General features: G+C 43.1%; 1 protein-coding gene and 3 pseudogenes across 1 annotated transcript; all 4 read left to right on the top strand.

The window, feature by feature from the left end:
• The first annotated feature begins 30263 nt into the window (after positions 1–30263).
• Positions 30264–32630, top strand: LOC136522419 (L-type lectin-domain containing receptor kinase SIT1-like; annotated as a pseudogene).
• Positions 32631–32883: 253 nt separating this feature from the next.
• LOC136523941 (L-type lectin-domain containing receptor kinase SIT2-like) lies at positions 32884–34173 on the top strand. Its single transcript, XM_066517452.1, has one exon. It carries the CDS (start codon positions 32884–32886, stop codon positions 34171–34173), a length of 1290 nt encoding a protein of 429 aa, XP_066373549.1.
• A 14522-nt stretch (positions 34174–48695) lies between these two features.
• LOC136523938 (aspartyl protease family protein At5g10770-like) lies at positions 48696–50876 on the top strand (annotated as a pseudogene).
• Positions 50877–56663: 5787 nt separating this feature from the next.
• On the top strand, positions 56664–57934 carry LOC136522964 (aspartyl protease family protein At5g10770-like; annotated as a pseudogene).
• The last annotated feature ends 14155 nt before the right edge of the window (positions 57935–72089 follow it).

Raw genomic sequence — 72089 nt, 5'->3', positions numbered from 1 at the left:
TAAGGAACGTGACCTAGTGAGCATAGGGTAGCTGCCTATGACCTCTGAAGCCCTCAGCTATAGTGTCATCCATCTCTGACAGAAGAAGATCCCAGATGTCAAAGACTGTCTGCTACATGAGTTTAGAAGCCATAGCTGAATCCGAGTCAATCCCTCTCTGTATCCCATCCTCAGGAGTAAAGTCCTCCTCATAATAGCCTCAAGCACACGAGCAGTGGGCGTGAGATCACTGGGGTTCCTCCTCGACCCCTCGCCAAAGGGCTCTATAAAGCAGTGACGTACCAAGTCTGTAGGGGGTACCATGCCACCATGAGGGTGTCTAGGGGTGCAGTCTGTCCATAGCACACCTCATGGAGCCTGACTGGCTGCTCCTAAAGCCTGAGAATCTCCCGGGCCCTGGTGCTCGTCAACCGATAGTCTCTGCCACCGAATGCAAAGTGAATAAAGTTATGGTGCGGGTCAATAAAGAGAGAAGCATAGAACTGTTGAACCCAAGATGGAACATATAATCTAGTCCGTCCAATCAGGCTGTCAGCCTGGTAGATATGCAAGGTAGGGGCAAATGTGCTCTCCAGCTGCTGCAACAATAGACTCTATGTTGCACACTCTCTGTGGTCTGAAGACTGCTCCACTATTCAGATAAGCATTATAGAAGTCCTCCTATAGGGGTGTATAGAATCCCTCTAATGCTCTCTCATCCCTCCTGGGTGGAAACCACACCTTAAAGTCAACAAACCTCAACTGCTGCACCTGCTTGGCCGTGGCGGCCCTCAGGTCAAGATGGGTCACTAGAGGTAGACCCTATGGTCGAGGTGGTGGATGAGAACCCCTCCTCTGAGTGAAACTGGGACATGAGTATGACCAGAGCGGCGTAACTGTGGCTGTGGTGCTGGCTTTGTCTCCTCGGCCTACTAGACCTACTCACCCTCCTGAGACTGTTATGTCGGCTATGCCTCCTGTGTTTGCTGAGCTAGCGGAGGCTCCTGAGTCTGCTGTGATGGCTGAGGCTGCTGCTGTGGCTCCCCCTGAGGCTAAACCTCATCAATGGCAACACGCCGTCCACCAATCATTAGGGTCCTAGCTGGACCACCATGAAGATGCTCAACATGCTGAATTATAGCCATCGCCTCTGGTGAAAGTGGATCAGCAATCTAGACTCCACTATGAGCGCCTCCTCTCTTAGCACGCTCTGCGTCCTCTGCAACTGCGGCGGCTCTCGCTGTATCTACATCTGGATACTTGCGCTTCTTGACTGCCAGCTTCTTGGTTGCCTTGCCTTTAGGTTCTATAGGCTGGCGAGGCGGGGGCCTCGGATCCTCATCACCGGGACCACCACCGACATTCTTCATGCAAGCCATCTGATAATCTAAAGAAAAACTGCCGCTGACAAAGATCAACTGTCAATCTGTCACTTCCGAGGCTTGGCCTCGATCCTTACTCGCGAGCTTGGCTCCGAGTTGACTGTCAACTGCAACTGACACCTCAACGGCACTAACTTGCTGCACGATGGGATAGAAGGATATACAAATAAATACGATATATCTAATAGATGTGAAACCCTAGGAAGCAAGCAATTAGGTACGAAATTGAAACGATGGGCTTGCTACCTGATGAACTGGTGACCTAAGGAGAAAAGAGACGATGTGTGGGGAACCACTGAACCGCGAGGCTAGGGTTTGCAATGGTGGATCGGCGGCACTGGATTGCGATTGAAATCACCGGCAAGGATGGCACTGCGGGCTTGCTTGGTGGTGGAGCTAGGGCACGGCAGCACTGACGCTCGGGCTGGGGAGCTAAGGCATGAGCTGCTGGCCTAGGGCATGGCAGCGCTGTCGATGGTGGCGTGAACCTGGGTAGCATGGCGGCGGCTCAGGTGGCTCTGGCGCAGGATGGCGGCGTGGGCAGAGGCGAGCGTGGGCAAGGAGGCACGGTGGCGCGGCAAAGCTGTTGCTAGAGCAGAAGTGCGACGTGGAGCAGGGCACGATGGCTATGGTGGTGCGTGGTCACTGGCACGAAGGACGGCTAGGGCTTGCGGTGATGTTGGCGCAGCTATGGAGGCAGTATGGGGTAGGTCAATGTCGCGCTGAGACTAAATAAGGTGGCCCGCCCGAGTCAAAGAAGGAAACAGGAAAAGAGATCTGATGCCGCACGTTTTCTACTAACCAGACGCTCTGGTGGTAGCGACCGGACGCTACCACCCAGCATCCAGTCGATTCCAGAGAGGTCCAAATCCTATGGAATCACGACCGGACGCATCCGGTGGACACCGACCGGACACAGCCAGAGTCCGGTCACCTAGCCTTGACGTCTTCATCATCGACCGGACGCTGAAGCTCCTCCTAACCGGACACTAGGAAAATACTGTTTTGGCATTCGGTCACTCCTTCGGCAGCAGGTTCACCTCCTATGAACTGACCGGATGCTGGACAACAGAGTACGGTGCAGCGTCCGGTCACTCCTTCAGCAAATCTTCAAAGACCTTCGCGCTGTCTGTTCCCAATCAAGTCCCAACTCCAATAAGATCCAAATAAACACCAATTGGGACTGATGTGAGTGACCTCTCTCAAAGCCTCAAGTTTTTCAAAATATTTTGCCTTAGGCTATAATTCTTTTTAAGAAATTAGGCAATAAGAGGGCAATTTAAGATAAACGACAAAACAACATTCATGCATATGCAATACTTGAAAGTAAATCTAGTTGCTTGTCAAGTTTGATCCAAGGTTAAGCTTCTTCATATGCTTTTCGGCGGTTATCTTAACCATGTTAGACAAGCCCTATATGCATTATAAAGCATTAAACATGTTGTATATTACAATGCAATGCAAGGGACAACACAAGCTCAATTTTTAGTAAAGTTGCTAAAATCAAGCACATTTAGTTTATTCCGCAGTCTACAAAATGTTGCCTCATCTAGCGGTTTAGTAAAGATATCCGCCAATTGATCCTCGGTCCTTACACCTTCTAGTGATATATCATTTTTAGCAACATGATCTCTAAGAAAGTGATGGTGGATATCTATGTGCTCGGTGTGAGAGTGTTGAACCGGATTATTTGCAAGTTTTACTGCACTTTCATTGTCGCACAAAAGAGGTACTTTATCTAGAACTACACCATAGTCTAGCAAAGTTTGTTTCATGTAAAGTATTTGTGCACAACAAGCACCCGTGGCAATGTATTCCACTTCGGCGGTGGACAAAGCCACACTATTTTGCTTTTTGGAGGACCAAGACACAAGTGATCTACCAAGCAAATGGCACCCTCCGGATGTGCTCTTTCTATCAACTTTGCAACCGGCATAATCCGAATCGGAATAGCCAACTAACTCAAATATAGCTCCTTTGGGATACCAAAGGCCAATGCTTGGTGTGTGCTTAAGATACCTAAGAATTCTTTTTACAGCAATTAAATGAGTTTCCTTAGGATTAGCTTGAAACCTAGCACATCATACACACACTAAACATGATGTCGGGCCTAGATGCGGTCAAATATAACAAGCTACCAATCATAGAGCGGTAGAGAGTTTGATCAACCAGGTTACCTCCCTCATCTAGGTCAAGATGCCCATTTGTTGGCATTGGAGTCTTGATTGGCTTACATTCATCCATCTTGAATCTCTTGAGAAGATCATTAGTATATTTCTCTTGAGAGATAAAAATCCCTTCTCTCATTTGCTTGACTTGAAAACCAAGAAAGAATGTAAGCTCTCCAATCATTGACATCTCGAACTCCTTTGATATCAATTCACCAAATTCTTTGTATGAATCTTCATTTGATGATCCAAAGATGATATCATCAACATACACTTGACAAATGAAGATATGCCCATCAAGCTTCTTGGTGAATAGTGTGGTGTCAACCTTCCCAATGGTGAAGCCCTTCTCAATAAGGAAATCCCGAAGGCGCTCATACCAAGCTCTTGGGCCTTGCTTAAGCCCATATAATACCTTGGACAACCTATAAACATGATTAGGATATCTAGGGTCTTCAAACCTAGGAGGTTGATCAACATAGACTAGTTCATTAATAAAGCCATTTAAAATGCACTTTTCACATCTATTTGATAAAGTTTTATTTCATGATGTGATGCATATGCAAGGAGGATACGGATGGCTTCTAATCTCGCAACCAGAGCAAAGGTCTCTCCAAAATCCAAACCTTCAACTTGAGAGAACCCCTTTGTAACTAGTCTTGCCTTATTCCTCACAACAACACCTTGATCATCTTGCTTGTTTCAGAACACCCACTTTGTCCCAATGACTCTTGCACCTTTTGGCCGCTCTTCAAGAGTCCAAACTTCATTGCGGGTGAAGTTGTTCAACTCTTCATGTATGGTATTTATCCAATCCGGATATTGAAGAGCTTCTTCTACCTTAGTAGGCTCAAAGCAAGAGACAAAAGAGTGATGACCAATAAATGAAGCAAGTTTTTAAGATCGAGTCATTACACCCTTTGATGGACTCTCTATGATGAGATCTTGTGGATGATCCTAAAGTAGGGGTGTATTTCTTCTATTGATCACTTGAGGGGGAGGTTGTGGAGCATCAACATCTTGTGCTTGTACCACCATTTGTTCATGGGAGACATGAGTATCTTCATTTTCTACTCTCCCATCTTTTTCATCATCTTGTGGCACACTTGATGAAGAAGGTGGATCAATCACTTGTACATCATCTTTAGGCTTGATGTCTCCAACCGGAATGTTCTTCATAGCCTCCCTCAATGGTTCATCACCTACATCATCAAGATTCTCATGTGCTCCTTGGGAGCCGTTAGATTCATCAAATTCCACATCATATGTTTCTTCAACCAAGCCAGTGGTATGATTAAATACTCTATATGCTTTGGACTTTGATGAGTAGCCAACAAGAAAACCAATATCACAATGTCTTTGAAACTTCCCTAGGTGTTGCCGCTTCTTGTAGATGTAGCATTTGTAACCAAACACCCTAAAGAAGGAGACGTCCGGCTTCTTTCCATTGAGCAACTCATAAGGTGTCTTGCCAAGAAACTTTTGAAGGAATAGGCGGTTGGATGCATAGCATGCGGTGTTGATTGCTTCTGCCCATAGAGCTTCGGGGGTGTTGTACTCATCAAGCATTGTTCTTTCAAGAGTGATCAATGTCTGGTTCTTTCTCTCAACTACACCATTTTGTTGAGGAGTATATGTTGCGGAGACTTCATGTTTGATTCCAACTTCATCACAATAAGCTTCTATGTTTGTGTTGTCAAATTCTTTCCCATTGTCACTTCTTATCTTCTTGAGCTTCACTTCAAATTCATTTTGTGCTCTCTTGGCAAACTTCTTGAAGCAAGATGCAACTTTAGATTTGTCATGAAGGAAGAATACCCATGTATACCTTGAATAATCATCAACAATCACAAGACAATAAAGATTTCCTCCCAAGCTCTTGTATGTTGTTGGTCCAAATAAATCCATGTGAAAGAGTTCTAGCACTCTTGCGGTTGACATAAAAGCTTTTGTTGGATGGGTATTTGCAACTTGCTTGCCGGCTTGACATGCACTACAAAGCTTGTCCTTCTCAAACTTCACATCCTTCAACCCTCGCACCAAATCATTCTTCATAAGCTTCTTGAGTGAGCTCATCCCAATATGAGAAAGTCTTCTATGCCATAGCCACCCAAGTGTTGTTTTAGTGAATAGGCATGTCTTCAAGTTTGCATCTTCGGAGGTGAAGTCCACTAGATATAGGTTGTTGTATCTAAACCCTTTGAATATCACATGATCATCATCCTTCTTGGACACAACAACCTCCTTATCGGTAAACAAGCATTAAAAGCCAAGATCACACAATTGTCCAACGGATAGCAAGTTGAAACTCAATGAAGCAACATATAGCACATTGGGGATGGAATGATCATTTGATATTGCCACTTTGCCCAATCCTTTGACCTTGCCCTTTGAGTTATCTCCAAATGTGATTCTTTCTTGCCCATCTACTTCTTCATCTAGTGAGGTGAACATACGAGGATCACCGGTCATATGTTGTGTGCAACCACTATCAATAACCCAATGACTTCCCCCGGTCTTGTAGTTCACCTACACACAAGAGATCAAGCTTTAGGAACCCAAACTTGTTGAGGGCCCTTCACCTTCTCAACAAGTGACTTTGCAACCCAAATTTTCTTAGGCCTATTCTTATTTGGAGGTCCTAAGAACATCACTTTCATCTTTCCACTAGAATCCTTTCTAAGCATGTAGTGAGCATTGAAGGCAAAGGGTCTAGCATGCTTGGGCAAGGGTTGTGGTGGTGGAGTTTGGCACTCATGAGCAAAGTGGCCTTCTTATCCACACTCAAAGCATCTCTTTGGCTTTGGCTTTGGCTTTGATTGTTGTTGTTGAGCTTGAGTCTTCTTCTCTTTGTTTGCCATGTACCCAATACCACTTCTATCCATCTTCATGACGGTGTTCATTAGAAGCTCACTTTAAAGATACTTGCCTCTAGTGAACTTGCTCAATCCAATCTTGAGATGCTCCTTTTCTAATTTGAGCTTCTTGTTCTCTTCCTTGAGTGCATCACTACTTTTATCTTCCTTGAGTGCAACATTGTTTCTCTCTTCCTTGAGTTTCTTGTTTTCTTCTTTTAGCTTCTCATTCTCAAGAATCAAGTCACCATCATGATCAAGAGTTTCTAGCACAATGGTGTTGTTGATTTTGAACTCTTCAAACTCTTTCTTTAGCTTTTCATTGTCATGCTTGAGCTTGACATACTCATCATAGTCATTGCACTCAACCACTTGCTTGCCTTTGCCACTAGATCCTTGCTCAATGCTCTCATCAATTAAGTCATCACATGATGTAGCTATATCAATCTTAACAACATCGTTAGTAGCATCATGTGGCTCATTGGGTAAAAATTCTTGAGCAATAATAAGATTGTCATGATTAATCTTGAGAGTAGTATATTCATCTTTTAGCTTGTTATGGCTAGTGATGAGCTCTTTGTGCACCCACTTAAGTTTATCATGTTTATCTTTAAGCTCTTTCTTAGAGGATTTGAGCTCCTTGAGTTTGGATGACATAACATCATTTGCTTCTCTAAGCTCAACACTAGCCTTTTCGGCTATCTCACATTTAGCTAAAAGAGAATCATTCTTAATCTCAAGCTTTTCATTTTTAGCTCTAGTCTTTATAATGATCTTAGTGTATTTCTTTAGCAATTTAGCAAGATCATCATAAGTAGGTGACTCATATTCATCATCATCGCTATCACTATCACTATCATCATTATGAGCATGATCATCACCACTACTATCATCATCATGTGATACCTTTCGTTCACCTTTGGCCATAAGGCATAGGCGTGTAGAGGATGATGGCAATGGTGGCGGTGAAGATGATGAGTCAATAGCAATGGCGGCCACCTTCTCGTTGTCACTATCATCATCGGATGATCCACTAGATGAATCAATGTTCATGAGCCAATCACCGACGATGTAAGCCTTTCCACTCTTCTTCTTCTTGTGGAAATCATTCTTCTTGCCATCTCTCTTCTTGTATGGCTTGTTCTTTTTCTTCTCATCTTCATCTTCATTGCTTGAGTCATCTTTCTTGCCCTTGTTCTTGTTCTTGAACTTGTCTTTCTTGGGCTTTGTGCATTGGTGAGTGAGATGACCAAGTTCTCCATAATTGTAGCAATCCATCTCGGAGATTGGCTTCCTTCTAGAGCTTGTGAAGAACTTCTTCTTCTTGCCATCAAACTTGATGCCACTCTTGTTGAGCTTCTTTAGCATCTTGGCGGTCTTCTTCACAATAAGAGCAAGACTTTCATCATCAACTTCATCTTCACTTGAGCTCTCATACTCAAGTCTTGCTTTGCCCTTCTCTTGGCTAGCTTTGAATGCTAAGTCCTTATCTTTCTTCTTGGTAGAGGATGAGCCATCTTGTGGTGTGATGTGCATGTACATCTCATGCGCATTGATCTTTCCCAAGATTTGTGTTGGTGTAGCGGTGGAAATATCACCTTGATGTAGCATGGTCACAATATGCCCATATTTGTCAATGGGAAGGACACTCAAGATCTTTCTTACAACATCGGATGGTTGCATTTGAGTGAGTCCAAGCCCATTGACTTTCTCTATAGGAACATTCAAACGTGAATACATTTCATTAGCACATTCCTTAGGAAACATTTCAAAGGAGTTGAGCTTTTTCATGATAAGATGATAGCATTCCTCACGCTCACTCTTAGTTCCCTCATGGAGCGCACAAACGTCTGACCATAGTGCATGGGTGTCTTTGTGGTTCCTCACCCGATTGAACACATCTTTACAAAGGCCTCTAAAGAAGGTGTTTCGAGCCTTTGCATTCCACTTCTCGTAATTCACCTCATTGCCTTGTAGGTTAGTAGCATCCTGAGGTTTTGGGAAGCCTTATGAGGCGGCTCTAAGTATACCAACATCTAGAGCCTCTAGATACGCGTCCATGTGAATTTTCCAATAAGGAAAGTCATCTCCCTCAAAGATAGGAGGAGGTCCATCCCCGTGAGACATCTTGCACTAGCCGGTTAAGCCTAAATACATGAGCACGAGGCTCCGATACCAATTGAAAGGATCAAGATGCCCAAGAGAGGGGGTGAATTGGGCTAATTCTAAATTTCTTTCAATAATTAAATCCTATGGTTAGCCCAATTAACCCCTTGTGCCTAAATAGTGTTTCTAATTATTCTACCGCACAAAAGACTTACAACCTAAGTTCCAATCCTCCTCTAGCATGGTAATTCTAAGAATGTAAAGATATGAACTGAATTGCTCAAAGTAAATGCTCAAAGTAAATAAAGAGGAAAGAACGCGGCAATGTTTTGCCGAGGTATCGGAGAGTCGCCACTCCCCACTAGTCCTCGTTGGAGCACCCGCGCAAGGGTGTAGCTCTCCCTTGATCCGCGCAAGGATCAAGTGCTCTCTATGGGTTGATTCTTCGACACTCCGTCGCGGTGAATCACCCACAACCGCTCACAACGTGGCTTGGGTCATTCACAAGCTCTCCGGATGATCACCAAGCTCCCAATCACCACCAAGTCGTCTAGGTGATGGCGATCACCAAGAGTAACAAGCACGAACTCTCACTTGACCACGACAAGCCTAATGAGAAGGTAGATGCACACTTTGCTACTCTTGATCTTCACTAATGAGGGCTCTCTTTGGGATTCTCAAATCTCAATCACCTCACTAGGACCTTGCTCTTCTTGGCACTCTCTAAGGTGTTTCTCAACTGTTTGAATGAGCAAAAGTACCCCCACACACGAGCGGAGGTTGTATTTATAACACCGGCTGAAAACGAACCGTTATATGCCTCTATGGGGTGACCGGACGCACCGGTCAGTATACCCCGAGCTCCAGTGGTTATGAGTTGACCGGACGCTGGCAGCGTCCGATCAACACTGACCAGACACGTCCGGTCACGTTTTTCCCTCACTGGAACCTTACTGATGTCGACCGAACGCTGGACCTCTAGAGTCCGGTCACTTGCTGAGCAGCGTCCGGTCAGTAACCAGAACCTGATCAGCGTCCGGTCAGCATTGATCGGACGCGTCCGATCAGGATTCTCCCTCTTTGGGACCTTACTGGAGTCGACCGGACGCTGGCCCTCAGCGTCCGGTACCATGACCTCGCAGCGTCCGGTCATTTCCAGACGATTTCACCTTGGTCAAATGAACTGACCGGACTCAGAGCCAGCGTCCGGTCACACCAGAGCCAGCGTCCGGTCAGTATTTGACCCTCCATTCACTTCCAACTCTCGAACATATGTGAATGAAGTTTGCTCCATTGGATCAAAGGGCTGTTGTGGAGCTGCCTAGTGCTAGTTTTAACAAGTGTGCACCACACCTAACTCACTAGACTCACCTAGGTCAAGCTACCCGTTCATACCCCCCTTAATAGTACGGCCAAAAGAAAAAATAAAGTCCTAAACTACTCTAAGTGTCTCTCCAACTCCAATCGACACTTAGAACTAGTCCATCCTTAACCTTGTCGTCCATCCTTTGAAAACCGAAACGATTTCCGTCGTAGGGGCATGACAACCATGATTGTCCAATCGATCTCCATTATCGTGACCTAACTCAATTGTTTCTGCAAAACACACGTTAGTCACAGTAATCACGTATTATCATTAATCACAGAAACCCAACTAGAAGTCTAGATGCTTTCACTAGGGTGAGGTACATGTGCTCAAGGATTTTATGTTGGACCCACATGTTGTTATTTTATTTTATATCAGAACATATTCGATATTGATCTTGATTTGTAGATTTAGTTGTAAGGAACAAAAAGGTTCAATCGGATTACAAATTACATGTATGGTCTAATAAATATGGTGATTTGAATATTTGTTATGATAAAAGAAATGCACATTATCACACACGGCATCCCCTGGCCACCTGCAATGCTAGTGGCGCAAGCTCCAACAGTGCGTACTCGAGTGTGATACAGTCTGCTCCCGAGCCATTCCTGTTTGGCCCCGTTCGCTGGTGTGAATCTTTGATTGAAACTGGCTGAAAAATATTGTTCTGACTGATTTGTTGTGAGAAAAAAACATTGTTTTTGTTGAAAAAAACAAGCCGAACAAGCTGAATATAGGGTAAGCCGAACGAAGCCATAGATGCTCTTTGGGTCATTACAATCGTTGTTTAAAAACTTATAGCCCAATTTAACGTATCCGGCGGTCACCTTATTTTTTTAAGGTACAGAATGTAGTAATAATAAAACAAATTACAGAAGTCCTCAGTAATCCGCGAGACGAATTTATTAAGCCCAATTAATCCTTCATTAGCACATGTTCATTGTAGCACGTATTGTCAAATCATGGACTAATTAAGCTTAAAAAATTCGTCTCATAAATTAGTCACAATCTGTGTAATTAATTATTTTTTAGTCTATATTTAATAATCCATGCATGTGTTAAACATCTTATGTGAAGGAAATAAACAAGGCCTCGTTCTGCCGGCTATGCTCTTGAGGCTATAGTTTTCAATCACAGCTGCCAGCTTGACGTCAATCCCAAAGCATTTCCTTTGTCCGAGGCCTGATGTCTCCAAGCACAAAGTAGAAAACCACATGTCACGGCCGGTTCGGTTGATTCGCTTTAAGCTGATTTTGGATGATTTAATAGTGTTATGTGAGAGAGAATAAGCTGAAACAAGCTGAAATGACTAAAAGTCAGGTTGAAACTTTCAAACGTTCATCACTTCATCGTTGGACGCAAGGATGATACAGGAGAATACAGTTAGCTTAGTAGTACTAGTTGCAATACTTGCATAGTAATCCCACATCTATATAACAGTGATGAGATTATGATTTACTATCACCAGCTAGAGCAGCAGCACATCGTCACTCCGTATCAAACAATAGCAACGATCGATGGCCTCACACATTTCTTCTATACTCATATGCTTCCTTCTTCCTTATTTTGGTTTCTCGGAACACACTCCTGGGAGAAGCAGAAGCCATGTCCTCCTCCACCCATCTTCTGTTGAACCTCAGCCTCAGAAGACTCAGCCAGCAACGTCGGCGGCGCCAGACTGCTCAGTCCTCCTTTCCGGTGCAGTAAACATGACCACGCTATTACATTATTTTTATTCTTATTAGGTTTTTCTAAATTCTTCCCAAAACTGTAATTGCATAATAAGGGAAATTTATCGGTGTTGAAATGGTAGCCGGACGGTTTTTTCAATAGGCCTACGAAATTTGTATAGGGGAAATGGGTCAAATTTTGTTTGAATGAACTTGACCATGATTTTACGAGGCTTCAGTCACTTAATGATTTAAAAAAATCAGTCTGTTACTAGTAAACTTGTATTCTTGTACTAGCTCCATCTCATAAAGAATACAATTCTAGATTTTAGGCCTTGTTTGGTTCCTTATGACTAGGGACTAGAGACTAGATTGTAGCCTCTTTTAGTCCCTAAATTGCCAAACAAGAGGACTAAAAGAGGAACTAGTAGTCCCTAGTCCACTAGTCTCTTGAGAGGTGCTAATTGGGACTACTGGCCCAAATTTCCAGCCCATGCCCCTCAAACTCATTCGAACTCTCCCCGAACCGAACCCTATCATCTCGCTCACACTCCTCCCCGCCGCCGCCTCGCTCGCCCGCACGACACCGCCTCCGTTCCTCCCCACGCCGGCGCAGCCCCTCCCACTCCTCCACACGGCGCATCCGCCATGGACGGCCAATACAACTACTACCGGGATTTCTTCACTCAGGCATCGTTTTCTTCCTACGCCGCATCCGGCTCCTCTGCTTATCCTGCCTTCCCCGCCGTCGACGAGTTTGGCCTCTATTCCCAGCCCCCGCCTTCTCCCTTCGCCGGCAGCAGCCAGTCTGCTCCCCACATGCGCAGGGAGAGCCTGGATTTGAATTCCCAGGCCGACGCCTTCCCCCACCTCGACATCTTCCCCAACCAGGAGCAGCTGCAAGCGGATGGAGGTCGTGGCGGCCATGGCCTTCCTCCGCTTCGCCCTGGCGGCAAAGGCAGTCTCAGCCACTTTCACCCTCCACGCCCGAGCTCTCATAGCCGATCTGGAGCTAGATCCGGTGGGCGGCCATCACAATCCGGTCCGTAGGGGCTTCCCTTTGCCGGAATCACATTCCAATGGCCGAAGCATCGTGTTCTTCTCAAGGATAGACGACATATACGTCAAGGGGACGAAGATCAAAATATGAATCAGTTTCGGGATTAGATAGCTGATGGTTTATTTAGGAGATTGTAGGTCTGATGATTTGTAATATTGAATATTTATGAACTGCATGAACACTATTTTGAATTTTTCCATGATTTGGGGAGAGAAAAGCCTGCCGGCAACGCGGCAAGGCAAAGCAAGCAGCGCGGCCAGAAAAAGCAGCGGGAACAGGGGTACAGCCCCTAGCTGATTTGTGTATTGAATAGGGGTATCATGGTCTTTGTGCAGTAGATTAGTCCCTTGAACCAAACAGCATGAGGGACTATAGTTTAGTCCCTGCGTAGTCTCTAGTCTCTAGTCCCAAGAAACCAAACAGGCCCTTAGTCTAAGTCAAACTTATCTTCTGTTTGACTAAGTTTATAACAAAATATTATCAAATTTATGACTACAAAAAGGTATGCTATAAAAGCATACTCCACAGATATGTAATGACACTTATTTGGTATGCTAAATATAAAAAAAAATTGTATAAAATTGTTCTGATTCAAGATGATTTAACTTAGGATGAAATTAAAATTTTCTTTTTTTATGAGACAGAGTATTGTCCATTATTTTTTCACATCAATATTTGATTTTACATTTTGGCCTTTTTTCCTTGTATAAGACTGAGAAGCAGGCCGGGTCCCAAGCTAAATGAAATCCCTGCTATCTGTCCACACCATGCACAGAAAAACTCAGTTACATACTCTGTGATCGATATTTTTCAGGACCTATCAATGACAAGATGTTGCCACTGGTGCACCCTCTGAGCCCCTGCTCGCATCCCAGTGGCGCACGGAAAGACATGCCCTCGGTGAACGACATACTGCACGCCGACGGGCTCCGCCTCCAGTCCCTCTACGAGACGGGCGCCCGCCCCAGTGCGGCTGCGGCGTCGACTTCAGACTCGATTCCCATTGCTGGCAATGACTCCGACGAGTTTCCCGGGACGTTGTTCTACACCGTCGTCGTCGGCTATGGCTCGCCGATGCAGCAGTTCGCAGTGGCCTTCGATACCGCCGCTGGCTTCTCGTTCCTCCGGTGCAAACCGTGCAAGGCAGGAGATAGCCCATGCAGCCAGGCGTTTGATCCGTCCCTCTCGTCGTCCTTCGCGCCCATACCCTGCGGCTCACCGGAGTGTCCGGCGGGGTCTTGCTCTACACAGACGTGCCCATTCAGGTTCGGTACCGAAATCACGGAGGCTAACGGCACCTTCGTTAAGGACACGCTCACGCTCTCGCCGTCGGCCACGGTGGATGGCTTCACGTTCGCGTGCACGGAGTTCGTCGACCCTGGCCTGTTCTTCGGCGCGGCTGGGATGATCGACCTCAGCAGGAACAACCGCTCGCTGGCGTCTCGAGTTGTGTCGTCGTCTTCTCCACCCAGCAACGGCGGCGACGCCACAATCGCCTTCTCCTACTGCTTTCCGTCGAACCTGAGCTCTCACGGCTTCCTCTCCGTCGGCCGCTCCCGTTCCATGTACTCCGGCCGGCAGGACGTGCAGTACGCGCCACTGGTGGACAACACGGCCATGCCGGCTTTCTACTTCGTCGAGCTCGTCGGGATAAAGGTCGGCGGTGTAGACCTCCAGATCCCTCCGGCCGCGCCGATCAACAACTTCACCTTGGTGGACACGGCGACAACGTTCACCTACTTCGTCCAGTCCGTGTACGCCGTGCTCCGCGATGAGTTCCGGCGGCAGATGGCCAAGTACCCCACGGCGCCGCCGTTCAACGGCCTCGACACGTGCTACAACTTCACGGGGCTGGACCAGCTGAACGTGACCATCTTCTTGCCGATCATCAGGCTCGAGTTTGCCGGCGGGTCGAGCCTGGAGCTCGTGCTTGACCAGATGATGTACTTCACCAACCCGGCAAACCGCTTCTCCGTCGCGTGCCTCGCGTTCGGGGAGACAAATCCAGAGAACACGTTCCCTGTCTCTATCATCGGCAACCTTGCGCAGCAGTCGGCAGAGATGATCTATGATTTGCAGGGAGGAAAGCTTGGGTTCGCCCAAGGAGTCTGCTAGGTATTGGCTGCTGACGGTGAACGGCTCATGCTTCTGAGGCCTGAGCTTCTCTACCGCTCTCAACGAGAATGCTTTGAAGTTTTCTTATCCTTGTGTACACTTCTCGATGCTGAAAAGTGAGCTTAACCATAGTAGGACTTCAGGTTTGGCTGAGCCTGTTTCCAACTTTTCGCCCTCCGTCCTGTAATACTATGTTAGAATAAATTAAGAGAGAATGCAGCGTCTATATATTTTATTTCCTAACCAAACGTTGTCATCTTCGTGATTAATAGATTTGATTACTTCCGCCCTGTTTGTTTCTGTGTTTTTTTTAGTGTCGCTTATAAGTTGAGCAGAATTATATGATAAGTCACGATCCGCAGAATCTACTGTCTGAATAAATTAGGCATTTGACTGTCCTGATTATTTCTGGCAGATTATTTGTCCTAGATTTAAAATAACCTATATACCCCTCACTGGCCTCATGTTCCTTGTCCAGAGCCTTGCTGGCGGCCGGCAGCATCCTAGAGCCTTGCTGGCGGCCGGCGACTGGCGGGAGGCTCAGGAGAACCGACGTCCTGGAGCTTGGAGCCTTGCTAGCGGCCGGTGAGTGGCGGGAGGCTCGGGAGATCCAACGTCCTGGAGCTCGGAGATCCAGCAGGACGTGGAGATCCAATGGGAGCCTCTGCAGAACCAGCGGCCGGCGGGAGGCTCTGGAGATCTAGCGTTCTAGGCCTCTGTAGCCTTACCGTGGGGAAGGAAGCCGGCAGCGGGGAGGGGTGCGGTCGTGGAGGATGCTGGCTAGAGGTCAGATCCGACAAGGACCTGCCCATTGCCAACAGATCTAGTCCAAGGGAGGCGGGGGCCGGGCTAGAGGAAGGCACTGAGGGTTGAGGGAGGCGGCAGGGATGGAGCGATGGAGGGTAGGGCGGTGCCTACACGGGAGGAGGGGGTGAGCGCACCTACGCATGGGAGGGGGGAGGGACCGAATTTTTTATATTTTGGCCCTTTTTTTTAAAGTTTCTCATAAATAGACCCCTGGCGGAATGAATTCAGAAAATGGACCCTTAGCTCGGCGCCATTGGTGCTGGCGCCGAGCTAACACGTCTCGGCGTCAGCGTCTCTGGCGTCGAGCTCCTGGGCACGGTAGATGACATGGCAGTGAGCTCGGCGCCAGTCACTCTGGCGCTGAGCTCGGCGCCGTAGATCTTGGCGCTGAGCTCGGCGCCATAGTGACTGGCGCCGAGCCTTTAATACCTATGGCCCGCGCCTCTCTTCCTCTCCCTCTCTCGCCCTAGCATAGCCAAGCTCCAGGACTGTCAGAAGATGCTAGGCCTAAGGATTCACGGCAACCCAGTCACCGGGCAGTGCAGGTCAGAGGACTGGAGAGCACGAGTGGAGGCCTTCCTTGGGCGTGAGCTTGGCGAGCAAGGGGCTCGCACTTCTAGAGTTCCCATCTCCTGGCTACGAGAAGAGTTCGCATAGTGCCCCGAGGAGGCAGATGAGGAGACAGTTGGGTACTACTGCAGGGCGTGGATCCTACACTTGTTTGTTGTTTGCCTATGTTCTCTTCCCCGATGCCATAGGTGACAGTGCGTCCTGGATGTGGATCCACTGCCTCATTGACTGGGACCAGGCGGGTCACTACAGCTGGGGCTTTGCAGTCTTGTGTTTTCTATATCGGCAGCTGTGCGAGGGGTGTTGTCGGTCTTCGTCCAACCCGTCACTTGGTGGATGTGTGTACCTGTTACAGCTGTGGATGTGGGCTCGTCTTCCAGTTGGCCGTCCAGAGGTTCTGCCTCGTCGTGAGTGGTTCCAAGGTCAGCCTCCAAGTCGGCAGCCGACGTGGGCGTACCTTTGGGACCAGGTCAGGGTTCCGTACGCGAGGTTAGACCAGGCGTACATTGAGTTCACAAACGAGCTAGACACACTGACGGCGTCTAGTGTAAGTAAATTTTATTTTCCATGCTGCTTTGAAAAGGATTAGTATACCATCTAACATCTTGTTTGGACATGTTGCAGGTGGAGTGGGAGCCGTACGGTATAGAGGGCGCACTTCCTTTTCAGTTGAGCAACGTTTGTGGGTTCGACAATGACTTCTACAGGATGAGGTGCCCTCTAATCTGCTTCTATGCTATCGAGTTTCACCTACCAGATAGGGTTACATGCCAATTTAGAGTGAGACAGCTTTGGCCTACGGCTCTGTTCTCGACTGGCGTTGACTTACACAGGTGTTTTGATATTTCAAATGTCTCATGATGGTCTATTTCTATTAATATGGTGACATGTACATGAATTCAAGTAATGATGACATACGTGCATGTTGGATCGTTAGAAGAACAAGAAGATTTTTGACTGGGAGAGGCACCACCAGTCCTTCATTGAGCAATGGGAGGAGATGCACGACAATGTGGACAGCAACAACGAGCCACACATGAACCATGAGTTCAAGCGGTACCAAGCTTGGTACCAGCGTGCGACACGTTGCAGACTAAGGGTACAGTGGACAGAAGATGACTACGCTGACATTGAGTCCTCCGACGATGAAGAAACGACGTACGACCAATCGACTCATGCAGGAGGCAGGTGGAGGTAGGACTGATCTTGGATAGAGTGGTAAGCCAATTGCCTTATTTTTTTATGTTAAGTTGCACAACAGTACATTAGGCATTCTTGGACCGACATCAGGAGTTATCTATTTTAGTTAGTGCCACCTTCGAGCCGTATCATCCTTATAATACGTTAGATTATTGTACAAAAGAAAACAAAACCTATTGCTATCTATTTAGAAGTATTATTACTGAGAACTTTGTTGCAGGGCAATACACTCAAATGCTTAGTTGAAGAGATTGAGCGCATTCGGCCGAGAGTCAGTAATGACTACATACTTGGCTTCCTGGACGTAAGATTAAAAATATTCTTTTAAACATATCATTAATACGTTAGATTCTTTTAGTTAACATAGTTTTGTACAATAGAGGCTGTCATGTCATCTACGCCGTGTGGCTGGTCATTGTGGTTGTGGGACAGACACGACGCAAGACGTGTACGTTCCTTCCGCAGGTAGAGGAGGCTTGGGTTCCTCTAGCCAAGCAGCTACAGGGGACGGGGACGAGGTCGAGGAAGACGACGACGGCGACGACGTAGACAAGAGGCATGAGGAGCTTGGCCCCTCTCAGCTCCATGACGCTCCCTCGACTCATCCTACACCGCCTCTAGGCACTAGGCGATGTCGTCTGCGTGACCCTTACACTCTAGGTACGAGCGCTCTCGGTCACAAGGGTAAGGACAAGAGTAGGAGGCAGTGAGGGATGTGATAGTTGTTAGTATGCACTATTATGGATTTTGTATTTACTTTTCTATAACTATTTGGGACTGTATGGACATTGTGGACTATTTGGACTGTGCAAGACATATTATGTTGGTTGTGATGTTTGTTGTGGTTGCATTTTGCTTCTTGGATGATTAAATGTTTGGAATATATAATGATGTCTCTGTTTGTAACTGTGGATGCTCCTAAAACAAGGGAAACTCTTGCGAATTATTTTCGTGAAATATTAATCATACTACACTACTAAAAAGGCATAAATATAGTACACATATTAACTATAGATTTATTAGAACGTGTATAATCTAAACGTATCATACATACGCTTTGTAGATGAATCTAGGGTTACCAAGCAACAGTGAACGAATCTATGCTTTTCAGACAATAAAAATAGACTTTTTAGATACAAGGACAGCAGTGATTTATCACATCACTGACATAGTACTGGCATGCAAGGAAGCACAACTCCACTCTATCTCCACCATCCATCTTATGAATGTTTGATCCAAGGGCTGAGGTGAAGAGGCACACGGATTGCTGACATGGCACATTGAGAGGCCTCCATTCCTCCTCTCAACCTATAAATAACCACTCACTCCCTCTCATTCACACACACAACAAGGAAGAAGAACACTCCTCAGCATTTTCTTTCGTTGCAGTACCAATGTCTGGAGGGTTGTCTAGAGGGAGAGAAAAGGGGAAGGGAACTACCATTAGGTGGGAGGGTCCTCTTGGTCCTGATTTCTTTGAGGAAGCTCTTTATAAGAGGTTCCCAGTTGAGAGCAAAAGTGATTTCACCAAAGAGGCACCACTGAGACGATACGATGAATGAAAAGAAGAGTGGCCAAAATGCATGCATGTTGAGGACTACCTAGTGCAGATGTTCACCGAGGGAATAGATGGAGGTCGTCGTTTCTTCAAATGCCCACGAGCATGGGTAATTGCTATTACTATTTGTTTCTTCAATATGTTTATCTTGTATACAACTTACACGACATACTTATTGTAGTCTTCCTTGGCCGAAGAAAACTATGGGTTCAGTAGGTGGGTCAATCCTCGACCTATTTATCCGTATGAGGAGTACATCTACTACCTACAGGACCATATCTTCGATCTAGAAAGGGAAGTTAGCAGCGGTTACAAGGACGACGGATAGGACGACAACAACAATGGTGCCGATTCACAGGAGGCACTCTGCAATGATCCATATTGCACCTGCCCTAACCATAAGAACAAGGGACCTCCCCCATCTCCCCCATCACCCCCGCCACCACCACCACCAACAACGGGAGGCTACTATGGAGAAGGTGCAACACAATTTACTATGTGGTCACACTACTAGGATGACTTATCTTTTTCACATGTCACATCTATGTGTTTATTGTTTGGTTTAATTACCAAAGGCATGTTAGGTTTAGTCGAAGGAAACTCTGTACCTAGGTTCGGTACATGTTCTCACATGCCATTTCATGTGTTTCGTGTGTTGAATTATATGATGTCGTACGTCGTTAGGTTTTATTTGCAGCACGTGTTCACATTTCAATATGTCTGTAACATAAAGCGGAATATTGAGACCATAAATAATAAAAACAACCACATAATAAAAAGTTCAGTACTATGACACATTAAACAACATAATAATACTAGAAGTACGTGCTGACAGTACACATAGGGGCAAATGCACTTCTAAATCCTCAGTCTGAAACATACTGAGTAAGCAACTCATCATCCGAGTACCAGTTCTCTACTATAACCCTGTTGCTGTAACTAGGCCCACCTACGTTGCTTTGACCTACCTGTCGCCTGTAGTAAGCGGCCTCCGCTTCATCTACGGCCGCTGCGGCCTGAGTGAAGAACGTGTCGTCATCCTCCTCCGCCTGCAAGCCCGCCGCTGCTAGAGCGATGAGCTCGCTCAATCTGTCAGTATCGTCATTAGCCTCCTGTGCCTGTAAGCCCACCTCTACTAGAGCAATGAGCTCACTCAGTCTGCCAGTGTCGTCCTCATCCTCGTCCCCCTCATCAGACAACACAATCGGTGATTGAACGGTGCGACCAACTCGTGATCTATGCTCATCTAACTTTTTCTCCTCATACCTTGCACGAGCCAGCTCTGCGGCATGTTCTTCGCTGCAATCAATCCCTTCATGTATGAAATGCAATCAGTTAGCAACGTGATTATATTACATTTAAAATCAGGCAACAAAAAAAATAATTTCAAGCACTCACTGGCACATAATGCAACAATATGCTGGTTCAAGACCTGCATCTGTACTCTTGTCTCCTCCCTTGCCTCATTCCTTGCCCTCTCCTCCTCTAACGTCATCCGTCTCTCCAATCCCCATTTGTTAAGCCCAACATCGATCGGGTTACAAATACCGCGTTATCTAGCAAACTCACGCATCTTTTCTTTGTGATGTTTAACGAATAGGTTGACGTAGTCAGGTCCATATCCCCTCTTCCGTGCAATTACTTGCCTCTTCATCAGTTCATCCAAGAACTTAGCTTGACCATCATAACATTCCCACTTACATTTCCTAGTGCTTTGTTCAAACGGAAAATTCTATCATATATGTCTTAGCAAAAGAAACAAAATACGATTTCATGTTTACCACAAAAATAACCAACCTCATCATACTCAACCATATGGCCGCAATAATGGCCTATTCCAAGCTCCGAAGGGACTAGGCCATAGTTAGATTTAACATCACATTCGCACATGACAGGAGGTGCTTTGTAAATTACCCTTTCTTTCTTCTTTTCCTTAACCTTTCGTGGTTCTTCCGGCCATTGGTTCTTAGGACCATACAACCACTCCTTGAAACGACACTTCGCCATTGAAAACACCTAAATAAGTAGACATTAGTACATGAACACATATAGCTCAACATTTCAACACATACACTTTGCACTTACTTCATGCTTATTTGGACACACAAACTCCAACGTATTCTTAGGGTTTATCACAGCTCGATCTCCACAATCGCACAGAGGAGGTTCCTCGAGTTGTCTAACTATGGCTAGGTGCTTCTCCTTAGCCATCATTGGCGGAGGGTTAGGGGGGTGGAACCCACCGCTTGAAGTGCTCACGTGGATGTCTCCCTCTAAACCAATCGTCGAAAAGGAGGTACCTAGGATCAAACTTGTCTGCACCGTCGATCCACTGAAAGAAAAAGCACCTCTCATGGTCCTACACAACGAGATTCCAACATAATATTAGTAGCATACTTACACAAATAAAAGAAAAAGGATAGTGGAAACAATTTCTTACATTAAAACGATTGCATGTGTAGAAGCAACGCGCCGCAGTGTCCGGGAGTTTCGATTGAAAAACATGGGCCGGGAAACCACAGTCACAGTTAGAGACAGGGAGGTCGGGAGGGACGGGGGCATCTTTGCTAGACGCGTCGGGGTATAATTCTCGAGGACGACCCTGTTTTCGCCAAAACTCCTCCCGAAACATTTCTTGCATCTAACAAAACAGATGTAATTTAACAAACATAAATCAAAACATCACAAATAAATATCAATGAGAACCATAACTACAATACAACCAATTTCGTTCTAAGAACCCAAAGCAGTTAACATTAAACCATAAACCTAGGGTTTTCCATTTGATGCACAACAATGAACCCATAACATAACTACATGCGCCTAGGTTTGCTAGCTTTTCCACGCCTTGGCATCATCCTACGGTGGTATAATACATATATTGATGGATACAATGAAACCCTAAGTGATGACGATTATTACGTTTAAAAATCCGACTAATACATACCGAATCGATGCGAAAAAAAACTAGGAAGGGAGCAAGGATACCTTGCTCTTGAAGATCTACGGATCAAATCAAAGTTTCCAAGGTCCAATATGCCGATTCGTGAGGTAGGGTGAAGTGGGGAGAGAAAAAAACCCGAGAGGGCGGAAAAAGAAGAGGAAGAATGCTCGGACAGGAAGGTTGACCAGGGTTAAATGGCAGGGAGCTCGGCGCCAAGATCTACGGCGCCGAACTCGGCGCCAGAGTGACGGGCGCCGAGCTCACTGCCATGTCATCTACCAGCTCGGCACCAAGATCTACGGCGCCGAACTCGGCGCCAGAGTGACTGGCGCCGAGCTCACTGCCATGTTATCTACCGTGCCCAGGAGCTCGGCGCCAGAGACGCTGGTGCCGAGACGTGTTAGCTCAGCGCCAGCACCAATGACGTCGAGCTAAGAGTCCATTTTCTGAATTCTTTCCGTCAGAAGTCTATTTATGAGAAACTTTAAAAAAAAGGCCAAAATGTAAAAAATCCGAGGGGAGGGACAGGCAAGGAACGCGAACTGGCGATTTCCATATAGGCCTAAGCTCGCGTTCAGCCGCCGTTGCGGGCGATCACGTTAGGGAGTCCGTCTCGGTGGGATTATCAGCTGCCGGTCGCAGACGCGCTAAAACATGGAAACAAACATGGCCTTCATTTCCTCAACTGCGTGATTAATGAGGATTAATTGATGCATGTAACAGTATAATACCAAATAAATTTGTGTGACTATTACTACTACACAAACCTTATCACCTTATCACCGTTTCATTGTAGCATTGATCAGGAGGAACTGGTCTGGTGACCCATCTTGTTATTTTTGTGGCTTGGATGAAACAATCCCACATTTACTGTTTCATTGTAGCATTGCTAAAGCTGTCTGGGCAATTGTGGCCCATTCTATTGTTGCTACTGATATTCCAAACTCTCTTGATCAATGCTGGGATTGGTGCAACAAATGGTTGCCTCATGGTAAAAAATTTCATGCTATAGGGATTGCTGCAGTGTGCTAGGCAATATGGAAAACTAGAAACAGGGTGTGTTTTGAAGGCCATGTTGTAACTAATCCCATTACGATTATATGTTATGCATGTTCGCTCATGAGTTACTGGGCAGGATTATTTCTGGAAGATGACAAGGAGGCCCTGATCGCTGGAGTTAACACTATGTAGGAAATCGCTGTGAAGCTGCTGGACAAGATGAAGTCCAAGAAGCGGCCACGCCTGATGATTGAAGAGGAGAAGGATACCAAGGAGGACTGAGAAGGGACGGTGGTGGACTCTGCTTTCTGATGCCCTTGAAGACCCGATGTGCTGGGAGCTTGCCTGGCATCTTACAACTCTTTCCTTTTGCTATTTGGCTGGCAGCCTGCTTTTGTCGTGTTTTGTCATTCTATACTGTCCTTCTTAAACTCGATCTAGTTCGCATAGGTGGTTGCGATGGTAAAAGGTAGTCTTGAAGGTAGTGCTTTGTAAGGTCCCTTAAATTCTCTAGCTCCTCTCACTCCCTGATACAATCTTGAACTCTGTATTTCCGTTGAGTTTCAATGGGAATGGGGAAAGTTCCTCGCGTTGAAAAAAAAACTATATTAAATAATATTTCAAAATTAATTTCCAAAAATGGTTCCTAAGCATAATTTTTTTTTTATCTTAAGGTTCCTTAGTCTTATAGCAAGTACTCCATCTGTCTACAAAAGAATGCAAATTCCCATATTTAGAGGAGTCAAAGAGTTTGAAGTTTGACTAAAATTATATGAAAAAGTAATAATATTCATGAGGGACAAAATAAATACTATTAGATTAGTTATAGAATATATTTTCATAATAATTTTATTTGGAGACATAAATGTTAATACTATTTACTATAAATTGCAATCTTTTCTGGACGGAGGGAGTATGGTTTAGTAGGTCAGACAGAGCATTAGATTTTTGGTAGAATGCTCTAGTGTGTCCTCCCTAGCTACTAGTGCTCACTATGCAAGAATTGCTAATAAATCCCGGGTCAAAATCCAGTATAACCATCAGATTTGGCTCGGTAGTGATGGTTGCCGGGATCTAGACCACGGATTTAGGATTCAAACTCGAGACCTCAACGTTCATGTTCCTCAAGCGCCCATTCCAGCTGAGCTACGCGACACATGTGACTATATAGCTGATGTTATTCTTTTAACTATATAATTTCGAATCTTATATTGTATACTTGACACTCCAAAGGATCGCAAATGAAAAAGTAGTTAACTGCAAAGTTATAGATCTCATCGAATACTACAACTTTGATGTTGAATGTCTTCATTCGACATTGTTAATAATCTTAAATCTGAATTAAGAGCTTATACTGAATATTTGGACTTGTAAACCATCTTAAATTAAAAACTTGTCAACTACTCCCTCCGTTCAAAATTATAAGTCGCTTTGACTTTTTTTTTGTTCATTCATTTTTCTATATATCTAGACATATTATTATATCTCGAGGCATAGTAAAATTGATGTACCAAAAAGTCAAAGCGACTTATAATTTGAAACGTAGGAGTACAAAGTTGTAGGTCTCTTTAAACTCTATAATTTTGATATAAAGTTTATCTTCGTCCGATCTAATATGAAAAAGTTGTGAATTTTTTTTTGCAAAACAGGCTATGACTGAAGGTCCAAAACTGACAACCTATCATTGCCGATTGTCCTATCACTGCTGGTTGAGACTGTGAACCGACAGTATCAGCCCGGCCGAGATTATAAGTTCTGGCATAGTGGCTTAAAGCGGCCACCAAGACTTATATTAAAACTTTGAGGACTAAATAGCTCTGGAGAAGTTCTGTGGGTACTAGGTGATGCTCCTCTAGTTAAAGTCTCCATGCAATATATCCCAAAAAAAGATTCCCCCTCCAGACGTCTCTATGGCACTACTTCCCAAAAAAGTTTAATAAGCGTTTCTGATGTGTAGTGTTTAAATTTTAGTCTTAATGTTATGATGTTTAACGCTATGTCATACTCCCTCTGTCCCAATATAGATGTCGCTATGGGGTGTGTGCAGGTTAAACTTTTTCAACTTTGACTAGGTTTGTAGAAAATACATGCAACATTTATATCTCCAAATGAGTTTATTATGAAAGAATATTCAATGATCAACCTAATAATACTAATTATGTATTATAAATATTAATATTTTATATATATTTGATCAAAATTAAAAGAGTCTAACTTCTCAAAAAGTGAGAATGACATCTATTTTGGGACGGAGGGAGCATGTTTTTTTATATATATTTTAGTATCTGTCTCTATATGTGTGATACGTGATCTAGGCACATATATGTTAAGTGACTCGATTTATTCTTAAAACCCGGTGCGACACCATCAAACATCAACAAGATTGTCGGCACTCATGAGCTTCTCCCATGCATCAACAACAACTTCCCTAATACCCAGCGCTCAATATCTTCCACAAGCAAGCACACAAAAAAGAACAAGCAGTGGAAGCAAGAATCAACTGAAGTAAATAAGAGGAGATCCATAATGAATGTCAAAAGCTCCTTAAGTTAGGAAGAGTACCCAAAGTCGTCCAAGCACATGCCAAGGAGATATCGAAGCATGTGAGGGTGCTATGAAGATGGGGTACTCAACCCATCTTGAGGCTTGCCCTTCTATTAAGAACGAGTTAGTGGTGAAAACAGAAGTTCAAGTTCATGTGATGACTCAAGCAAGCACTTCATCACTCAAGCAAGCACTTCACCACCCACTCCTCTAAACCAAAGCTCTTCGCCATGTCATCACCGACATGCCTTATGGCCCTAGGTAATCAAAATAATGTAATTGATGACTCCAATGAGGATGAAGAGAGCCTACTTAACTCCTCCATGAACAACAAAGGAAATTACGTTACCAAAAACAAAATCTTGAAAGGTTTTTGGTTTTAAACCAATAGTTTTTTGAACTAATATTATTTTCAAACTATTTTCTTAACAAGTTGTCTCGCCTAAACCAATGTCTTTTTGAAAAATCACAACTATTTACCAAAAACCACCTTTATCTAAAAATGGGTTTTTAATACAACTACATGGAAATGTTTTACCTATATTGTTGAAAGCAATGTCTAAACCAAGTTTCAATCTATGATTTAACCAAAAAATAAATTACATGTATTACATGTACAAATTTGACTTCACATTAAACTCAAACAAATTATTTTCACTTCCAAAAGTATAAACAAAACCATTCTTTGTAAAACTCTTCTCTGTAAAATGATTTGGAAAGCTTTTAGGTAGACAAATCCTTTTGGGGAAGATATGGATTTAAAACTTAGAGCTAGTTATGATCAAACCCATTTCTTTTTAACTTGGCATTAGTAGCCACCACTCTTTCTCAAACCCAAATCAAGATCATGCAAAATGTTTAACGTTATCAATTTATAAATGGTTTGCCTTTATAAAATCAAAATAAAACCCCCTAAACAAGATCATGAATTTTTAATCCCAAAGCTATTTTCGAATGTGTTTTGTTTTAATCCCAAAGCTATCTTCCTTGTCTTGCAACCAAGATTAAGGAACTATTTTTTTTAAAAAAAGTCTACTGTGATACATAAACCATTTGCAACAACATATTTTTAAAGACTGAACTCACTTTTGATTTGGACAAGAATTATAAATTACTTTACCAGAAGTCCTAACAGCTAAACCTTGGATTAAACCCAAACCTATATTGCTTAAAGGTAAATTGATTGTCTAAAAAGGACTCTAAACAAGCTAACAAATAGCGGATAGCGGGTCTTTAGCAGATCAACGTCAACGTCACGGAATGCGGATAGCGGGTGCTATAGCGAATGCTAAGTTCCAATAACATTATCTAATAATCTCATATAATTTAGGTATATGTATATCTTTAAAAATAACTTTTTACACATTAACAAATCAACTAAATACAAACTAACGATAGACTATTAAATATAACTTAAATAGTGTAAGTAGATATTTTACTGTATTCGAAGAGTTTATTCAAGATCAAATATATCTTAAATTAAGAATAAACTAGTTATGTTATGGACTTAGAATGCTACGTCAAAAAGTGGCCGCTATAGCGCCTTGCCGCGTCAAATAACGAGCCCTAAGTTCCAATCCAAATGTCATAGCGGTAGCGGTAGCGGTAAGGTGCCGCTACCGCTATTGCGGCCACTATAGCAGCCGGTACAAACGCTATTTAGTTCCTTGCTCGTAACACACACTCACCCTCTTCTAAATTTGAGTCTAATGTATGAAATAATTTACTTTAATCAAAGCTCTAGATGGATTCGAGCTCAAATCCAAATGGCCAAAGTGAAACCCTCGCAACTCTTTACAACACCTATGTTGTACCTCTCTTTTCCCTTCCCATAAATTTACCCTAAGGGCACGTTCGGATAGCATGGAATAGAGCCTAGGAATTGATCCGGCCAGGAACACAGCTGTATTTTATACAGGCAAGCAGCAGCAGGAACAGTTCCGCCCAGGATTAAGCCAAAACGAACGGGCCCTAATTAAGAAGTATGCATGCATATAGGCTAGCTGCATGATAAGTGATGTGATTTGGAGTTACCATGGATTCTCGAATGATTGCGTGAAGGTAGGTTTTGAAATAAAAATCCAAAACTCAACTTAGACCTAAATACCTAATCGAAAACCTATTACACAATATAAATAAAAAAAAAGAGAACCTAAACCATAAACCTACACATCCCTTGCATGGGCCTAATCCTCCCGAAAGGCTTTCCTTCCACCATAATCAGCCACTGGCCCCATTAAGCCCATTTGATGCATAAGCCCACCCCCAGCTAGCCTACATTTCCCTCCCTGCAGCCCAGGCCTAGGCACAGTTGCACCAAAAACAGAGACAAAAAAATTGTAATTGTAAGCAATAATTGACTCTGAAAATGATCGTTGCCAAAACTTCAATCAGCGACAACGCCCTTCTGGATTTTGAATGCCATCAGCTTGGAAACATTTCATCTGCCAGAGTTCAGTAGACCGCAGATCAGCCCAATGTTCAACAACGAATAATTGTACCCAACATCATATCGGGGGATCTGCTTTTCCTCCATAGTCCATATCAAGGATTGACCTTAAGCAGCGATTCTGGCCGTGGCTGCATCGAAGGAAAAATTCAAAGATCTCATTTTCTTGCAATCACCAGTCCAGCACATGCGACAGACTTTGCACCACCCCAGCCATCTTTTCAACATGAATGGAATCCAGTTCACCAAAGTATCAGAAGATGGACCTGCTTGAGTTCACACTTCGTAGACAACGACTTACTAATTTCTGTCCGTCAGGGCCAGATGAACAGCAAATATGTATATACTAATACTAAATTAAAAAACACCAGTGCTTTCATGCACTAATTTCTAATATATTTTTTAGAGCTATACCAAACCATCAGGGCTCTAGAAATTGTTTTGACACCCATATCAAGGATACTACAACCTTGTTCAGAAAATTATTGGTTTTTACCCGTTTTGTTTCTTTTGCTCAACTTTGATAGCCACCATCAATCTTTGGCGAGCAAGGCTCTTTCCAAAAGGACAGTTGTTTGACTATGAGAAAGACTGACCAAAAAGGACAGTTTGACTATTAGTAGCCACTAGCCACCATTGAAAATTCAATGGATTGAAAGAAACACTTTAACAAATCCATGATTTATGATATGGTACATCCTAGAATTTTATGCCTATTCATTTGTAATAAAAACTTCATTTTTGGCAATGTAAATTGCACCAAGTCAGTCTCATACAGAAATTTTGGGGTTTCTCACCTTTCTGGTGTTCTTTGATTGGTGGATGAGAGTTAATAATCTGGTTACTGGTGAAAATAATCACAGCCTCAATTCACTGATAGTATTCACAGCTTGGAAGTTGTGGCATCCAACTAGTACTAAGACAAATCTTTGAAGAGGCACACCTTTGGGGCCTTACAGGCACTAGAGGTCTTGCAAGCCCATTTGATGCATAAGCCGACCCCCAGCTAGCCTACATTTCCCTCCCTGCAGCCCAGGCCTAGGCACAGTTGCACCAAAAACAGAGACAAAAAAATTGTAATTGTAAGCAATAATTGACTCTGAAAATGATCGTTGCCAAAACTTCAATCAGCGACAACGCCCTTCTGGATTTTGAATGCCATCAGCTTGGAAACATTTCATCTGCCAGAGTTGGACCTGCTTGAGTTCACACTTCGTAGACAACGACTTACTAATTTCTGTCCGTCAGGGCCAGATGAACAGCAAATATGTATATACTAATACTAAATTAAAAAACACCAGTGCTTTCATGCACTAATTTCTAATATATTTTTTAGAGCTATACCAAACCATCAGGGCTCTAGAAATTGTTTTGACACCCATATCAAGGATACTACAACCTTGTTCAGAAAATTATTGGTTTCTACCCGTTTTGTTTCTTTTGCTCAACTTTGATAGCCACCATCAATCTTTGGCGAGCAAGGCTCTTTCCAAAAGGACAATTGTTTGACTATGACAAAGACTGACCAAAAAGGACAGTTTGACTATTAGTAGCCACTAGCCACCATTGAAAATTCAATGGATTGAAAGAAACACTTTAACAAATCCATGATTTATGATATGGTATATCCTAGAATTTTATGCATATTCATATGTAATAAAAACTTCATTTTTGGCAATGTAAATTGCACCAAGTCAGTCTCATACAGAAATTTTGGGGTTTCTCACCTTTCTGGTGTTCTTTGATTGGTGGATGAGAGTTAATAATCTGGTTACTGGTGAAAATACTCACAGCCTCAATTCACTGATAGTGTTCACAGCTTGGAAGTTGTGGCATCCAACTAGTACTAAGACAAATCTTTGAAGAGGCACACCTTTGGGGCCTTACAGGCACTAGAGGTCTTGCCCACTTAGAGGTCGCTAAAAGATATTAAACTGGTGATTTTATTGGGTAGGGTCGTGGTTTGATGTAAAAAGCACGTTTATTACCTGTGTTTGTTACTTATCTACTTAATGTAATGATATGTAGCTCTCCCATGTATTCGTGAAAAAGAAATACCACCTACAAGTTGTGTGGCCACACTACAAAATTATGAGCTTTCAATGTGCCAAACAGAGTGCATATTGTATATACTAATAATAATACTAAATATAAAAACACCATTGGTTTCATGCACTAATATATTTTGAGACCAAACCATCAGGGCTGTAGAAATTTTGTTGATATGCATACCAAGGATGCCACATCCTTGTTCAGAAAATTATTGAGCTTTGCCGGTTTGTTTCTTTTTCTCAACTTTGATAGCCACCCTTGATCTTTTTGCGGCCAAGAATCTTACCAAAAGGACAGTTTGACTATGAGAAAGACTCCTACCAGAAACGACAGTTTGACTATTAATAGCCGCCATTGAAAATTTCGAAAGAAACATTTTTATCAAATCCATGATATGATGTGTCCTGGAACATTATGCATATTTCCCATGAGTCAGCCACCTCAATTTTATTGTCATATGTAACAAAAACTTCATTTTTAGCAATGCTAATTGGTACCAAGTCAGTCTCATGCAGAAGTTCTGGATAAGTAGTACCTACAAGTTGCGTGACCACACTGCAAAATTAAGAGCTGCCAATGTGCCAAACACAATGCATTCAAGCTTGCCACTGCAAACCACAGCGCATGATCAATGGAGAAGAAGGGAACAGACATGCCTAACGAGAATATTATGTTGTTCAGCCTGCTCGTAGGCCTTAGTATTGCTGGATTCAGTACTGGAGAAGACCAGTTCGTCTACACCGGCTTCACTAGCAGCAACCTCACCCTCGATGGTGGAGCAACAGTCACGCCGAGTGGCCTCCTTGAGCTAACCAATGGCTCCGTTCGGCAGAAAGGCCATGGATTCCACCCCAGTTCACTGCTCTTCTATGATTCATCTAGTGGTGCAGTGTAGTCTTTCTCTGTATCCTTTGTGTTTGCCATCCTCTCTACGTATCCTGAGAGTGGCCATGGCCTTGCCTTCTTCATTGCGCCAAACAAGAATTTCTCAGGTTCGTTCCCAACCCAGTACTTGGGCCTCTTCAATGATCAGACCAATGGTGACCCAAACAGCCACATCTTTGCAATTGAGCTCGACACTGTCCAAAATTATGACCTACAAGACATCAACAACAACCATATTGGCATCAATATCAATAGTCTTCGCTCCATTCAATCCTATGATGCAGGCTACTATGATGATAAAAGTGGTTTGTTCAAAAATTTGGCACTCAATAGCAATGAGATGATGCGAGTGTGGGTGAACTACAACAGAGAAACCACACAGATCAATGTGACCATAGCTCCCCACAATGTTGCAAAACCAGTGAGGCCACTGCTGTCTACTACCTACAATCTCTCAACAGTTATCGCTAATCCAGCATATATTGGTTTCTCATCCTCAACAGGCTCTGTTAGTGGACAACACTATCTGCTTGGTTGGAGTTTTGGCATCAACAATCCTGCTCCACCAATCGACATTACCAAGCTGCCAGAGCTACCTCATCTTGGTCAAAAGGCTCAGTCAAAAGCATTACAGATAACTCTGCCAATAACAATTCTGGTTCTCCTCCTTGTTGCAACCATTACTATTTTTTTATTCGTGCGGAGGAATCTAAGATATGCTGAACTACGTGAAGATTGGGAGGTTGAGTATGGGCCTCACAGGTTCTCATACAAGGATTTATTTGATGCCACAGGAGGATTTAGAGATGATAACCTGTTAGGTACAGGAGGGTTTGGTATGGTATATAAGGGGATTCTCCCTGTATCCAGACTGAATGTTGCTGTGAAGAGGGTGTCACATGACTCAAAACAAGGCATAAAGGAGTTTATAGCAGAGATTGTTAGCATCGGCCATCTTCAACATCGTAACCTTGTGCCGTTATTGGGATACTGCCGGCGGAGAGGCGAGCTCCTCTTAGTGTATGATTACATGCCCAATGGAAGCCTTGACAAGTACTTGTATGGTAAAGAGGGGAAGCCTACTTTAGATTGGATTCAAAGGTTCCGAATAATCAAAGGAGTAGCCTCTGGTTTACTGCACCTTCATGAGGAGTGTGAGAAAGTCATCATACATCGTGACATTAAGGCAAGCAATGTGCTCATCGACAATGAGATCAATGGGAGGATAGGTGATTTTGGTCTCGCAAAATTGTATGACCATGGCACTGACCCAGAAGCCACACATGTGGTTGGCACCATAGGATACCTAGCTCCAGAGCTAGCACGCACTGGCAGGGCAACCCCTCTAACAGATGTATTTGCTTTTGGTATATTCATTCTTGAGGTCACATGTGGGCAAAGGCCTATCAAGCAAAATACTGAAGGCAGACAGGTAATGTTAGTTGACTGGGTGCTGGAACATTGGCATAAAGGATCACTTACTGATACAGTGGACATCAAAATTCAAGGTGAATATGATATTGATGAGGCATGTCTAGCACTAAAGCTAGGATTGTTATGCTCCCACCCATTCACTAGTGCAAGGCCAAAGATGAGGCAAGTCATGCAGTACCTCAACAAAGAAATGCCAATACCAGAGTTAACACCAAACCTAAGCTTTTCCATGCTAGCCTTGATGCAGAATGATGAGTTCATAATGCACTGTCCATCGGAAATAGGCTTTGGCACAATATCTACCATCTCAGGAGGTAGATGACTAGATGAGATGAGGCTTGACAGTGCACATGGTCTTCAATGTTTGCATGCATACATAGCCAATGATCCATAAAGATGAAGTAAACTCTATAAATAGAGTTGCTTAACATTTGTTTTATTTATTTATGATCTTCCTTTATCTGCTTTATACTAAATTACCCCATTGTTTGTGTGCTCATTAAATTCATCTTTGTGATTCTCGAATTATATTGAATCTCATTTTCATTCATAAATGTATCCATTTCTTAAAGGGCGTACTCAGTGCAGAGAGCTCCCGCTCTGTGTGGCGTCTGGGGAAGGGTGTTAGTGGCAAGCCTTACCCTCGCCTGTGCAATGCGAGGAGACCGCGACTCGAACCCGAGACCTTCCGGTCACAGGCGGTAAGACTCTACCGCTTGCACCAGGCCCGCCCTTCATAAATGTATCCATTTCTTTGCAACCATATCTTTGCAGTTGAGCTTGACACCATACAAAACAGTGAGTTCAAGGATATCAACGACAACCACATTGGCATTAATATTAATAGTCTCCACTCCATACAATCCCAGGGTGCTGGTTTCTACGACGACAAAAATGGTATGTTCAAGAACATGTCACTCATTAGTCATGAGGTGATGCAGGTGTGGGTGGAATATGATGGAGGGACCACACAGATCCATGTAACCTTGGCTCCCATTAAAATGGCTAAACCTAATAGGCCACTAGTCTCAGCCATCTACAATCTCTCAACAGTTCTCACAGATACCGCATACGTTGGATTCTCATCTTCAACCGGAGTAATTAACTCAAAATATTGCTTGCTTGGTTGGAGTTTCAGTATGGGCAATACAACTCTAGAGATTGACATCACCAAGCTGCCAAAGTTACCTCGTGTCGGTTCCAGGTCACCATCAAAGGTCCTGATGATCGTTCTTCCAACAGCCATTGCATCATTCATCTTTGTTACTGGAACCGCCTTCATTTTACTTGCACAGAGGAAATTGGCAAATAATGAGCTACTGGAAGATTGGGAGGTTGAGTTTGGGCCACATCGGTTCACATACAAAGATTTGTTCCTTGCCACTAAAGGATTTAAGAATAAGAATGTGCTGGGTGCAGGAGGATTTGGGAAGGTGTATAAAGGCATACTTCCAACATCTAAATTAGAAATTGCAGTGAAGAGGTTGTCACATGACTCAAAGCAAGGAACAAAAGAGTTCATCACTAAGATTGTTAGCATTGGCCACCTTCGACACCGAAATCTCGTACAGTTACTAGGCTATTGCAGGCGAAAAAGTGAACTTCTTTTGGTATATGACTACATGCCAAATGGTAGTCTTGACAAGTTCCTATATTGTGCACATGACAAACCTTCACTGGATTGGGCTACAAGATTTCACATCATAAAAGGAGCTGCGTGTGGCTTGCTCTACCTTCATGAGAAGTGGGACAAAGTTGTAATCCACCGAGACATCAAAGCAAGCAATGCGCTTCTTGATAGCGAATTCAATGGACGGCTAGGAGACTTTGGCCTTGCAAAGTCATATAACCATGGCACAGACCCACAGACCACACGTGTGGTTGGCACCATGGGTTACCTGGCCCCAGAATTGGTACGCATGGGTAAGGCATCCCCACTTACAGATGTGTTTGCCTTTGGCACATTCCTTCTTGAAGTGACATGTGGGCATAGGCCTGTTGAAAGCTCTAGTTTGGTTTTGGTGAATTGATGAAACCCTAAGTGCTAACCTAGTTTATCAAGTGATCATGACATAGGTAGCACACTTCAAGTAGAGAAGCTAATGAAGATCATAGCATGACAATGGTGATGGCATGGCGATGATCAAGGGCTTAAACTTGAAATGAAGAAAGAGAAAAACAAAAAGCTCAAGGCAAAGGTATAAACCATAGGAGCTATTTTGTTTTAAGTGATCAAGACACTTAGAGAGTGTGATCATATTTAGGTTTGATAGCCGTACTATTAAGAGGGGTGAAACTCGTATTGGAATGCGGTTATCAAAGTGCCACTAGATGCTCTAACTCATTGCATATGCATTTAGGATCTAGTGGAGTGCTAACACCCTTGAAAATATTTGTGAAAATATGCTAACACATGTGCACAACGTGTTTGTAGGGTTGAGATGGGTTTGGAAAATTCTTGGTGGTTGGCACATTTGAGCAAGGGTGAAGAAGTTAGAGTTGAAATGGAGTTGGTCGAAATGATGCTGGCGTCAGTCTACTGACCGGACGCTGGGTCACTCAGCGACCGGACGCTGAAAGGCTGTGTCCGGTCGAGCTGTCAGACGGCACAGTAGGCTAGCGTTGAGCACCGGATGCTGGCTGTGTCCGGTCAAGGTGGACCGGACGCGTCCGGTCGAAAAAACATGCCTCAGGGAGCTTACTGGAAACGACCGGACGCTGGGGCTTGAGCGTCCGGTCGGTTTTGATCGGAGCGTCCGGTCAGCTTCGTAGCCGTTGGAATCTGACGAACTGTGTTTGAAGCTGGTGACGTGTGGCGTCCATCGGGCGATCGGACACTGAGGGCCAGCGTCCGGTCAGTTTGACCAGAGCGTCCGGTCAGAGCGTGTTTTGCCCAGTGAAGGGGTATAACGGCTCTATTTGATGGGGGCTCTATTTATAGCCCCATGGCCGGCTGTGGCTTAGATCTTTGGCCATTTTCATTGACATAGCAATCTTGTGAGCTAAGCCAAAGCCCTCCCACTCATCTACATCATTGATTCATCATCATAGTGAGATTGGGAGTGATCCAAGTGCATTGCTTGAGTGATTGCATCTAGAGGCACTTAGTGATCGTGGTTCGCTGTGGATTTCACTTGTTACTCTTGGTGGTTGCCGCCACCTAGACGGCTTGGAGCAGCGAGGATCGTCGAGCGGAGGTGGTGATTGTCTCCGGCTCCGATCGTGGTGATTGTGAGGGGTTCTTGACCTTTCCCCGGCGGAGCGCCAAAAGGTACTCTAGTGGATTGCTCATGGCTTGTGTGATCCTCATCTTGTGTTGGTTGTGCGGCACCCTATTGAGGGTTTGGCGTGTGAAGCCAATTAGCGCGTGAACCTCCAAGTGAGTGAATCGCCACAACGAGGACTAGCTTGCCGGCAAGCAAGTGAACCTCGGTAAAAAATCATTGTCTTCATCATTGATTCCGAGGTGATTGGTCTTCATTGTTATTCATCTTTGTGATTGATTGGTTCTTCATCTACACGGCGGTATAACTATCCTAACCACTCTCTTTACTTTACCGCAAACTAGTTGACAAGCTCTTTAGTGTAGCTAGTTGTGAGAGCTTGCTTGGTTGGTTGGTGTGGCTCTTTAGTTAGTCTTTGAGAGCACACTAACATAGGACACTATCTAAACTAGAATTGTGGTAGGTGGCTTGCATTTTAAGTAGGCTAGTGCAACACTCGCTACGCCTCATAATTGTCTAACCATTTGGTTAAGTGTTGTTGTAGAAATTTTTATTAGGCTATTCACCCCCCCCCCCTCTAGCCATTAGGACCTTTCAAGTGGTATCGGAGCCGAGGTCACCGTTATTTGTGGCTTAACAACCTTCGGTGTTAAAATGGCTCAAATCAACAACACCAAGAAGCCACCCCAATTTGATGGCTCAAATTATTCTTATTGGAAATCAAAGATGGCCACACATATCAAGTCAATCAATAGAAAGGTGTGGAAGGTGGTAGAAACTAAAATTGAGATTGGTAATCCGGAAAATCCCACCGCCGCCGAAGAAGTACTTCTCCAAAACAATGATATTGCTCTAAGTGCCATTCATGATGCAATTGATGCAAGAACATTTGAGCAAATCAAAAATATTGAGATGGCACATGAGGCTTGGAAGAAGTTGGAAGAATCATTTGAAGGTACTCAAGCCGTGAAGGGTGCAAAGGCATACATCCTCAAAGAAAAGTTTGCAAGCTTCAAGATGAAGGAGGATGAGAGTGTGCCGGACATGTTCCACCGAATGGAGGTGATTGTAAATGATCTCAAAGCACTTGGTGAGAACATAGAGGACAAGGACTTCTCAAACAAGTTCTTGAGATGTTTGCCCGGGAGATTTAAAATGTTGGTCACCTTGCTAGTGAGGAGTGGTTTGAACACAATGACACCAAATCAAATCTTGGGAGATATCATGACCGATGATGCTTATAGAGATGATGATGAGAAGGAAGAAAAGAGGGAGAAGAAAGATGAGAAGAAGGATGACAAGAAGAAGAGCGTGGCATTCAAGGCCACATCATCCAAGGGCAAAGCAAAGCAAGAAACATCAAGTGAGGATGATGATTCATGGGATGATAGTGATGATGAGAAGATGGCTCTCTTTGTCAAGAGGTTTGGCAAGTTCATGGTAAAGAAAGGCTACCGTGCAAGAAGAAAGAAGTATTCATCCAAGAACAAAGATGAGTCAAGAAGATGCTTCAAGTGTGGAAGCAAAGATCATCTTGTTGCTCAATGCCCATATAATAGCGACAATGATGATGACAAGAAGAACAAGAAGAAGGACAAGAAAGAAAAGAAGGAGAAGAAGGACAAGACATTCTTCAAGAAGAAGAAGGGTGGATCATATGTGGTCACTTGGGATAGTGATGCTTCCTCAAGTGATGATGATGATGATAGTGATGATCACAAGACCACCAAGAAGAAGGTTCTTGCAAGTATAGCAATCAATGAGAAGCCTTCTCTCTTCGACTCTCCATCATGCTTCATGGCTAAGGCCACTAAGGTACAAACTTGTGATGATGGAGGTGATAGTGAACATGATAGTGATAGTGATAATGATGATGATGAACCTACAAAAGATGAATTAATTGACATGCTAGAAGATGCTAGAGAACACTTTGACATCTCAAGAAAGGAATGCAAAAGCTTGCGTAAGGAACTAAAAGCCCTTAAGCAAGCATTTGATGAGCTTAGTGCATCTCATGAGAGGCAAGAGGATGCCCATGAGAAGCTTGGCAAGGCTCACAAAAAGCTTGAAAAAGCTCATTCCACTTTGCTTAATGAACAAGATAAAAAGAAGCATGTTGAAACTTGTGATGTAGGTTTAACTTGTGATTTAATTGATACATCACTATCTATGCCTATCATTGTTCCTCCAACTAACCCTTCTTGTAGCACTTCCACTTCTACCTCATCTAGTAGTGATGGTCACACTTGTGATACCTCACTAGTGGTTGAGAATGAGAACCTCAAGAAGGAGGTAACTAAGCTCACTCACACCTTGGCTAAGGCTTATGGTGGTGAGGACCGCTTGCTTATGGCCTTGGGTAGCCAAAGAGCTTCTCTCTACAAAGAGGGATTGGGCTATACCCCCAAGAAAGGCAAGGCGGCCTTTGCTCCTCACAAGACAAGTTTTGTGAAGAACAATGGTCGGTTTTGCACTAGTTGCAAGCAAGTTGGTCATAGAGAGCATGAATGCACCAACAAAAGCAAAAATGCTAATGTATCCTCCATTAAGCTTAATTCTTCCTATATGCTTGTTAAGGGTACAAATGGTGTGAAGGCTAAGTTCATTGGCAAACCATGGATGGGCTCAAAGAAGAAAGCCATTTGGGTGCCAAAGAGCTTGGTTACTAACCTTCAAGGACCCAAGCAAGTTTGGGTACCTAAAAAGAATTGATTTTCTTTTGTAGGTCAATTACAAAGCCGGAGGAAGGCATTGGGTTCTTGATAGTGGGTGCACTCAACACATGACCGGTGATGCAAGAATGTTCAACTCAATCAACACCAATGGCAATGATGGCTATGATAGTATCACATTTGGTGACAATGGTAAAGGCAAGGTCAAAGGGCTTGGTAAGATTGCAATATCCAATGACATGAGCATATCCAATGTATTGCTAGTAGAGAGCTTGAACTTCAATTTGCTATCCGTAGCTCAATTGTGTGATCTTGGATTCAAATGCATATTTGGGGTAGATGATGTAGAAATCATAAGTGTAGATGGATCTAACTTGATCTTCAAAGGCTTTAGATATGAGAATCTATACTTGGTTGATTTCAATGCTAGTGAAGCTAGATTGTCTACATGCTTGTTCACTAAGTCTAGCATGGGTTGGTTATGGCATAGAAGGCTTGGTCATGTTGGAATGAAACAATTGAATAGATTGATTAAGCATGACTTAGTTAAAGGCTTGAAAGATGTTGTGTTTGAAAAGGATAAGCTTTGTAGTTCTTGTCAAGCCGGCAAACAAGTTGGAAACACCCATCCTAAGAAAAGCATGATGAGCACTAGTAAAGCATTTGAGTTATTGCACATGGACTTGTTTGGGCCAACACAATACACTAGTATCGGTGGAAATAAATATGGATTTGTGATAGTGGATGACTACACTAGATACACATGGGTATTCTTTCTAGTGGACAAAAGTGATGTGTTTGCAACATTCAAATCATTTGTTAAGGGCATTCACAATGAGTTTGAAACAACCATCAAGAGAGTTAGAAGTGACAATGGTAGTGAGTTTAAGAACACTAGAATTGATGAGTTATGTGATGAATTTGGAATTAGACATCAATTCTCGGCCAAGTACACACCTCAATCAAATGGCCTTGTTGAGAGAAAGAATAGAACACTCATTGATATGGCAAGGTCTATGCTTAGTGAGTACAATGTGAGTCAATCCTTTTGGGCCGAAGCTATCAACACGGCATGCTATTGTAGCAACCGCCTCTATTGTCACCGATTGAAAGAGAAGACACCATATGAGCTCTTGAATGGTAGAAAGCCCAACATTGCATATTTTCGGGTCTTTGGTTGCAAATGCTATATCTTGAAGAAAGGCACAAGATTAGGCAAGTTTGATAAGAAATGTGATGAAGGATTCCTACTTGGTTATTCCACCACAAGCAAAGCATATAGAGTTTGGAATTTGGATAGTGGTACTCTTGAGGAAGTTCATGATGTTGAATTTGATGAAACCAAGGGTTCACAAGAAGAGAATGAGAACTTAGAAGATGTTAGAGGCATTCAACTTTCAAATGCCATGAAGAACATGGATATTGGTGAATTGAGGCCTAGGCAAGTGAATGATGATGAAGATGATCAAGTGCAAGTGCTCTCCAACTCAAATATGCAAGATGATACAAATCAAGCTAGTGCAAGTGACTCTCATGATATTGATCAAGATCAAATGGCTAGTACATCATCTCAACCAAATGATCTAACAAGTGCAAGCAATCAAGTTCCATTGCTCCAACCAACAAGTATTGCAAGAGATCATCCTTTGGATACAATCATTGGTGATATTTCAAGAGGTGTACAAACAAGATCAAGATTGGCATCATTTTGTGAACACTTCTCTTTTGTGTCATCCATTGAACCAAAGAAGATAGATGAAGCTTTGAAGGATGTTGATTGGGTGAATGCTATGCATGAAGAATTGAATAACTTCACAAGAAATCAAGTATGGGAATTGGTAGAAAGACCAAAGGGACATAATGTGATTGGAACAAAATGGGTCTTTAGAAATAAGCAAGATCAAGATGGGATAGTTGTAAGGAACAAAGCAAGATTGGTAGCACAAGGCTATACACAAGTTGAAGGTCTTGACTTTGGAGAAACATATGCCCCGGTTGCTAGATTGGAAGCAATTAGAATCTTGCTAGCCTATGCTTGTGCTCACAACATAAAGCTCTATCAAATGGATGTTAAGAGTGCATTTCTCAATGGCTATATCAATGAAGAAGTATATGTTGAGCAACCTCCCGGTTTTGAAGATGACAAGAAGCCCAACCATGTGTACAAATTGAAGAAGGCATTGTATGGCTTGAAGCAAGCACCTAGAGCATGGTATGAGAGATTGAGAGATTTCCTACTCTCTAAAGGGTTCACCATGGGCAAGGTTGACACCACTCTTTTCATCAAGAAGATTGGAAAAGATCTATTTGTGTTGCAAATATATGTTGATGATATCATATTTGGATCAACCAATCAAGAATTTTGTGATGAGTTTGGAAAGATGATGGCTAATGAGTTTGAGATGTCCATGATTGGAGAGTTGAGTTACTTCCTTGGTCTTCAAATCAAGCAATTGAAGAATGGTACATTTGTGAGTCAAGGCAAGTACATCAAGGACATGATCAAGAAGTTTGGAATGATTGATAGCAAAGTCATTAGCACACCAATGGGAACCAATGGCAACTTGGATAGTGATGCAAGTGGAAACATGGTGGATCAAAAGTTGTATCGGTCTATGATTGGAAGCCTACTCTATGTGACCGCATCAAGGCCGGATGTCATGTTTAGTGTATGCATGTGTGCAAGATTTCAAGCCTCACCAAGAGAAAGTCATTTGAAAGCTACAAAGAGGATATTGAGGTACTTGAAGTATACACCAAATATTGGTTTGTGGTATCCCAAAGGAGCAAAGTTTGAGCTAGTTGGTTACTCCGACTCGGATTATGCGGGATGCAAGGTTGAAAGGAAGAGCACATCGGGCACATGTCAATTGTTGGGAAGATCACTTGTTTCATGGTCATCAAAGAAGCAAAATAGTGTTGCATTATCTACCGCCGAAGCCGAATACATATCCGCCGGTAGTTGTTGTGCACAAATACTTTGGATGAAGGCCACTTTGAGTGATTTTGGAATTAAGTTCAAGAAAGTGCCATTGCTATGTGACAATGAGAGTGCAATCAAGCTAACCAACAATCCGGTGCAACATGCAAGAACAAAGCACATTGATGTCCGCCATCATTTCATAAGAGATCACCAACAAAAAGGGGACATTTGCATTGAGAGTGTAGGCACCGAAGATCAACTTGCCGATATATTCACCAAGCCATTGGATGAGAAAAGGTTTTGCAAGCTAAGAAATGAGTTGAACATATTGGATTTCTCAAATATGTGTTGATGCACCCCCACTCATATGACATGCCTCTCCTTCGAGCAATCTAAGGTAAAAGTTGATTGGCATGACATACATCCTTGCTAAGGACATGTTTAGTGCATCTAGTCATATTTTCAATCTTAGTAGGATCTTGCATATGGTTCTATCTTTTTAGGCTCATTCATGAAAATCAAATGGATTTTGATGTCAATATGGTATCACTATTGCTTCTATGCTTGACTTGATCTAGTGATGGCATATGACATGTTTATGGGCTTGTAAACCTAGTGTTTAATCTAGAAAATGAACTATAAGTGTTTAACTCAACATGGTACAAGATAACCCTTATTTGGAGGTGTGAAGAAGCTTGTCCTTGGATCAAACCGAGTTAAATATCTTTGGGAAATAATCTAGAATTGAACCAAATTTGGGAAAATGACCCTCACCCCATTGATTGACATTGATAATCTCGACCCTACAAGTAATTCTATTTAGAACCTTTATGGTCATTAATGACAAAGGGGGAGAGAAACAAAGATAAAGGGGATAAGGGGGAGAGAAACAAAGGAAAGGGATCAACAAAGGAAAGGGATCAACTAAAATTTTGAGCACACAAGTAGGGGGAGCAAGCTCATGAACTTGTATGGTGCATTTGAACGTGCATTTCATATGTTTGCTTGCATGGCATAAGTTCCATATTTATAATATCCATGCTTGTGTGATGTATGCTAGTTGTAGATTTGAATGATGAAATGCAAACTAGCATGTATAGGATATCTAGTGATTTCACTTCCAAATATTTCTAAGTGGTATTGAGCTAACCATGATGCTAAGGGTGGTATATTGGTGCACTCTGATTGGTATCACGCTTCAAAGGTCCATCTTTTATACCTTAGCATCATATGGTAGACATTGACTCCTACATTACCTATCTAAGCATATGTGCAAGCTTCAATCCAAACTCTTAGCACATATGTAGGGGGAGCAATTGCTACCACTTAGGGTTCATGAAACTTGTCCATATCCTTTTTACACATGGTAAATATGCTTGGGCAAGCAACATGGATTCAATTGAATTTCAATTCATATCTTTGTATAAGGGTTGTCATCAATTACCAAAAAGGGGGAGATTGAAAGCTCTAGTTTGGTTTTGGTGAATTGATGAAACCCTAAGTGCTAACCTAGTTTATCAAGTGATCATAACATAGGTAGCACACTTCAAGTAGAGAAGCTAATGAAGATCATAGCATGACAATGGTGATGGCATGGCGATGATCAAGGGCTTAAACTTGAAATGAAGAAAGAGAAAAACAAAAAGCTCAAGGCAAAGGTATAAACCATAGGAGCTATTTTGTTTTAAGTGATCAAGACACTTAGAGAGTGTGATCACATTTAGGTTTGATAGCCGTACTATTAAGAGGGGTGAAACTCGTATTGGAATGCGGTTATCAAAGTGCCACTAGATGCTCTAACTCATTGCATATGCATTTAGGATCTAGTGGAGTGCTAACACCCTTGAAAATATTTGTGAAAATATGCTAACACATGTGCACAACGTGTTTGTAGGGTTGAGATGGGTTTGGAAAATTCTTGGTGGTTGGCACATTTGAGCAAGGGTGAAGAAGTTAGAGTTGAAATGGAGTTGGTCGAAATGATGCTGGCATCGGTCTACTGACCGGACGCTGGGTCACTCAGCGACCGGACGCTGAAAGGCTGCGTCCGGTCGAGCTGTCAGACGGCACAGTAGGCTAGCGTTGAGCACCGGACGCAGGCTGTGTCCGGTCAAGGTGGACCGGACGCGTCCGGTCGAAAAAACATGCCTCGGGGAGCTTACTGGAAACGACCGGACGCTAGGGCTTGAGCGTCCGGTCAGTTTTGATCGGAGCGTCTGGTCAGCTTCGTAGCCATTGGAATCTGACGAACTGTGTTTGAAGCTGGTGACGCGTGGCGTCCATCGGGTGACCGGACGCTGAGGGCCAGCGTCCGGTCAGTTTGACCAGAGCGTCCGGTCAGAGCGCGTTTTGCCCAGTGAAGGGGTATAACGGCTCTATTTGATGGGGGCTCTATTTATAGCCCCATGGCCGGCTGTGGCTCAGATCTTTGGCCATTTTCATTGACATAGCAATCTTGTGAGCTAAGCCAAAGCCCTCCCACTCATCTACATCATTGATTCATCATCATAGTGAGATTGGGAGTGATCCAAGTGCATTGCTTGAGTGATTGCATCTAGAGGCACTTAGTGATCGTGGTTCGCTGCGGATTTCGCTTGTTACTCTTGGTGGTTGCCGCCACCTAGATGGCTTGGAGCAGCGAGGATCGTCGAGCGAAGGTGGTGATTGTCTCCGGCTCCGATCGTGGTGATTGTGAGGGGTTCTTGACCTTTCCCCGGCGGAGCGCCAAAAGGTACTCTAGTGGATTGCTCGTGGCTTGTGTGATCCTCATCTTGTGTTGGTTGTGCGGCACCCTATTGAGGGTTTGGCGTGTGAAGCCAATTAGCGCGTGAACCTCCAAGTGAGTGAATCGCCACAACGAGGACTAGCTTGCCGGCAAGCAAGTGAACCTCGGTAAAAAATCATTGTCTTCATCATTGATTCCGAGGTGATTGGTCTTCATTGTTATTCATCTTTGTGATTGATTGGTTCTTCATCTACACGGCGGTATAACTATCCTAACCACTCTCTTTACTTTACCGCAAACTAGTTGACAAGCTCTTTAGTGTAGCTAGTTGTGAGAGCTTGCTTGCTTGGTTGGTGTGGCTCTTTAGTTAGTCTTTGAGAGCACACTAACATAGGATAGTGTCTTTGCTATTGTGTGAATAGACACTATCTAAACTAGAATTGTGGTAGGTGGCTTGCATTTTAAGTAGGCTAGTGCAACACTCGCTACGCCTCATAATTGTCTAACCATTTGGTTAAGTGTTGTTGTAGAAATTTTTATTAGGCTATTCACCCCCCTCTAGCCATTAGGACCTTTCACCTGTTAAGCAAAATGAGCTAGGTGAGCGTATTATGTTGGTTGATTGGGTACTTGACCATTGGCAGAAAGGATTATTGGTGGAGACAATAGACAAGAGGCTAGAAGGTAACTGCAACATAGATGAGGCATGCCTGGTTTTAAAACTTGGGCTCTTGTGCTCACAACCATTCGCTAGTGCAAGGCCTAGTATGCATCTTGTAATTCAATACCTTAATGGTGACATGCAGTTGCCAGAGTTCACGCCATCAGATATAAGCATCAGCATGCTAGCCTTTATGGAAAATAGGGGATTCGATCCTTCCTTGATTTCATATCCACAGCTGGCAATGAGTGTTGGCACAATGTCAAGCCTCTCAGGTGGAAGGTAAAAATGATTTGTGGTCATTAATCAGAGCTATAGTAGGGTTTTTTTTGTACATTGCATGGGGTGATATCTATTATTGCACATTTGAGAATTAAATTTTTTGGGTGTGTTTGATTTGAGGAACCACCTCATGCTACTTGAGGTGTCGCAACATGAATTCATTACATGAATTTTGGTTGAATCAAACTATTCTTCGTGCATATATTAATTATTAGCTTCTGAAGAATATGGATCAACTCATTCCATCTCACAAATCAAACAAAAAAGAAGGTGTGAGAAAATGATGGACCACATCATTCCTCAAACCAAACACATCCCAAGCTGCACTGCATAGCAGTGTGTGATTATGTATCTAGATCCTATATTCATTATTCCAATGGTGGAACCGAAGTAAGCACACGGGGAACTGCTACCATTATCTTGTATGATGAAACTATATCTTTTTATTTGGTCAATTTCTTTTAACAATACCGACTTAGACGCCCTAAACCACACACGCATCCATAAGGTTCAGCAATCACACGCAGAATCTCAACCAACTTAGGTACGGTTGTCTGAAATCAGAAAGATTGGATCTTGAAAGGAACGGAAGCGTACCAATTGTGGTTGAGCAGAGGATATCCGGTAAGCATCATTGCTTCCTGGCTGCCGACGAAAGCGTGGCTGTCACGTGCACCACCGGCAGGACTACTGGTAGGTTGACGGCCGACGCGCAAGCCGCACCCTCCTCGTTTAGAGACGCCGAGCCGCCGCAGGAGCAGAGAAAGCGGCGGGCGGAAGCGGAATGGCCTCGCCGGAGGAGCCCGGAGAGGAACGCTATCATCACAGCCCATACGGACCAATGAAGCCCAATTACTTCCCGAGCCCCGGGCTGTGCACCACATGTGGCCCATTATAAGTTCTCAAGAAAACTTGTCTCTCCGACTACGATTCTGTTCATTCACTTTCTAATTTCTCGTCTTCTAGACCAATATAAAACAAAGCCATGTCACCGAATAATTAAAAAATAAAAACCGATTGACATGGATTTCAGCGATGGCTTGTTGGCATGAACACAAAAAAAGCCCACCACTTCCATAAGCATACATCTATCTCTCATTTTGTAAAAAGTATTGTTGGCGTCGATTGGTTCACACACCATGCTAGCATGCGCGAGGTTCGACCTAGATTGCAGCAAGAACTAGGGATGAAAACGGTACGGATATTTTTCGACCGTATTCGAAACCGAATCCGTTTAGAGGGGTTGAGATCTGTCCGTATCCGAGTCCGGATATCCAACATCCGATACCGTATCCGTATCCGAATACTCAAATCGCATATTTATGATGTTGATATCCAATCGTATCCTATCTGACATAGTTGACACTATCCGTATTCGAATCCGAATCCGGACAGAAATATAAAAACAAATGTAATATCGGTGATATCCGTCTGTATCCGATCCGTGGGAATGAATGGAATTGCAAAAGTAACTCCTGCTAACCTTGATGGTGTGGACACCCTCTTAGACTTCTATGTCTGGTATTACCGATTTTGATGTTCTTATTGGATAGCCTCTATCCAAACTCTTAACTGATGGGGCTAACAAGGGACAACTAGATGTCCAACTTGGTAGAATTAATTTTTTCATTCCTCTTACACGAGTTGTCAATGCTCTCATGGAGCATTATCCCCTGAAACTGACCCGATGGACCAGGCAAGGACGGCTACATTGCAAGAAGTAGCCTAGTCTGATCTTGAAGACGATGCTCAATACTTCATCTGATAGGACTAGATGCCCTACCGGTGTTACTGCGTAGGTTATAGGGGTGAAAGAGAGGAGGACGTGGTCTGTACTCTCGACGCCGGCGAGGGGCCGTGGCGGCGAGAGCGCGGCGGCTGCTGTTGCAGCCCTAGAATTCCCACGGTGCTACAGTAGCGGCGGCACTGTTCATGCGAGACACAGCAGGCGCCGGCTAGGGTTAGGAAATCCTGGCTCCCTTCACGAAGCCGGATACAATTCTTGTTTCTGCTTGATTATAATTGATACAGGGTTCTTTTTTTTTAGAGATGACTGACTTGACCCCTAAGGAAATATCCTAACCGAATCAATCTAACATATCTCTTTCCTAACAAACCAAATCAATCTAATCTTCACGCGCTATAGTACCACGTGCTACAGTACCGCATGGCCCCTGGGCCAGCTCCACTTGCCATAACATGGGCCTACACCTTGTATAATTGGTGCCGGTCATAACATCATCCAAGAGGAAGTCAATTTGATGAACCTCTCAACCTAGACAAATCCGAAGAACCTCCTCGACCCCAATCGAGTTAAAGCCTCTTCCATCTAGTTTTAATTCTTAAATATGCCTTTCTCAATAATGATAATGAAACCCCCGTAATCATAAGTGATAAGCTGTCAAAGCTAGAAGTCTTGAAGCTAATCACCGTGTTAGAAAGATATCGTTCTGTGCATGGCTATACACTATAAGATCTGAAAGGAATCAGCACTCTTTGCACCCATCGTATTCCAATTGATCCCAACTCAACTCCTTCAATGAAACCTCAAAGAAGACTCAACAATGCCATGCAAGAGGTTGTAAAGACTGCGCTAGAAAGACATCGTTCTGTGCTTCGCTATACACTCCAAGATCTGAAAGGAATCGGCACTCTTTGCACCCATCGTATTCCCATTGATCCTGACTCAACTCCTTTAAGGGAACCTCAAAGAAGATTCAACAATGCGATGCGAGAGGTCGTAATGAAGGAAGTCTTGAAGCTCTTGCATACTGGGACTATATATATCTCGTTCCTTACAGCGAGTGGGTCAGCCCTGTCCAAGTTATCCCGATGAAAGGAGGGATGACGACTGCTCGGAATGATAAGAACGAGCTAATTCCCCAACGAACCGCCACGAGGTGGAGAATGTGCATAGGCTAAAAAAACTAAACAAAGCAACCAAGTCCCTCTTCAATTCATCGACAAAATGTTGGAAAGGCTGGCAAATCATTCTTTCTTTTGTTTCTTTGATGGATACTCTGGCTATCATCAAATCGCCAGCCATCGTGAGGATCAAAGCAAACCACCTTCACTTGCCCCACGGGACGTACGCCTATAGACGGGCATGTCGTTTGGACTCTGCAACGCTCTTGCTTCCTTCCAAAGTTGCATAATGTTCATCTTCTCAGATATGTTCGTGCGGGCGCGGCGACGGCGGAGCATCACGGAGATGGACGGCGTCAGCGCGTCAGAGTACTGTGACGGCGCGCACGGTCCATACCAGTGCACTAGTGGTACTGACACAGTAGCGCTGCTCGGCTCCAGGTTCACTGAAAGTCATCATGCGTATATATGGTCACATAATCTCAAATGTGCAGGCGGCCAAACAAATGACAGGCGACGAAATATTGAGGTCACGTACCTCTGGATGCAGAGCATACTGCTTCTGATCGTCGCCTGCATGAGCGATGTAGCAGTAGTAGCTACACAAGACAATGAACAGAAAGCAGAGGAGAAGCCATGGAAAAATACGTGCACTATGCACAAAAGGACAGAATGAGGACCCACTAACTTATTATGGATGAATTATATAAGCACGTCTTAACTTGGATTCGCTGACGTTTGATGTGATGGTGAAAAAGGTGCGAAGACTGCTAAAATGAAATGGGCAATCATCGTCGGCTCGAGCATAACCGGTTCGGGAGGCCGTATCGTATCGTGGATTGTTAACTGCTGGCTGGTTTGGTGTGAGAGAAAAACACTGTTCCCGGCTGGAAATTGATGTTTGGACAAAGATCGTGTGTTCTGACGTAGTAAAACCTAAGATGATTTGGCATTATAGCTCCCGTCCATCACGCATGCGCCGTGGTGTTGTTCTGGTCGCCGGCGGGGCGACGGGCAGAAACAAAAATCTATCTTAGTTTCCTCAGCCAGAGCTGATCTGCTCGTTCCCGGGCGCTCCAAAGTATTAGCCAGCCTTGCGAGGCGTGCATGGCGCGGCTATTTTTGGTGACCGGCCGATCACGAGTCCTACATCAGCTCCACGGAGCCCCCGAAACGCATTAGCGATCGCTGCTGCACGCAATGGCCTCGCTGGTGCGCCTGCTCGTGCTCCGCCTTCTCTGCGGCGCTTGTGCAGCGGCGAAGCGGCGGTACCTCGCCGTCAGCATGGACGAACTGCTGAGGTCCAAGGCTCACCTCGACTGCCCTCCCTGGAAGAAGTCAGGTACGGACCACGATGAACATCATGCACCTGAAACTACCCCACCCCAGCGCAAGAATCACAATTGTGTGTTAATGTGTTATTATGGTGTTAATAACTTCTTAAAACCTCTACTAATAACGGCCTTGCGCCACAAAAGTCGTTGTATGAGCAACTTAAAGGCTTGCAGCTAGCACATTTTGCAGCTTGTTTAGTACTACACATGCTGCCCGTCAGGCCAAGCTGGAAATTATATAGATTGGTTCATTCATTTTGAGGCGCAAACAGCTCCCGTTATGGAGCTTCAACGGGAGCGAGACCATTTACTGATTTTGCCCTATAAAATAAAAAAAAAGGATTGTCTATTTATTTTTGAAAAATTGTCAGCATTTTGTACTGGCAATTTTATTGGTATACTGTTTTACTAGTGAGGCCATCTATCTTAGTATAGATAGAGTAATGTCTAATTTACCCCCTAAACTTATCGCTGAATACAAAAAGCATCCTCTCACTCAAGTATCGGACAATTTATCACCGCAACTTTCAAATTCGGATAAAATATCCCCTGGCCATTTCAATGTGGTTTCAGGGTGGTTTTACTTACACATGGTCGTGGGACACATATGTTGGGTGGTCTGTATTTCTTTTATATCAAAAAATCTTAACATTTTCATATTAAGTTGGATGAAACACAAACTTTATATGAAACTATAGAACTCAACGTGATCTACAATACTGTAGTAGACAACTTTATTATTTGAAATTTTTTAGAGGATCAGATATTCATGTAAGTTATTAGATTTTAAAATACAAAATTTTAAATTCTAATTTTTGATTTTTTAAACGACCTCAGACATTGACATGGTCTATACCAAAGTTATTGGTCTCAATATGATCTATAACTTTATGGTTGAGCACCCTTTTATTTGAGATCGCTTAGAGGCGTAAATATTTATATTAAGTTATCTAAATAATAAATTCAAAATTATGATTTTTATTTCAAAACGATGTCACTTGGAGACATGCTCTGTGCCAAATTTGTAGTGCTTGAAGACGTTTGAAACTTTCTAGTTGATTTTTTATTTGAGATCATTTAGGAGCTCAAACATTCAATATAATATGGTATGACAAAATAAATGAGGACATGTGAGACCTACTTGACACATCAGTCAAAACTGCCATCGAAATCACCTGCGGCCACCCGCAGTGCGCGGCCGCCGGCGGGAAGTGCAGCAACGGCACTTGCGTCTACAAGGTCGAGTACGGCGATGGCTCGTCCACCGCTGGGGTCCTGTCCCACGAGACGCTGTCGCTCACCTCCACGCAGGCACTCCCCGGGTTCGCGTTCGGATGCGGCCAGACAAACGTCGGTGGCTTCGGCGACGTTGATGGGGTCATCGGCCTCGGCCGCGGCGCGCTGTCGATGTCCTCGCAATCCGCCACGACGTTCGGCGCCACCTTCTCGTACTGCCTGCCGTCGTTCGACACCACGCATGGGTACCTCACCATCGGCTCCACTACTCCGGCCTCCAACGACAAGGTGCAGTACACGGCGATGATACAGAAGAAAGATCACCCGTCGTTGTACTTCGTGGAGCTCGTCTCCATCGACATCGGCGGCTTCATCTTGCCGGTGCCACCGACGGTGTTCACAAAAGACGGCACGCTCTTCGACTCCGGCACCATCCTCACCTACCTCCAAGCGGAGGCGTACACTTCGCTCCGCGACCGGTTCAAGTTCACCATGACGCAGTACAAGCCGGCGCCGGCGTACGACCCCCTCGATACGTGCTACGACTTCACGGGCCAGAATGCAATCTTCCTACCGGCTGTCTTTCAAGTTCAGCGACGGCTCCGTGTTCGACCTCAGCCCCGTCGCGATCTTGATATACCCTGATGACACGGCGCCCGCCACCGGCTGCTTCGCGTTCGTGCCGAGACCTTCGACGATGCCGTTCAACATCATCGGCAACACGCAGCAGCGGGGCACCGAGGTGATCTACGACGTTGGCGCGGAGAAGATCGGATTTGGCCAGTTGATTTTTAATATAACTCCTCGATGATAAATATATAATATTCAGTGAAGACAGGGGTTGTGTCGTTGGAGTCATTTTGATATGCTCTTTCTTGTATGATTTACAGATAGGAATAAAATGAGCGTGCTGCAAGTTCTGAGTTTCCGCACAGTATTGCTTTTGTCTGGTTATAAAAATCTATAGTGAACTAGCAGGTAACCCTGCGTGGTGCGTGGGAAAAAATAAGCAAAAAACAAAAAAAAACGAAAAAAAAATGATCTGCCAGTTGGTAAGGGACAAAAAAAAATAGAAAAAAGGAAAAATATAGATACTATGGTACCCGTGAACAGTGCAAATCTCTTTCAATGATACGAGTGGTTTTGATTATGGGAGATCGTAAAAAATAATGGGGAAGAGCCCTATTTTAGGAGATGGTCCAAGAAAGGAAGGAAGTGGATTAATACCACATAAGGGGACATTAGCATGGACAAGAAAGTTTGTTACAACTAGTATCTTTTTAGCATCATATGATTTTGCCTTTGCATTGTAACCTAGCAAGTATATTGCCTTTGGTCGTGTTGTCATCAGGCACCAAAATGAGATATTGTAAGGAATGGAGCTTTGGCCCGTTTAGTTTGGATTTTGGTGTTTGATGATCAAAATGATCATTTGGACTAATATTGTTTGCTAGTGCTTTTGGATATAGTTCAAACGACGCAAAGTGGACTTAGACTTAGGCAACGTGATGATACGGATGTTCAACACCTCAAGCAAGAAATTAGAAGACATGTAGAAGACCTACAAGAACAAGCAAGAGTCCAAGACAAGAGGGAAGAAGCCTGGACAAAGACTCGCGAAGAAACAACGGCAGCTATAACTGCAGCACCAGACGTGTCCGGTGCAGGCAATTGGGGCACACCAGACGCCAAAGTGTGCACGAAGCATAGTCACAGGCGTTCACCAGACGTGTCCGGTGATGCACCGGACAGGTGCACCAAACTGGATTTCTAGAGACGATGCAAGAGGGCTGGAGAAGGTCAAAATGCACTGGACGTGTCCGGTGGTGCACCAGACATCACACTGGATGCCTGAGGCTCCACCCGTCAGCAACGGCTAGTGCCTAATGGCTAGCTAACGTGGACGCATCGGACATGTCCAGTGCCTACATGGAAAGTTTGTGTAGCCTCCAACGCTAGTTTCAAGTGAGGGGCGATATATACATGACTAGTGTTTAGTGAGCTTTGCATACCACTTGATCATAAGGTGCTTGCACACACCGTGTTTATACTCGGAGCGGCTCTATAGAATTGGACATCACTACCGGCCTCATCACTGCCGGATTTTAAGAAACCGACAGTGATAGTCCATCACTGTCGGTTTTTTGCTAAAACTGGCAATAATAGGATCAACTGACACTGATATTCGGGTCTTCACTGTCGGTTCATATCACTGTCAGTTTTAATTAAGTTTCTCACTGTCGGTTCATATTCGGGTCTTCATAAGTTTCTCATATGATGTTTGATTAAGACGAACTTTATATCAAAGTTGTAGTACTCGACGAGATCTACAACTTTCTTGTTTAATTTTTTTAATTTGAGATCATTTAGATGTCCAAATATTTTCATTTGAAATCATCTATTTAACGAAAACTACATTCGATTTCTCAAATTAAAAATTTGAATTTTTCAAACGACCTTGATAGAGAAACGTCCAAAACAAAAGTTATAGATATCAAAAAGTTATGCAACTTTGTAGTTGACAACTTTTTTATTTGAAATCATTTACTAGTTCAAAATACTTTTTGAAATTAAATTTTAAAATTATTTAAGAACTCTGATTTATCTTTTTAATCTCTGGCTAAAATTTGGAACTAGTCTTTCTCCCACATACTAACTTCAAATTTGATGATTTTTTTCTAAAAAATTCTAAAATCACGCTCTATCAATTTATTGTGTTCTTATAACTATTATTTTATCCATCTTTTCATGTGATTGTGTTTTATCTATTTGAATTTTGAATTTCAAAAAATAGCAACTTCAAACATTATTTTGGAACACTAAATGATTTCAGCTGAAAAAGTCATGAACATAGAAGTTGTAGAACCTATTAAGATCTACAACTTTTATTTTGGTCATTTCTTCATCCGATAAAGTGGTAGTGAGATTTTTTTTCAAAATTTACGTATCTCTCTTATAGCTTCATAAACTATAAGAGGGATATTTATATTTGTGAATAATGTTACTACCATTATGTCGGATGAATAAATGATCAAATGATCAAAATAAAAGTTGTAGATCTCGAAAAGTTATGAAACTTTGTAGTTGATAACTTTTTGATTTGAAATCATCTTGTCAAGAAAAACTACGTTTGAATTTCTAAAATTTGAAATTCAAAATTTGTAAACGACCTCGGATGGAGAAACTACCAAAATTAAAGTTGTAGATCCTAAAAAGTTATGAAACTTTATAGTTGACAACATTTTGATTTGAAATTATCTTGTCAAGAAAAACTATGTTTGAATTTCTAAAAAAATGAAATTTAATTTTTTAAATGACCTTAGATGGACAAACAACAAAAACGAAAGTTGTAGATCTCAAAAAGTTATGAAACTTTGTAGTTGATAACTTTTTTGATTTGAAATCATCTTGTCAAAGAAAACTATGATTGAATTTCTTAAATTTGAAATTCAAATTTTGTAAACGATGGAGAAACTACCAAAATGAAAGTTCTAGATCTCGAAAAGTTATAAAACTTTGTAGTTGACAACTTTTTTATTTGAATTCGTTTAGGATCCCAAATACTCATTTCAAAATCAAATAAACATAAAAAAAATTTAGATCATGATATTCATGTAAGTTATTAGATTTTAAAATAAAAATTTTTAAATTCTAATTTTTTTATTTTTTTAAATGACCTCAGACATTGACATGGTCTGTACCAAAGTTATTGGTCTCAATATGATCTATAACTTTATGGTTGAGCACCCTTTTATTTGAGATCTCTTAGAGGCGTAAATATTTATGTTAAGTTATCTAAATAATAAATTCAAAATTATGATTTTTATTTCAAAACGATGTCACTTGGAGACATGCTCTGTGCCAAATTTGTAGTGTTTGAAGACGTTTTAAACTTTCTAGTTGATTTTTTTAGATCATTTAGGAGCTCAAACATTCAATATAATATGGCATGAAAAAATAAATGAGGACATGTGAGACCTACTTGACACATCAGTCAAAACTGCCATCGAAATCACTCTATTTTAGGGGGTAATTTATCCTATTTTAAAAGTTAATAGGGGTTGAGAATGTTTTTTTAATCCAGCAACAAGTTTAAGGGGAAATTGACTTTCCACATTAAAATATATACTGCAGAAATCTTGCGATACATAATTACATATTGAATATGGATTTTATGATAATTTTCGGAATTAGTAACATGACGTCTTTTTTTTTTGAAAATATCTGGACGCTACAAATTATTGGAATAAATAACCAGACGTGATCTCTCCACATTTTAAGCTATATACATGATAAGTGGCCATGCCTTGACCTTTCTCTCCATGTCAAATATGGTAAATTTTGGTTAGAACGTTGGGATGCCACTAATAAGGTTGCTATGAAAACAGTAACAGGGGGAATCACGCAAAGAAGAAAGAATCCATATTAAAACACTAAAATTGGCCTATCAAAAAAAAACTCTAAGAAATGTTACAGTGGGTTGCTGATGTAAAAAAATATGCAAACAAATAAGATTAAACTCAATTTTGTTTGTAAGATATAAAATATCAAATGATATTTTTTATTATAAGTTATACATGTTTATTTAATATAGGATTGTGATGTTGATTTCAGAAATACAAAATCTGGAGTTTTGAACCGTCTCCACCAAATTTAGAAAATAGATCCCTTGTCTCTATGTTCTTGTAAAAAAAAAGGAGACTGAAGAGGAAAAATACAGCTCCAACAAATCCACCTTTTAATCCCTTTTTCCTGAAGTTTTTCTCAGTTAGAAACTCCTCCTGTAATCCCTTAAAGAAAGGAGAGAGCAACTCATCACCTTCCCCTTTCCCTCTCATGCTGAGCCACACCGGATGGGCAGCAGGCCAGCAGCATCCATGCCATCCCCAAAAATGTTGTCATGGCGGAGCAAATGGGCCACCGCGCCACGCTCGATTACCGCGCGCCTCTCCTCGAGGTGGCTGAGAGTGTAGAGGGTGGGCCACCGCTTCGCGCGAGCAAATGGGCAGATGTGTCGCCACATCACGTGGACAGGCCGGCGAGCGAGAAGAGAAGCTGAGAGAAAGGAGAGCAGAGGGAAGAAAGAAAGACACTTTTTACTAAGTGATATGTTGGCTCCACGTATAAAGGAGATGAGGAACCACAATCTGCTAGAGTATATCCCTCATTATGTAGAGTTATGTTTTCTCAATCAAGTAGACTTACTCTAAGGTCTCTATAAAATCTTGGACAAGCTCAATAATTAAACATTACTAGACAAATTTTTAGAAAATAAGGAGGAACATCCGGGTTCGTCCTCTAAGAAGAGGAATATCTTATTAAAAAATCACTTCAACACATAGGGTGAGACAAATGAACACTGATGATGGTTCGAAAGCAGTAGCTGCTTGCTGGTAAATGCTAATAGACACCTCTATAATGCATCCTAAAACTGGCAAATGTTTTTTTTTTCAATAAAAAAGAAAGCAATACGCGGGTCCTCTGGAACCAATTTTCAGCTCAATGTGTAGAACCATTGTTTCAGGCTTGCAATATACAAATACAGCTGATCGATAATATTCATGCTTAACATGTACCTGACTCCGTTTACTTTTTTTTAAATAAATGATAGTTTATATCTGGCTTCATCTACACCAGGGTAGAATCAGGCCAATTATTAAAAAGTTTGGGCCGATGGTCGATGCACAAGAACCAAAACGAGTCTACAACCAGACTCGAGGATAAAAAAGCGTGAAGCAGATCTTGACTACTATAGACAATAAACTTAGATGACAACCACCCATTGGAACTAAAAAAATGCAATGCCGACGTCTCCAAATGCTGTCCAGCAATGGTCAATTGGTCTCGAAGATCATCATGCCGCTGCAGTCTTGCCCATTGCCTTAGCCAATGGGTTCCCCTGAATAATACCTGCCAAAAAGTTTTCGGTCTACACTTGTCAAAAACCACTTCATTTCTTGTTATCCAAATTATCCAACATAAGGCTAATGCCACCGTTAATAATAACAAATTATGTATGTTACCACCCGTTTTAGACCAATTAATAAATAAATCGTCTATGCTATGGGGGTGATATCCCAAACATTAAGTGTACAGCGCACCATAGGAATTTGGCATAATAACATTGAAAAAAGAGGTGTTGAATGGTTTCTGGGCAGTGACAGAAGCAGCATCTTTTGTCACCATTCCAGTTATGGTGGGCAAGGTTGTCCTTGGATAAAATGACACCTCTTTTTAGATACCACAAGAATATTTTAATTCTTGTAGGAATTTTGATCTGCCATAAATCTTGTGATACTCTGACCCCATTGTTAATTAACGCAGCATACAAAGATTTAACAGAAAAGCTACCTAATGAATGCAATGTCCAAATAAAAACATCTCTTTCTTCTTGTAAGTTCACATCTTGTAGAGATGCAACGATTCTATGCCAGTTCCTCAAGTTTGGACCCGCTAGATTGCGGCGAAAGGAAATACATGCCAATGACCCAGAGTGACATCTTCTGGCAACAAGCTCACAATCCCCGCAGTCTGAGGGCTTCCAGTTCCTCCACCGAAATGCTGCAGCGCATTTTAGCGCCACGTCCTCAACCACGACATGAATCGGCTGAGCACACTCCTCCAGAGGTCCTCCATCTCATCATCAGCTGCCGCACCAGCTCCATCGGCAGACCCCTTCCCGGGATTCCCTTCGGTCCAGCTGCGTCGCCTCGCCCTCGAGGAATTCCGTTTTATCCTCCGGTGGCGCCGCCAGCTGAGGCGCCGGCCGTGACGATCCCGGACAGCACCGGGACGTCCCTCGACACGCTGGAGTTCGTGGTCACCGTCGGCTTCGGCACGCCGGCCCAGAATTACACGCTGAGCATCGACACCGGCAGCGACGTGTCGTGGATCCAGTGCCTACCCTGCTCCGGGCACTGCTACAAGCAGCACGACCCTGTCTTCCACCCGACCAAGTCCACCACCTACTCCGCTGTCCCCTGCGGCCACCCGCAGTGCGCGGCCGCCGGCGGGAAGTGCAGCAACGGCACTTGCGTCTACAAGTTCGAGTACGGCGATGGCTTGTCCACCGCTGGGGTCCTGTCCCACGAGACGCTGTCGCTCACCTCCACGCAGGCACTCCCCGGGTTCGCGTTCGGATGCGGCCAGACAAACGTCGGTGGCTTCGGCGACGTTGATGGGCTCATCGGCCTCGGCCGCGGCGCGCTGTCGCTGTCCTCGCAAGCCGCCGCGACGTTCGGCGCCACCTTCTCGTACTGCCTGCCGTCGTTCGACACCACGCATGGGCACTACTCCGGCCTCCAACGACAAGGTGCAGTACACGGCGATGATACAGAAGAAAGATCACCCGTCGTTGTACTTCGTGGAGCTCGTCTCCATCGACATCGGCGGCTTCATCTTGCCGGTGCCACCGACGATGTTCACAAAAGACGGCACGCTCTTCGACTCCGGCACCATCCTCACCTACCTCCCACCCGAGGCGTACACTCCGCTCCGCGACCGGTTCAAGTTCACCATGACGCAGTACAAGCCGGCGCCGGCGTACGACCCCCTCGACACGTGCTACGACTTCACGGGCCAGAATGCAATCTTCCTACCGGCTGTGTCTTTCAAGTTCAGCGACGGCTCCGTGTTCGACCTCAGCCCCGTCGCGATCTTGATATACCCTGATGACACGGCGCCCGCCACCGGCTGCTTCGCGTTCGTGCCGAGACCTTCGACGATGCCGTTCAACATCATCGGCAACACGCAGCAGCGGGGCACCGAGGTGATCTACGACGTTGGCGCGGAGAAGATCGGATTTGGCCAGTTGATTTTTAATATAACTCCTCGATGATAAATATATAATATTCAGTGAAGACAGGGGTTGTGTCGTTGGAGTCATTTTGATATGCTCTTTCTTGTATGATTTACAGATAGGAATAAAATGAGCGTGCTGCAACTTCTGAGTTTCCGCACAGTATTGCTTTGGTCTGGTTATAAAAATCTATAGTGAACTAGCAGGTAACCCTGCGTGTTGCGTGGGAAAAAATAAGCAAAAAACAAAAAAAAACGAAAAAAAATGATCTGCCAGTAGGTAAGGAACAAAAAAAAATAGAAAAAAGGGAAAATATAGATACTATGGTATCCGTGAACAGTGCAAATCTCTTTCAATGATACGAGTGGTTTTGATTATGGGAGATCGTAAAAAATAATGGGGAAGAGGAAGAGCCATATTTTAGGAGATGGTCAAGAAAGGGAGGAAGTGGATTAATACCACACAAGGGGACATTAGCATGGACAAGAAAGTTTGTTACAAGTAGTATCTTTTTAGCATCATATGATTTTGCCTTTGCATTGTAACCTAGCAAGTATATTACATTTTAATTTTTGTATCTATTATTTGCTTTCTTTGGTTATGTTGTCATCAGGCACCAAAATGAGAGATTGTAAGGAATGGAGCTTTGGCCCATTTAGTTTGGATTTTGGTGTGATTAAAAGGATCATTTGGACTAATATTGTTTGCTAGTGCTTTTGGATAGAGTTCAAACGACGCAAAGTGGACTTAGACTTAGGCAACATGGTGATACTGATGTTCAACGCCTTAAGCAAGACATTAGAAGACATGTAGAAGACCTACAAGAACAAGCAAGAGTCCAAGACAAGAGGGAAGAAGCCTGGAAAAAGACTCACGAAGAAACAACGGCAGCTACAACTGCAGCACCGGACCTGAGGCTGAACCTCCTAAGAAATCGGGCCCACGTGTACCTATCGTTGTCTCAACAGACTTCTGATAGCGTACACGAGTTCCCAACAACTTAACAGGCCTGTCGGGTGTCCTCGGAAAACCCGAATCATCTGCGAATCTTTTCCGAACAGGATCCCAATCACAGACATTGCAGATTACAACAGTTTTCAATATACATATCGGAGATTATAAAGCGGAAGATTTAAGTTTTAATTTTGGTAGGGGACGCGCGGCTGTGGCAGCGGCGAGTGGCGGAGCACGATGGCGGCGGTGGTGGCGAAACAGGGGATGGAAAACTAGGCACGACGGCCGGCTCTACGTGTTCTTAAAGGAAGAGGATGAGCTCCAGGAGAAGGACAGCTCATGCATGCCATGTGCAGCAAGTAGCTGCGTGGCATCGGCCGGAACCCGCAAGAAGGAGCTCGGCGGCAAGCAGCTCGGTGGCGAGCAGGCGGTGGTGCCCTGCTGTCAACTTTATTTTTGAAATATTTACAGAATTGCCACTGAGTTTATTTTACAAATTACTCCCAAAATTTCTAAAGAAGTTGAAAATCTCCAAAAATAAAAGTTGCTCAACATTTCAAGTTCTACAACTTTGCTTAAATGAACATTTTCAAATTCTGCCTCCATTTTGAAATTTGAATTTGGGGTGCATTTGAGCATTTGAATCATTTCAAAATTACTCCAAATTTTATATGTAAACTTTAAAAACTTTGAATACCAAAGTTGATCCTTATAAAATAAGCTTCAACTTTGCTTTTTGTCACACCCCCAAATTCCAAATGGATTTTGAAATAGACAAAAGGGGCAAAAAGGACTTTTATGATTTATATTTGAATTCACCTTTGATTTGTTTACCTTTTTACTTAACTATTATTTTTGACCATTTACATGGCCCATTAGGGTTATTTGAGTCAATTGACACATGGTCTCACATGATCATATGAAATTTGACTCTTGTGGTCATGATCTTTATTTAGAGTTTTGGATCACATTACATCACATAACATAGCAACTTATGAAATAAAGCTTATTTAGTGAATGCATTCAAATTTTTCTACTTTATGAATTCATTGCAATGCATATGATGACATGTCAAGTTTTAGTGCTAGGTCAAAACACCAGAGGTGTTACAACCTTTCCCCTTAAAGAAATCTCGTCCTGAGATTTAAAACCTAAGGCTTAGTAATGGAAAAGGAAATGTGTCAAGCTAACACATCATAACTTTGTTCAAAAAGCTAGTGAGTGGGTTTTCCATTCTTTTGACAAAAGAGACAAGTTACAACATAGACAAGATATTGCAACTAAATAGAAGCGAAGAAGTCAGGAAAGTTTTCTTCTAAGTAATCCTCGGACTCCCAAGTAGCTTCATCTTCAGTGTGTTGATTCCATTGTACTTTGTAGAACTTGATTGTATGTCTTCGAGTGACTCGATCTTTCTGATCTAAGACTCTAATAGGGTACTCGACATAAGTCAAATTAGGTTCTAGTTCTACATCACCAAAGTCGATCACTTGGTCAGGTACTTGAAGACACTTCTTTAACTAGGATACATGGAAGATATCATGCACAGCTGACATGTAATCTGGTAGCTTGACGCGATAGGCGACCGGTCCACATCGTTGTTGGATTTGAAAAGGACCGACATAACGGGGCGCCAACTTTCCCCGAATCCCAAAACGATGAACTCCTACCTTGAGGTAGACATGATCTCCCACTTTGAATTCTAGCGGTCGTCTCCTCTTATTAGCATAGCTTTTCTGTCGGGATTGAGCTACCTTCATATTAGCTTGTATGAGTTTAACTTTCTGTTTAGCTTCCTTGACCACATCTGGCCCAAAGAACCAACGTTCTCCAGCTTCTGACCAATTTAAAGGTGTCTGGCATCTACGACCATACAGTGCTTCGAATGGTGCCATTTTAATGCTCTCCTGATAGCTATTGTTATATGAGAATTCAGCTAAGGGAAGGCATTCATCCCATTTGGCACCATAGGAAAGGACACATGCTCTCAACATATCTTCAAGAATTTGATTTACCCTTTCAGTCTGTCCATCTGTTTGCGGATGATAAGCAGAACTGCGGATAAGTTTGGTTCCCAAAGACTCATGTAAACTTTTCCAAAACTTGGATAAAAACAATGACCCTCTATCAGAGACAATGGTCTTGGGTGTCCCATGCAGACTGAAGATTCTATCAAGATAAAGCTTTGCATACTGTTCCGCTCGATATTTATCTCTGACTGGTAAGAAATGAGCTATCTTGGTTAGGCAATCCACAATAACCCATATTGAATTGTAGCCTGTAGATGTCCTAGGCAATCCCACGATGAAGTCCATACAGATATCTTCCCACTTCCAAGATGGAACTAGCAATGAATGTAATGGACCTGCAGTCTTCATGTGAACCGCTTTGACTCTCTGACAAGTATCATATTTGGCCACATATTGAGCTATTTCTATTTTTATTTTGGTCCACCAATATCTCTTTCTCAGATCATGATACATTTTGTTGCTACCTGGATGAATGAAGTATCTTGTAGAATGAGCTTCATCAAGAATCTGCTTTCGCAGCTCCGGACTTTTAGGTACTACCAATCTACCTTTGAACCATACGACATCGGATTCATCAATATTGAAACATGTTGGTTTTCCAGATCTGACTTTATCTTTGATATGGGCTATACCCTTACTTTTCCGTTGAGCAACATTGATCTGATCTTTGATAGTGGACTCAACTGCAATATTGGACAGGGAACCTTGTTCTATGATTTGTAAATTTAGATGCTCCATCTCTTGACACAATGTTCATTGCATAGGTTTCACAGTCAGACAATGGCAATGACTCTTGCGACTCAGGGCATCGGCAACCACATTAGCCTTGCCCGGATGATAATGCACTTCTAAGTCATAATCTTTGATAAGTTCTAACCATCTTCTTTGCCTCATATTCAACTCTGACTGAGTGAAGATATATTTCAAACTTTTGTGATCCGTATAGATATGACAGATATTGCCCAATAAATAATGTCGCCAAACCTTGAGTGCATGAACAACAGCGGCTAATTCAAGATCATGGGTGGGGTAATGTTCTTCATGCTTCTTGAGTTGTCTAGAAGCATACGCTATGACTCTGCCTTCTTGCATAAGAACACAGCCAATACCAATTCTAGAAGCATCACAATAGATATCAAACGGCCTCTCGATATCAGGTTGTGCTAATACTGGTGCAATTATCAGCAACTTCTTTAATGTTTGAAAGGCCTTCTCACATTCTGTTGACCATACAAACTTAGTTTGATTTTTCAGCAGTTCAGTAATCGGCTTCGTAATTCTGGAGAAGTCAGGGATGAACCGACGATAATAACCTACCAACCCCAGAAAACTATGAACTTGATGAACAGTGGTAGGTGCTCTCCAGTTAAGGACTTCTTCTACCTTGCTCGGATCAATAGCTATACCTTCAGCAGATAACACATGACCCAGAAATTGTACTTCCTCTAACCAGAATACACATTTACTGAATTTGGCATATAATTTGTGGTCTCTTAATCGTTGTAGAACAATGCGGAGATGTTCCGCATGTTCCTCTTTGCTCTTAGAATAGATAAGAATATCATCAATGAACACCACTACAAACTTATCCAACTCAGGCATGAAAACTGAGTTCATCAGGTACATGAAATGAGCCGGGGCATTGGTCAGCCCAAAAGACATAACTAAATACTCATATAGACCATATCGGGTAGTAAACGCTGTCTTCGGCACATCTTCCTGTCTGATCTTAATCTGGTGATAGCCTGATCTCAAGTCTTTCTTCGAGAACACCTTAGCTCCTGCAAGTTGATCAAAAAGCAAATCAATTCGGGGTAAGGGGTATTTGTTCTTTATGGTGACTTCATTTAACGGCCGATAATCAATACATAACCTTAAGGTTTGGTCCTTTTTCTTCACAAAGATAGCAGGGCATCCCCAAGGTGATGAATTGGGTTGAATGAAACCCTTGTCTAACAACTCTTGTAGTTGGATTTTTAATTCTGCTAGTTCTTTGGGTGGCATCCTATATGCTCTTCTGGACATAGGTGCCGTTCCTGGTTTTAGATCAATTCTAAACTCTACATCTCGGTCTGGTGGTAGACCATGCAGATCATCAGGAAAGACATCCGTAAATTCACATACCCCTGGAATTTTCTCGACTTCTTCAACACTAGTTGCACAGACTGTTCCAATCGTACTCTTAGGAAAGGGAAGTTGGATGAGAAGTTGGGTTTTGCTGTCAGGTACATTTACCCTTATGGTTCAACGCATGACATCTATGACAGCCCCATGTTGAGTTAACCAGTTCATACCAAGGATCACATCTATATCTTGATCCTTTAATATCAGCATGTTGGTAGGGAACTCATATCCTCTCAAATCAATAGGTACATGCTGAACTATCTCCCTTGTATAGATTCATCCCTCGGGCGATTGTATATGATATGGTTCTTTTGTTTCCCCAATAGTTATCCCATGCTTCACAATAAATGTACGATTTATGAATGTATGGGATGCACCAGAATCAAATAAGGTAATTGCAGGATGCTTAGCAATGGGAAACATACCAATCATTACTGGTTCTCCTTCTGGAATTGATTCCACCTGAGTATAGAAGACCCTTCCAGTTTTCTTCTCAGCCTGACCCTTCTGACTATTCTGAGCATTGCCCTTGTACTGATTCTGAGCTTGAGTAACAGGGGCTTTAGGTGCATTAAGATTACTCTTCCTGGGATTCGGACATTCTCGGGAAAAGTGTCCGGGCTTACCACAATTATAACATGGATAATTATGATTCTAGGGAGTAGCAGTGCGATTTGCATTATTTGTATTATTTTGCTGCTGCGGTGCTTGATGAGGATAAGGCGTATTAATTGCAGGGCGAATAAAGATTTGCTGCCTGCTTTGGCTTTGTTGTGGGCGGAATGGCGCACGGCCATGATTCTGAGGATGGTAGACCATCCTTTGACGCTTTCCACTCGACGATCCGGAAGCAGATACTCTCTTTTTCTTCACCTCCTTGTGTTGGCGGTAATTCTCCTCTGAAGCGATAGCAATATTGACTATCTTATGATAAGTTGCATTGCCACAAGTTGCCATCATGGTCTGAAGTTTGGTGTTTAGGCCTCTTAGAAAATGATTCTTCTTCTTCCTGTCAGTATTCACATACTCTATAGCATACTGTGATAGGTGATTGAAGCACCCAATATAGTGCATCACCAGGTGGTCCCCTTGCTTAAGAGCTAAAAACTCTTCTAACTTTATGGTCATCACACCATCTGGAATATAGTGTGCCCTGAAGGCATCCTTAAACTCCATCTAGGTGATTTGGTGACCAGCGGGCTGTACAACTACCAAATTTGCCCACCAGGCACCAGCAGCTCCTCGGAGTTGCTATGCCGCAAATCTTGGTTTCTGAATCTCGATACAGTGAATCAACTCAAACTTTTGCTCCGTTGTCCAGAGCCAATCGTCAGCTTCTAAAGGCTCTTCTACCTTAGAGAACACAGGCGGACGTGTGTCAGTAAAATCAATATAGGTTGACTCATCATTTCCATTATTACGGCGGCCACGATTAGGGTGTGGTGTCTATTGGTTCTGAGCCAATTCCCTTAACAACCTAGCATTCTCTGCTGTTGCATTGACGAGTGCAGCTATGGCAGCTGCCATAGCTGGAGGCATTGGTGGAGGATTTTGGATATCATCAAGGTCTTGCGAGGTACTTGCACCAGTTCAGGTGATAGGACGAGGCATCTGTTAGAGAGACATGTTTATTTACATTATTATTTATTGAAAGCAGTTAAAAGGTTTCATGCTACAAAGGGTTACTTATTTATATTACATGTCTTGTATCCCACAAGACAACCCTGGTTTACTAGAAAAGCAGTAAAGGAACTATTACTACTCCAAGCTCTCAGTCATCGACGTCCGTGTCCATACCAGATGGGACCTCATCTTCATCTAAGAAGTACACTAATTCCTCAGGGTCCTCCTCCTCTTCTTCATCGTGGATTTCTCCTGGATCTACAATCATTTTTTCATCTATAACTTCACCATCCCCATGAGGAGGATGAAGTTGAGCATACATCATGTGGACATTCTCATGAAGAATGGCATTGTCCATCTCCAGGTCTTCTACATAGAACTCCAACTCATGGATGAGTTCGTTGGCCGCATCCTCTCGTGTCCAGGCTTCATTCGGTAGCTCGGTGGTCATGGTGATGGCCCTTCGCATTTTCGCCAGCTTCTCTTGATCTTTGGCATGAGCTCGACGAAGAGTGTTGAGTTCCAGGGTAAGGTTCTCGATGTTGGTGGGATTGCTTGAAGATCCTTCATCTCCTAAGGTCCTAGAACTTCCTTCACCAAGCTCACGGTTTCGCGGTGCCAACTGGTGACGAGGGACTCTGTGAGGTCCGATGGACTTGCGTGCGGTTATCTTGGTCTTTGCCATAGCCTATAGAAGTTAGGGTAGGACTATAAGAATAGCTTGAGGATAATGGAGGTTAGCAAGAATGGGATTGATGTTACTTACCCAACCACTTTTAAGGGGAATTATTATGCAAGGTGTTCAAGTATGATGCATGAATCAATCTTACGAATCTAGGTACAAAAGATTTATATAATCATAAGTACTAGATTTTTAATACATAGGACAAACCTAATCATATTATCCACCATGAACTTTCAAATAAGATAGGATTGAGGCTAGATCAGAGGTAAGAAGAAAGAAATTTGAACTTTAAAATATCAAGTTTACTTTCTTTGATCCAAATCAATTTGAAGGTTTTCCAAAGTAACCTACAATGATCTTAGATAGGACCTGCTCTGATACCAGCTAAGGTAGAACCTCCTAAGAAATCAGGCCCATGTGCACCTATCATTGTCTCAATAGACTTCTGATAGCATACACGAGTTCCCAACAACTTAACAGGCCTGTCGGGTGTCCTCGGGAAACCCGAATCATCCATGAATCTTTTCCGAACAGGATCCCAATCACAGACATTGCAGATTACAACAGTTTTCAATATACATATCGGAGATTATAAAGCGGAAGATTTAAATTTTAATATTACAAACCAGTTGTTTCAAACTTACAAAACCATAAGTGTCATACAACCATAGTAGCGGGATAATATTACATTAACATTATTTTTCATGCAAACTAGTGCCTTGTCCAAAGGCCATTCATCATTCCTCATCATCATAGACTTCAAACACGGACATGCAGTAGGGACCAAAACAAGCCTGCGCATGCGACTCACCTGCAACAAGGGTTAACAAACTCTGAGTACAAAAGTACTCAACAAGACTGACCCGGCGTAAAAAGGGGTGAAAGACTTTAGAGATGCAGGTGTTGGGGCAAGGTAAGGATATAGCAAGATTCAAAAGTTCTTTACCAAAAGCTTACTATTCTTGATCCTATTTTCAAGTTTTCCCCTAAGTCTTCTTGGTTCATTATCTCAAACTAAGTGTTTATATCCCATGTTCCAATCCTTTTCTCAAATTTTAGTAATTCACCAGTCCTGCATTGCTTCTGTAATGAAACAAGTCTCCATATCCGCGGAGCACCGACAATTCGAATTGATTCAAGTCCCAGCTAGGGATTCCTTATCACACGACATATGTAGAACTTAATCTTGCATATATCAACCTCGCTACCAGATCCTCCTATACTAAGCCGTCTCCACGCCACCCGGGAGCATAGCACACCTCCAATCCGGCCACATTCCAGCCACGAGGGTATATGCTACTCCCGCCATCTCTCCACTCCTAGTGCGTGGGCATTCGTCTTAGTATCGGATTAGTCGAAGTAGGCTTACTGGAGTATGTGACCAGTACTACAAAGTGTCTCATTTAGAAGATCCACAATGAGTGGCCTTTAAGCGACATAGTCAGCAACATTACCCAATATTCAAGACAAGTCACCCGACTAGTCTCTAGTTTATTCTACCTTCTTTCTTTCTTTGGCCAGGATGCCATCTTTAATTGTATCAAAACTTTTACTTTGAAAGCCTACCATAAAGCATACTAAGCATTCTATGCCTTTGTAAATGAAATCATCATCAAGGATGATAAACAATTAACAAGGTAGGCAATGCATCAAGTAGGTAACATTTGAAAAGAACAACTTAATGCAATAGGTAACATAGGTGATAAACTTTTCAAAGTAAACAAGGTAATGGTTTAATGCATAAACCAGGGCTTGCCTTCGTTGACGATTTCGGGTTCCGGATCAGTACCACAAATATCAAATCCCGAGACAACCGGGGATTCTTCCACAACTTGCTCACTAGGATCGGTTCACTCTTAAAGTGTTGATCATCGGATCATCACGTCGCCTTCATCCAAGTCACATCTTGCACCCTTTTGAACTACAAAATAAACACTTGCAAATTCATTAGTCCAATTTGGTTGTGTTGGTCATCAAACACCAAAATCCAAAGTAAATGGGCCAAGGGTCCATTTTCCTTACAATCTCCCCCTTTTTGGTGATTGATGCCAACACGACCAAAGCAAGCAAATAATAAGAATTTGGAAGTTAAAAACTACCTACTTGCTAGGATGCAATGCAAAGGGCAAGGTTATATGATACTAATTGATAGATACCAATTAAAACTTTACTTAAAAGCTTGTCTTGCCCTTGCAAATGTCCCCATGTGATATTATGGATTAAAGCCAAGCTTTCTAAAAATTCTCCCATTACTTAGACTCCCATAATTCACTTTCCTCCCTTTCTTGGACCATTACTACTTGTAACTAAATGCTTGTCTTTGGTCCTTCAAATTCTCCCCCTTTGGCATCAAACACCAAAAAGGAAGACATTAGTAGCACAAGGGAGGGTCAAACTTTGTGATCCTTTGTGTAGAGAGTGAAATGAATCACAAATTTTGACTCTCACATTATATAGACTAAGCTCACCCTAAATATATGCATACATATGGTAGAAAGCAAAGCATATGCATAATTAGCAATTTATTGTACAAGAGAGTTTAATCTATATAATGCATGGAGAAAGCATGTAAATATGAAATGAAAACAACAAGATGATGCCAATAGAAGAGTGATGCTTAACTCCGGGGACTCCAATTTCCTTACAATGAGACTACTACACATGTGATAGGTTTGAAAAATTGATACCATTTGAACAAGTGATAGTCTCAAAGCATCCAAGTTTTAGAATTACTCCCCCTAAATATGTGCACACAAGTGTTGAATACTTGTACCATTTGTGCACATTGATTTAAGAATCAAAATACCACTTGAAAGATGATATTTGGGAGAGATTATCTACAATTTGGACTTTGGCACATATTTGATAAATAATTGTAAAGCAAGCTATGTGCCATGCTTCTAAACAATTTTAAACCATGTAGGTTTGCTCCAAGGGTTGATAATGAAACCGAGCAAGCCTACCATATGATATACCTATTGAATGCATGACAAAAGATTAAGCATGTAAATGCAATCATAGGCATGAAATATAACTAGATGCTTTAAGAGTATATCAATTGAAAAACAAAACCAATTGAAATGAATACTAATTTGAAAGTAATGACGTCCAGTTACCTAACATGGGAAGGAGAATTTGGGTTCATAGTATTCACTAACCTACTTGGCAATGACTTTGTCCATCATGATGCACCCCATGAAATGCACTCAAACTTTGCCAAGTCTCCAAATTCCCCAATGTCCGACGGACTTCTCACTTCCCTTTTGGGATCCAAACCTTTTTGGTGCTCTTCATGTTTGAAATGATTTTCTTTGGCACCCAAAAGCGTTTGACCCCATTGTTGGCTTGCTTGTTCACCTTGATGGCCACCACCTTGTCATTTTTCTTCTTCTTCAAGAGATAAGGTGTGGAGGCCTTCTTGTCCACCATGTTGGTGTAGGTGTTGGAGAACTTGCTTGTTTGCTTTTTCTCCTCCTTTGCTCCTCCCCCATTCTTCACCTTGCACTCATAGGACTTGTGGCCTTCCTTGTGGCACACGTAGCAAACCACGATTTGTCCTTCATCAAGCTTCTTCACTCCCTTGACGGTGTTATCTTGATGAAGTTAGGCTTGCTTCGCCTTGCCTTTTACTTGAGTCAAGTCCTTCGTGAGGCGAGCTACTTCTTGCTTAAGTTCCTCATTTTCCTTTGCAACCTCTTGTGTGCATGTATCTACAATAACTTTCTCAATACAAACTTGGTTGCATAAAGGTGAGTCTAAACATAAATCATTGCAAGAAGTAGAGGCATCCCTTTTAATGATAGAACTTTTCTTTTTAGGTGCCTTGGTGGGGGTATTTTTGACGGCTTCAAGATTAGCAACTTTATTAGTTAGCTCATCACAATGTTTGCACATGATTTCCAATTTAGCAAGCAAACTTTGATAATCATTTTGTGAGCTAGCTAACTTTTCTTTTATTTTTTCATTTTTCTTTTCAAGTTGCTTATCATTGATTGTGCATTCATTTGTTGTTGCACTAGCCTCAAGTTGCTCAATTTTAGTAGATAGTTCAACATTGAGATTTGCAAAGTTTTCATATTGTTCAAGCAAATTCTTGTATGCTTCTTGTGAACTACCTAGCTCTTCTTTTAAATTTTTGAGCTTCTTTTGTTGACTAGTGCAAACTTTAGCATATTTACGATTTTGTTGCACAATTGTATTATAAGAAGGCAAATCATCATCACTATCGCTCTCACTGGAGGATGAGCTTTCATTACCTCGTGCCATAAGGCACACACGAGAAGAGCTTGATGATGAGTGCTTGCGCCCTCGCCTCTTGTGATGATCTTCTTCACTTGAAGAATCATCCCATGACCTTATTGATGTGAGGGCTTTGTTCTTGTACGCCTTCTTCTTTGCCTTGGGTGTGGGCTTGTTTGGACAAACTTCCACAAAGTGCCCCAACTCGCCGCATCCATAGCATCCTCTCTTTCTTTGCTCGTTTCTTTGATTAGTGAAAACAAGGTCTTGAATTTGGATGGGCACACCCTTGACATTGAGCCTTACGATCATCTTCTCCACCTTTTTGATAAGTTTGATGGATTCTTCATCAAGGTTGGAGGTGGAGGAGAACACTTGATTCTTGTTCATCATCATCATCATCATCATCCTCATCTTCTTCTTCATCACTTGAGAAGCTTGAGCTTGAGCTTGACTCAACTTGCTTGCCCTTCATCTTTTTCTTCTCGCTACAAGAGAGAGCTTTGCCTTTGCTTGATGAAGATGCTTCTCCTTGACCCATCTTACATGATATTTCAAATGCCACTAGCTTGCCAATGACAATGCCCGGGGTCATGGTGCTCAAGTTCTCCATGTTGTGAAGAATGGTGATGATGCTTGCATATTTCTTTTGTGGTAGAACGGAGATGATCTTCCTCATGATGTCCGCATCATCTAGCTTTAATAATCCTATTGAATGGAGCTCATTGATAATTAGATTCAATCGAGAATACATATCACAAACAAGCTCATCATCATTCATAGCAAAGGAATCATAATTTTGCTTAGCTAGACAATGTTTTTGCTCACGGACATTACTTGTGCCGTCATGGAGCTCTTGGAGTTTTAACCAAATTTCATGTGCCGTATTTAAGGTGAACACTTGGTTAAACACATCCATGCTTAATGATTCAAACAAGCAATTCTTAGCTCTAGCATTAAAATGCATTTCTTTTTCGTCACTCTTTGTGGGCTTTTCGGGATTCTTAATGGGTCTCATCCCATCATGAGTGACTCTTCATACACCTAAATCAACCGCCTTAAGGTGGCAAGTCATTCTAGCCTTATAGTAGAGAAAGTTAGTGCCATCAAATTGAGGAGGCCTAGAGGTATCCATCCTAACCACTCTACAATAGCGTTGGCTCAACGGCAGTTAAGCCAAAGGTCCAAATATGAGCCAACCGACTTTGATACCAATTGAAGGGACCGTGACGCCTAAGAGGGGGGTGAATTAGGCAACTTAAAATTCTAACTCAAAACTATGGCCTCTTTTTTTAACCCTAGCAAAACCTATGCAATAGATAAACTATCTAGATGTGTAACTATGGTTTTGCTAGTGTGTTGCTATCTCTACCGCAAACGTAGTAAAGTAAACAATGTAAATGCGGAAGCTAAAGAGCAAGGTAGAGATATGCAAACTCCCGTCGACGACTCCGGTATTTTTACCGAGGTATCGAGAAGCGTGCAAGCTTCCCCCTAGTCCTCGTTGGAGCCCCTCGCAAGGAATCCCTCACAAGGGCCAAGCTCCCGGTCGGGTAACTCCGTGGATAGGCTCGGGCCTTCTCCACGCGCAAGTGGGTCTTCGATGTGCCTCTCGGCAAGCCTCTCACGGATGCTCCCCGCCGTCTTCACTATCAAGCTTCCGGCCGAAACGCCGCAGGCCTTGTTCCCTCCGGTACACGGTGGCGGCCACACCACAAACGCAGTTGGTGTGATCTCACAAGACTTCAAGCCCCTCCGATGTACAACACTTGTGCTCGCAAGCACGGGGTGGCAAGAGGTATGCAAACCTCACTAAACACTAGGCATAAACCTAGAGCAAGCGCATAAGCGGTGGTCTAATCAACCTAAGTACTTTGCAAAGCACTTATGCTAATCACCTAATAAAACACTAAGCACTATGCATGTGGAGATCACTAAAATGGTGTATCAACACCTTTGGTATGTTTCCTCAGTTCCACACACCTCAAATGGCCGGTTAGGGGTTGTATTTATAAGCCCCACTGAGAAAATAGCCGTTGAGGTCGAATTTCCACAAAACTGCTACTGACCGGACTCTGAATCGTCCTGACCAGACGCGTCCGGTCGTCCCGACTGTTGAGCCGACAATATGCTGATCGGACGCTGGCCAGCGTCCGGTCACCTGCCACCGAACGCGTCCGGTCGCAGATGTGCCGCTCTGGAACCTTACTGTAATTGATCGGACGCTGCTGTCCTGTGTCCGGTCAGTTGCCGCCAGCATCCGGTCAAGGATCCGGTCGCTTGTCTGCCGAGCCACTTGCCCAGCGTCCAGTCGTAGTGTCTGGTTGCTTATCCAGCGTCTGGTCCTACATCCAGTCACCATAGTGAGCTCATTTCTTCGTGATCTTGCATACGGCTTGGTTCCAATCTTCGTGCTTAGACTTTGCTTGATATCTTAGGTCTTCTCTTGTGCTTCTAAGGTCTTTCTTAAAGTGTTGATCATCGGATCACCACGTCGCCTTCGTCCAAGTCACATCTTGCACCCTTTTGAACTACAAAATAAACACTTGCAAATTTATTAGTCCAATTTGA

Source organism: Miscanthus floridulus, chromosome 18, assembly GCF_019320115.1.
Source record: "Miscanthus floridulus cultivar M001 chromosome 18, ASM1932011v1, whole genome shotgun sequence".
NCBI classification, from domain to species: domain Eukaryota; kingdom Viridiplantae; phylum Streptophyta; class Magnoliopsida; order Poales; family Poaceae; genus Miscanthus; species Miscanthus floridulus.
This window is presented reverse-complemented; position numbering and strand designations above follow the sequence as displayed.

What these genes read in the sequence shown, in the direction of transcription:
- LOC136523941 (XM_066517452.1), top strand. Translation starts at nt 32,884, where the DNA reads ATGTATCCATTTCTTTGCAACCATATCTTTGCAGTTGAGCTTGACACC.